We start from the raw sequence: 72,089 nt of genomic DNA, 5'->3' as shown, positions 1-72,089 counted from the left end.
CAAATGAGTTGATCAACTAGACCCTCCATCTCCCCGTTGGAAACCATAACCTATTGTGCAAGACCAAAGCAGATGACAATGGCAAGGCCTTTGTCAAGCAACAAGGCCACAAATTCACGTATAAAGATTTGATCTATTCAAAGATAGAGATGCCATTACAATCGAAATCCCAATGCCTTAAAGTCCAAAAGCCACCACGCTATGCAGAGCCCAATCTACACATAGCGGTGGTTATGGCCATGGGATTAGTCGCAAGGAGAGTAATCAAATGCGATATGGGCAACTATATCCTTAAAAATCTAGCCAAAGCTAATCTCAAGGGCAGTGAAAGGAACAAAATGTACATGAATGCAAGCCAGATCCTCACTCAAATAGCCTACAAAGCCCTAAGAATGATTAATCAATTGCCAAAAGTGGAATTCCAGCTAGAATTACCCCATAAAGCAAAGCATTTTATCCACTTTGTGGGAAGTTCTTCTACGACACCCACAAAGAGATGGACCAGAGGACGGAGCTCATGGGCCAATACCCCAAACAGTGAAGCAATTGAATCAGACATAGAGCTTAGGGGAGAAATAAAGCCCAAGAACAGCGATAATCCATCAAAGTATCAATCAACAGAAGAATATGAAGAAGCCTTTGATATCACACTCCTACTTATCTGCAAAAGATGCCAATCGACTGAGCAAATCCAAAAAACCCAAGTCCAAATAATGATGGAGGAAGTTCAATGGTTGAGACAAGAATGGCTTGCAAAGATAGCGGCCAAGAAGAAGAAGATGGAAGAAGTCAGCTCAGAAACAGATGGTGAAGATGACATTGAGCTTGACAAAAAGCTCGATAAGATTAAAGCTGACCAATTGGAAAATATCAAAAGACATCGATGCAAGAAATCTGAAGAGGAAGCTGAGGTAGCTGGCTCATTTAGGCAACACATACATGATGTACTCAAAAGAAAAGATGAACAAAGAGAATAACAAGATTCCAAAAGACGAAAGACAGATGATTTGAAATCCCCAATGGCTTCACCATTGGGGCTTCTTGGCTTCACCAAGAAGCCAACACTCCACACCTGAAGAACCACCAAAAGATGAAGCTGCCAATGAGCAACAACAGGAGATCAATGTAGCGACTGAGAAACAACAAGTCTCCCCAAAATCGACCACACCTCCTCCTGCTATCAATGAGAAAAAAGGAGAAGTAAAAGAGCAAGAGGACGAAGAAAAATCTCAGGCAGATCTAAAGGACACAACGGCTCAAGACAAGAAGGCAGTGTAACATGAGCAAACAACGAACCAACAAGAGAAAAAAGAGGAACAAAGAGAGTCGATGCTAGAGATTTCACAACGACAACGAACCATGCAAGTAGGAGGACAAGTCCCGCCCCAATCTAGAGCTATTATCGAAGAATCCAACATGCTCGTCAAAGAATTTGAGCTCAAGCAATACTTAGAAATGATCAAGATCTAATGCCAGAGAGCCATATCACAGTTGAGGGAATTGGATGCCAAAGATGTTAAAGAGGAGGAAAATGTAGCAATCAGAGAGAATGCAAGGTTGCAATAGCAATTTGACAGTCTCTACGATGACAAAGAAAGCCTGCAAGATGCACCAGAATGAGAGAAAAGAGACACAAATTTTCTTTTCCAAGACCTTCAAGATGAGATTGCAGCTAATAGTGAACTCCAAGTAGAGCAGCAAGCATTGGAAGAAAATCTGGCAGGAGAGCAACAAAGATGTGAAAATCTGAGTGATTCCTATGATGTTGTTAAGCATACTCTCTCGACTCTCTTCGCGATGCAAGATGCGTCAGATCGAGCCTCGACCTCTCAAACTCCAATTGCCAAACGGAGGAAATCAAAGCTTTAAAGGCAGAGCTCACACAAGGAAATTATCAAAGGCAAATAATGATAGCCGTTCAAATTGCTATACAAAATCAAAAAGACCAGGAGATCAAGGAATTGCAGGAACAACTAGCAAAAGCAAAATTTGATCTAGTTAGCCAATGTTGCGGGAGCGACTCACACACCCATGAAGTGCATGCAAACACTACCTAGATCAACATAATGTCAATCGAGGAAACAGATGACACGATAGGCACACGGAGGATATCTCTTTAGCTTGTCACAGGCTGAGATCATCCTACACATACAACACTCTGGAAGGCCAACTAAACCACAACCAAGAACCTCACTGCTCTCAACTACACCACCTAGCCACATACACACATACGGAAGGTAACTCACCTAATCATGCCAGATTCGTACGGAACTTAAGGAACACCATCCCCTCACTAGGATACACCTATCCCTAAGCTTCTACACTCAAAACCCTCACTCTAAACCCATCTGCGGAAAACGTGTAGGATGACAGAGCAGAATTTTGAAAGTGCCCGAAACTAAAATTTATGAGTACCTATGCGTAGCTTATGTCGCCACGATTCTATAGACTACTAGCACGTAGAAAACAGACATCGTTTGATACACTTATGGCCACAAATAGCTCGTAGATGCGTCGGCATGTGCGCTTCGTCTCGCGTGGAATGCTTGGCGTTGTCGTGTAGCTCTCCTCGAGCCTACCGCAATGGTGTGTCAAATGGCTTTGTATTTACAATCTGCAAGTGCCATTGCACCCCGGCTTCTGAAACTAGAATAACTACTCACTACAAATGACGTTTATAGCCATAATCCACAGCATTTCATAACTCGCAAAAGATAAGACTTTGGTACGAAACTTGAGTTATGTTGTGTTGTTGACCCAGCGGTCAACACTCCCCCCTTCCGCGTTCATGTCGTCCCCGACATGACCTGATTGTCGATGGTGATGTGGTCTTTGCTGTCGTTTTGGCTTCATCTGTTGCACTGCTTGTAACTTTGTCGAACCACAACAAGAACTATGATCCATTAGAGCGGACATCTATCATCATAACCATTCATCTTTCATTGGGGACTTCTTTGTTCCTGTGCAATCATGTTGTTAGTGTTGTCTGCAGCTTTGTCATTGTAGGCCATTCTTCGACTCGCCATTGAGGAGAAGTATGCTATGATCTGAAATTGGTGCTCCAATTCATTTGTCAATTGATTTGAGTAGCATTTCCTTATTATTGATGTAGAAGGAATATGTACAAGAGGATGGTGATAGGTGTCTTTAGATTAGGGTCTAAAACCTGGATGACCAAAGGGAAAAAAACCCGGTCATCGTGGGAAAAAAAATGCCTTTGGTATACGCTCTTATTGGAGTTGAGCAGTTGAACGTGAAGTACATGTTCATGAAAGGTGAGTGCTTGGGTGAAACACGGAAAGAGTGCCTGATGCAAGTGCCAATTAAGGACACTCTATATGCATATGAGAAATTTGTCAACAAAATCATGCAATGTGAAAGAAGGAGATGATGGGTGTTTCGAAGAATAAATGTAGCACATGTGACATCAAAAGATGTCTCAATAGCTTCCACCTTTCCAAGAAGGGTTGTCGATGTAGAAGTTTCTCCACTCGTATCTCATTGTGCTCAGTACGTGAGTGTCTTTTGGACCTTCTCCTTCACTTCACCAGACTTAAGTACTTAGACTTCGACTCTTTTGCTCACCTATACCAGCATGAGCGACACAACGTAAATATGCTCAACTCTTCCAGCTTGAGCAGTACCTAGAATAGCTAAGACGCTTAGACCACAGAGAATATTACTTGAAGCTTTAGGACTAACACCTCACTCATTTTGTGGCTTAGCTACTCGACTTTGACTTGTATGACTTGTCGGTTGCATGTTGACACTGCTTTGTGACAAGTTCTTCGGTTGTTGTAGTGGCTGCTGAGACATACTTCGTGAAGTTTCTTCGTTTTCCTGTACCTTCTTCTCTTTGTAGTGCTCAGGCCTCCCGTTAGTCTTTTCTTCATGTGGATTATGGATTTTTTTTATTTTTTCTTAATAATAAACAAAGAAAATCTTAAAACAACTCAACAAAAGAAAAATCATTCAAATAGAAATCTAAATGCTATGTACACTATACACACGTCCCTAGGGGCTCATATATGAATTTTGTCCCCATACTCCTCTGTAACACTACTATGAGGGCATATACTCTAAATTTCGTCAAAAAATTATCACAATAAAACACAAAAATTCAATGCACCTCACAAAACATTGCCCTCTAATAGTCATAATGTTAGGTCCGCATTCAGAATGCCTCCCCCCTTCCTATTTGGAGTCATCCTTTACGACAGGGTATCGCAAAGGGTATGTGTTGTGCTTGGGCAATTAAAAGTTGTGCCTATGTAGGCCTTGTAATGTAGCCCTATTATGCAGACACGGTCAATGCATGGAAAAGATTTATGTTGTGCAAGATGTGGGTATAAGCAATTTGCTTATTGGCATTTGTTGGTGAGGCTTCCTATTCTAAGCAATGTAATGGTCTTTGAAGCTCCTGTATCGTTGCTTGATTGAAGCGAATTGCTCTCTTCTAAGTGTACTATAATCATAGGAAGAATTGTAAGAATTCAAGCGGCGATGCACGGACAACAATTTTGTTGTTCTTCTTTGGGACCCATTTCTTTGCGATTATTGGCTGTTTTGTTGCTGACGCTCGTTTGGGAACCCATACTTGCCCGTGCTTCGTTTGTGTTTGAAGAGACTTCTTTGGGATCCACCTTTTTGTTGTGTGAGTCGACAGTGGTCTTTGCTTCAGCCCTTGTACGCTTTGGTTGGGGACGGGATTCAAGCTTTGAAACTTGATATTGTGGTTGTTTCGGAATCCAAATGAATTCCTGACTTTTTTGTGCTTGAATCAACTTCTTTGGAGCCCAAACCTGAGTTGTGAAAGCTTGCAACTTTGTGATATTCTTACCCGTTCGTGCACGCTTTCCTTGTTTTTGTTTTGGTGTTGGATCTTGTGATTTGTCATTAGAGATCTTTGTCTTCTTGATCCATATCTGTTTTTGGCCGATCTGGCTTTTTGGTATCCAGATTTGTCGAGCTTTTTGGCTTTGACTTGTTGTCCTGTTCTTTTGACCTGTCATGGTTGTTGCTGAAGGGGTTGGTGATAGTGATGGCCTGAGTTGATGATAGGGGATGTCGTAAGATTCATCACTATCGCTACTATCCTTAGCAAAGTTGACTTCTTGTACTTTCCCTTGATTTTTTGGCTGGTAGTGGAAAGCCTTACTGTCTGTTTGCTCGTGGGTGGTAGTTTCTTGGAGGACTTTTCTAGCCCATTGATTAGAGCATTGTTAGATCGTTGCTCTGGTCGTATTCCTCCTAGCTGAGTCTTTGCATCGTTATTAGGAGCCCTGTATGAGGATGCTTGTGGTGGTTGTGTCTTCACCGAGGACTTTGGAATCCACTTTTGATGCACTTTATTCGTGTAGCGATGACATTGATTCCCGGGTCGTTGATCTTCTAGAAGCTCGAAGTGTTCTACAGAGTCATAGAACTCGTCGTCTTCTTCATCTTTTGATTCTCCACATTTCTTTGTTTGCTCCTTATTTCGAGAGCTTGTTGATGTCTGGATCTCTTCGTTTTCTTGGATTACACTCACTGCAAAATAAGGAACGACATCATAGCCATTTTCATCACAAAACTTTGTTGTGGGAGCATCCTCCACGGCGCACACGTCCAAAGTAGCCAAGATGTGTTCCCATCCAAAAGGCTCTAACTCTTCTTCAGGAAATGGTTCTGGGATATAGTCCATATCCTCTATAACCCGCTCTAGGATACATTCCTCAAGTTTCAAGGTGCCACATTGTGAAGCTCCACACATCCATAGTTCCTTAGGCTTACCTAACGAAGCTGGAAGTTCTAATCCTGCTATTGTGGCAGAATCAAACTCCTCAACCGGTGTTCTCGTCACATCCCTATAGCTATGGTCCCTTAAGTTTATCTTTGTTATGGTTTCCATATGTCTCAGGTATATATGGTCATAACCCCAATCTTGGACCATTTTCAATTGTCGCATGAATGGTCTTCCCAGAATGATGTCATAGTTGTTCTTCTTGCCAAATTCAACAACAGCAAAAGTGTGTTTATATTCAATGCCACAAGAAGTAACAAGTACTTTTTCTAGCAGTCCTAGGGGATTTTCCTTGTGTCCGTCTGCAAGCTGCAGGGTCATTCGTGTGGATATCAAGGCAGGTTTTCCCCATTTTTTCCAAACCTCTTTGGTTGCAATGGCCACACCAGCTCCACTGTCAAGGATTGCCATGGTTTTTACATTATTGAATTCCATAGGAAGGGTGGTGTTTCCATCTTCTCCCTCGTAATACTCTCCTACCTTGTTTAATGGCACTGGCCTAGTATTTAGTTGAGGCATTTCAAGCTCTTTGATGCCTTCCTCAATTTGAGTCATTGGGGTTTTTACACCAAATTTCTCTAAACATTTACCCACATTAGCCCACATGTTTGGTCTTATTCTGAGCAACTCGAGTAACATTATTGTACAGGTGACTGGGGTAGATAGAATATCTACTAGCCCCTTTGAATCGATGGCCTTGTTGGGAGACAGTTTCTATGATGGGACTGCAACCACATCTGACTTGGTCTCGTACTCTCCCATGTAAGACGGTAGTCTTCTTAGCGAATGGGGTTGACTATCCATAGATTGTACAGATCCTTTGTCGCCCCAATACAATCGCACGTCTAGATTCATTTGAGATCCAGTCTCAAATTCCTCTATTGGTGGTAGAAACACTCCTCGGTCATCACCAGTCTTGTCTACTCGTCTTCTTAGGTCATCGGCTTCATTGGCCTCTCTTACTTGTTTCCACAATTCATCAAGACCATCTATCTCTTTACAATCCTCAGATATAGCTTGGTGAAATCCCTCGGAAGAGTTATCCGTGGTATTCAGTACTATCCTTGGTTCTAATGCTGGGTCTTTGAGGTTTGGTCTGTGCTCATGACTAGAATATGGCTCTTTTAGTTCCTGGTTTGGTGGGATTACTTGTGTAGGCATGACACGGATCACATCCTCAGGTTTTGCAACTGGTGGTTCTAGTAAAGCTTGGGCTGTTTGAATCATTTTCTGGCACATTTCAAACCTTTGCTTTTCTAGTTCCGCATAGGGATATGTCATCCACTTGTGTTCTTGGGTTTGGTTGTTTTTGAGCCTCACATCATAGGCTTTCAAGAGGGCATCTAATGTTTCATTAACCTTCTCTGCCAACATAGATCCTCCTGAACTAGCACTTCTCGGTTTCTCATCCGTGGATGGTTCTTCTAGAGGTTTAACCATCTGTGTAAGAGAAGGTGCCTCCTTTTCCTCATGTTGTTTTATCTTCTCCTCAGCTTCGGTAAGCTTCTGAGCTAGGGATTTTTGCTCTCGTTCCCTGCGTGCTTTCATCCTAGTCTTTCTAGCTTTCCAACTATTTCGTTTGCTTTTGGTTTTCTGACTAGGTGCGTCTGTCTTTGGTCCATCATCTTTCTTTGGACTCGTGTCACTTTTCGTGTTCTTTTTTTCTGGATTCTCATCAGCTTTATTTTGAGCTTGTGCTCTCGTAACCACTTGAACTGGTACAACATTTTTATTTTCTGAGCTACTAGGGAGTTGAACAATCCCTAATACATTTGTCATGTTTTTCCTGATTTGATTTGGGTTTTTGGGGCAATCGTGGATCAAGTGAGTGATGCCACACTCAAGACAATAGGCAGTTACTTCAGTGATCTCCGTATGAGGACATTGTTTGACCAAGTGGTTGTCACTACTTTTGTGACAATCTGTCTCTAGTTGAGGAGATTCTTTTAGCATTTCCTCTTGGCTATAAGCAAGCTTTGACCTAGATAAGCCGCTATTTGCAATGAATCGCAATGTCCTTTCGTCCATTTCATACCTTCTTTCTTTCGACTGAAACCCAGAAGGTGGAGGTTGTACCGGCCTCACCACTCCACGTGTTTCTCTCACATTTTGTTGCTCTGAAGGGTAGTACTCACTTTGGTTGCTATACCACATTGTAGCTGGCACTAGTTTATTTGATGCTTCCATCATTGGCATGTATCTCATGTCTACCTACATTCTAGCACCTGGCAGCGAAGGTTGTTGTCCTAAGACAAGCTGTGGCCTTAAAACTCCTACTGGTCTTGGCGCATTCCCCGTAATGTATCCACGTGGAGTAGGTGCTTTTGGAACAGGTTGTACATACCTCTCCCTAGCATTTTCCATGCTATAATAGCACTCTTCCCCCGTATGGTTCGTCCATTTTCTCTCAATTTCACACCACTTCGGCTCTCCCGAATCAAACCTTACAAGAGGAATCAACCTCTTGACCAAGTCGTCGATAAGCTTTTCTTGATCAATAGGTGCCGTTGGCTTGGCAATGGACTCACTTATCTGTGAAACACTGTGTTGAGAGGATGTGTCATCTCCTTGACTCTTTAAGTCCTTTTCTTTGTATGCCTCACAATTATCCACTAGATAAAGAGCTTCTTTGATCAACTCGTTTAGCGTCATCCTCCTTATCATATGCAGATCCTTTTGAAGGCCCGCATGTCTCATTCCCTGGATAAAGATCAGCATCAGTCGTGCTTGCGTAGGTAATTCCGCTCTCGGACAGAGCTTAACATATCTCTTGAGCCGTAATGATGCTTTGCGTACTGATTCATCCTCTTTCTGTTTGAATCTATGGATTTGCGAGACCGTGTTGTGAGCAATGCCTTTTGACGAGAATTCTTCAATAAACTCCTCAAACAACTCATCTAGGGTCTCAAAATCCCATTTTTCCATCGAGTCGAACCATGTAGCTGCATCATCTTCTAGAGTCAATCCAAATCCCGCAAATTGTATCGCAAAATTTGAAACTTCCTCTGCTCTAATCACTCTTCTAAAAGCCATTACGTGATCTCTCGGATCTTTATCTCCGGAGTATTTTCTGTTTACCCATTTCTGGACTTGGGATGGTCTAACTCGTCGATTGTCTACAAGTCTAACCAGAGACTCTCCCAATCCTTCTTTCGTTATCACTCTTGATGGGAATCCTGGTGGCTCTCTTCTTGGAATTCCTGTAGAATTCTCGTGTTTGGTGGAGGCATTTGTGGTCCTTCATTGAGCAAATATCCACCTCTTTCTAGTACAGTCTGTGGATTTGTGCTTTCTATAACGCTGTATTCTCGTCCATACTTGTCGACAACTATAGATCTCCATTGACAGTCGACTCCGTATGTGTAGACATATAAGAGCTTGTAATCGGTTATCTCTTCTAGGTATGGATCTAAGCACCTATAAAGATTGACCTCATTGTCGTCAATGTATCTATATAGTCCTTCACTCTCATGACCAATCATCCAAACTCTCTCAACAAGATGGATCTTTATCAATTGCAAGTTTGGAAGATCCATTGTGGGAGGATATTCCTCTATTGTAGGGATCTCCAAGCTTGTGTAAGCTGCGTTTGAATCTAGGGTAGACATGATTTCTGGGCTTAAGAGCTTTTGCTTGGTTCAAGTAGACTTAGTCCACTGTGTTCAAGTGCTTTGGTTAGGGAAAACTCGAAACTATGTCCAAAACCGCAACCGTTTCGTCATAATTCTCGCAAATTGTCGCTTTTAGACACCCCTAACTTGCGGATGAATTTTGAGGCCTTAAACGACGTTTTTTTCAAAATAGAACTAAATGACGTGCATTTAGTTCATGTTTTGCTCTAAGATCTGTAGAGTCGCTCTCAGGCTACGTTTTGATATAAAAGCTTTTCCGATCCGATACCGTTTGTGAAAGTTATGGCCAAAATAGTGAAATGCAGGTTTAGACTGGTCAAAATGAGTCCAAATTCAATTTTAAAAGAAGATTTGGGATCTCTGTGACATTGTGAACACTTCTGTATGGTCAAAAGTACAGTTGGACCCTAAAACTGGCCTAGAGACATCCTACGCGTAGGATGTCTATATGCTCAGAATTTAACAAAATTTGGTCCAGAGACTCCCCTTAAGTCCAGCAACACAATGGTATGCTCAGAATTTCATTTGGACCTAAAAATGGCCTTGAGACATCCTACGCGTAGGATGTCTTTTTGCTCAGAATGACTTGAAATTTTCACCCCAGCTTCTACTTGATGTGTTGATCACAGTGGTGTGCTCATAGGTTGGTTTGGAGTCCTAAATCAAGCTGGAGACATCCTACGCGTAGGATGTCTAACTGCTCAGATTTTGTCCAAACTTGATCCCAAGATTCTCCTAGTGCTCAATAACCCAATGGTATACTCAAAATTGAATTTGGATGCCAATAGGTCAAGATTTAGGCTGCAAGAGCTTCTAGTGCACTCCAAGAGTAGGATGTCTCACAATTCTTGTCTTTGCTTGGTAAATAGGCCAAACAAGGTCCAAATTCACTTTTGAAAAAAGTTCTGGAATCCTTGAGACATTTAGAACCTCCATTTATGGCTACAGTAGAATTTTGACCACTTTATGACCCAGGAGACATCCTACGCGTAGGATGTCTTTTTGCTCTGTTTCAGCTCAAACTTGCACTGTAGCTTCCCCTTGATGTGATAAGCTCACAGCTATTTTTACTTTTTGATTCTGACACCTATAGGTTGGTCAAATGATCAAGAATCTGTTCCAAAAGCCTGATGTTTGTTCTGATGAATTCCTAAGTCAAATCAACTCCAAATTGGACCAAAATTGACTAGGAGGCTTGCCTAAGGCTATACAACAGCATGGTATGGTCACAATAGAATTTTGGTTTCAAAATTATGCCTTAGACATCCTACGCGTAGGATGTCTAACTGCTTAAGAATTGCCCCAAATTTGAACCACAGACTCTCCTTAAGGTGCTAATCACTGTGGTATGCTCAGAATTTTGTTTAGAGTCCAAAATCACATAGAAGACATCCTACGCGTAGGATGTCTTTTTGGCCTGTTTGACCCCAGACTTGTCCCACAGCTTCCCCTTGATGTCAGTAACCCAGTGGTATGCTTAGATTTTGGTTTGGATTTCAAAAGTCCCAAATTTTAGTTGTTCTTGCCTTTTTTTCAGTCAAAAGTGCTAAAGTCTGTTCAATCTTCACTTTCACTGACCCAAATGAGATGAAATTTATCACATGCACTCAATACAACATTTAGAACATGCCTTTGGAGTCATCCTATGGTTCGGTATCAAAATTAGTCCTTGGACACAATTTGGGTAGGATGTCTGGCAATTCTCGTCTTTTGGCTTTGATCAGTAAAAATTTGGTCAAATTTCCACTTTCCAAGTGAAAATAGGGTAGAATCTACCTTCTAAACACACTAGTAACCTCAGATTTTCCAAAAAGTGCCCAGATCACCATGTAGACATCCTACGCGTAGGATGTCTACTGATGAAATTTTTGGCAGAATTCATCCACAGGCATCCCCAAGTCTTGAGCACTACTTTTCAAGCATTCCTACCAGTTTTTATGCAAAATTGTGCTCAGAATCTTAAGTTTCTTGTTTTCGCGTTTTTGACACTCCGTCTTTAGTCTTTTGGGTGTCAAGAGTTGGTTAAAACTCTAGTTTCAATGTATACTTAGAGTAAACTCCCCCCTTCTGAACACACTGGTGCAGTCAAAATTTTCAAATTTGGTCTCCAGAACCCCCTTGAGACATCCTACGCGTAGGATGTCTATGTTTACAGAATTGCAGGTTTTCTTCACAGAACCCTTGCAAATGCTGCACAACATCAGTCAGTCAGACAAAAATATCCACAAAAGCTTGTTTAATGCATTGTTATCCTCAAAAGCACACTTCTCCGTGATTTCAAATGCAATCAAGCACATTAGTAAATAATTCAGTGCTGAATAGCTCTAGATCAGAATCGGATCACTTACCTAAAGCTACTCCTACAAATCATATGGGGTTTTGCATCTATGAGTAGAAAAACGCTTCACTGCCACACACGGACTAGTAAACGCTTTTATCACTTCACAAATCACTCGACCACCAACAACTACTCTAATCCACAGATCCTAACTAAACCTATCTAGTCATAGACCCTCTGCAAGACACACACTTCCTGGCTATCCACTTGATCGCGGAATATTCTCTTCCGGATCCACTTAAGAAAAACGCTTTCTTTAGCCGAAACTAAATCAAGAAACCATCACACGAGTGTTAGTAGGAAACCTACTTAGGTCCTTGTGTCCCCGGCAGCGGCGCCAATGTTGCGGGAGTGACTCACACACCCATGAAGTGCATGCAAACACTACCTAGATCAACATAGTGTCAATCGAGGACACAAATGACACGATACACACACGGAGGAAATCTCTTTAGCTTGTCAGGCTGAGACCATCCTACACATACAACACTCTGGAAGGCCAACTAAACCACAATCAAGAACCTCACGGCTCTCAACTACACCACCTAGCCACATACACACATACGGAAGGTAACTCACCTAATCATGCCAGATTCGTACGAAAATTAAGGAACACCATCCCCTCACTAGGATACACCTGTCCCTAAGCTTCTACAGTCAAAACCCTCACTCTAACCCATGTGCGGAAAACGCGTAGGATGACAGAGCAAAATTTTTGAAAGTGCCCGAAACTGAAATTTATGAGTACCTATGCGTAGCTTATGTCGCCACGATTCTATAGACTACTAGCACGCAGAAAACAGACATCGTTTAATAGACTTACGGCCACAAATAGCTCGTAGATGCGTCAGCGTGTGCGCTTCGTCTCATGTGGAATGCTTGGCGTTGTCGTGTAGCTCTCCTCGAGCCTACCGTAATGGTGCATTCAGATCTCCAATGTGTTGAGCGAGCCGGGCGTAGCAAGAGGATAAAGCTCACGCTCACTCTCTTTCTCTCTCACACACAGTAGACGGCAGCGCTAAAAATTTTGATTATGATAAAAGTCTCCTTACAAAATGACCTAGGTACCTTATATACTAAGGCTACCTTAGGTTTAACCAAAAATGGGGTTGAAAGGGTCAAATGGCTTTGTATTTACAATCTGGAAGTGCCATTGCACCCTGGCTTATGAAACTAGAATAACTACTCATTACAAATGACGTTTATAGCCATCATCCACAGCATTTCATAACTCGCAAAAGATAAGACTTTGGAACGAAACTTGAGTTATGTTGTGTTGTTGACCTAGCGGTCAACAGCCAAGCTAAGAAGCACGCTCAGGAGCTGCAAAGTAAAGATCAAACAATCAATGCCATGCAAGCTAAAGAATCTATGTTAGCCCAGCAAACCGCACCACCAACAATGGAGTTTGAAAGAGCAGACCTACCCCCCTTGGACATACTGAGCACATCTACAAGGGGCGGGCTACATGACTTTGAAGAAGATATAGAGAAAATAGATGCAAGAGAAGAGCTCAAAAAGTGGATTGAACTTGTCCCATATAACTCACACAAAGAGTTTATGCTCTATGAGCTCAAGGTGCTAGAGTCAATGGCTCTCCTAATGATCAAGCTAGATGAAGTGGTCAAGATTTTGGCCATGAGATGATCACCTTGCCACTAATGAAGCAAGAAGCCCTGCTACGGAAAAAGAAGCTCCCCAACACTAGCATCAAATACAAAGGGTGATTATGAAGATGTACCAATCAATGCCAATCAGTGACAATCAAAGTGCTTCTAATACTAGAAATCCAATCACTCTGGAGAAAAAAGTGGTTTGAGAAGCGCCCACACGATGAAACTACATACAAAAATGCTCCATAGCATCTCAAGATCGACCCAACATTCTATCCAATCTCTCAACGGTGATCCTAGGATAGCTACTACATCTAGAGAAACCAATGAACCTCTATCCTAAATTATGCAATGCTTTTAAAGCCCATAAACAACTACAAGCCAATAGAGTCCTATATGGTGCATACATTGAAAGCGATGATCACTCAAATACGGGATGTCCTAGATTTGACTCACAAAAATTGCCAAGATGATCATCACCTTCATACATGCATTTGAGGACATCAAAGCTTCAGAGCACTCATGGCAGGCATTCCTAGAAGAAACACAAGGGATAGCCTAGAATCTTGAAACAAAAAATTCAACCGCAATATTCTTATGGGAATGTATTCTAGGATCATGTTTTTGCCTTTGCATTACATGAAAACTTTTGAAGACGCATTCATGACCGGCTTCTTTAAAATGGATTCCACAATTTTCAACCCTCTCTCCAAGGACCTACAAGCACACCATATTGCCTATCAAAGCATAGTCTTCAAAAATCCTTTTAAGGACCTCTCTATATTCAAGCAAACATGGTAGCTTTAGAGAAAACGTTCAGATGAATAACAAAGATGCTCAAAAAACAACAATTCAACTACTAAAGCCGCAGTCAAAGCTTGCACGAGGACGTGCAACGATTAGGAACGGGGGAATGTTACAGAATTACCCAACGGGCATCGTCCTAGTCGGCCACATTACAACAACAAGGCCAGGATTTTGTTGTAATCACATTTTTTTCAAAAAAACTTTGTATAAAAGGGGAGTCATAATTGCTATGGTTTGCCACTACCTATCTGTGAGCTAAATCTACAATTTTGACTCTTGAGTGCGAAAAATGGTTGTTTGTTGACTTTTTGACCTTAGGAGAGCGTTCGTAGACCATAGGGCGACCTTTCTAGACAGTCCTATTACAGTTTTCAGGACTTGGACCATGATGGGTCATGATTTGGATACCATGTCGGATGACATCCAAACTTTGTAGGATAGTGCCCCTAGCCTATCTATTATACCTTTCATTGTATTTTGAGTTTGTTTGGTCGACAAGATGGCGTGATGACCTAGAATGGTGAGACTAGAGATAGGTAGATTTTCCAGAGTAGAGAGTGATAGATTTGCTAGTGCTAGTAATAGCTTAGTTTCATAGGTTCACTTCTTGATATTGACACCCTCAAAGAGTCTTTGTGCCCCATCCGAGTCGCTTCCCTAAGTATTGACATTATGTTAGTGCCAGACATTATGTTGTAGACGTTCGATCACGGTGACCCGCTAACAGCAGGTTGGGAGCCTGGCAAATTATTCTGATGTCCAAGTCAAGGCATTCAGGATGACAATGATCCAAAATATGATCAATCTTTTGGAGACATGTCCTAAAGGAGTCCTCGATGCATTTGTCCCACCACAAGTACGGCCACAACCATGGTCTCCACTTCGGAGGTACGAAGCAGTGCCTCAAGCAACACGGTAAGTTCCTACAACTGCCTCTCCTTATCTCTTTGATCATTCCACCTCTAGCTTTTTTGTTACACCCAATTTTACAGAGGACAACTATCCCGCTACACAATCCTCTCCTCAACCCCTGGCCCATCATCCAACACCCATAACATCTCATGAGCATGATCGGGCACCCCCAGTCCCTCATGGTACTGAGGTTGCTCATTCACATGCTCGCTCACCTTCCATCCATGCTAAATCTCAATATATTCCTTCCCAAAGTGAGCCTTTATATTCTAGTCATGATAATCAAGCTCAAGAGGATCTCCCCCACTATTGTAAATGAGAGTTACAATTCAATGTACATGAATATACCCAATGTAAAGACAAGTTGAGTCGGACTCAAAAAAATATTTGTACTCAGACTTTGTTTGTAAGAAAATTTGTATTTCACTTTCATATAAATAACAATTACAAACGTGATGTCTATAGATTCATTACAGAACTGGGGTTCAAAACATCATGACTCTTTGTGTGAGCCGCATTCTTCAATTAGAAGTTGCATTGTACCAGAAACAGTCGATCATCATTTATCTCACACAGACTATCCCCTTCTCCTTTGTCTGAAGGACTTGTACATTATTTATCCAACATTTAGATCCAATCGAAATTTTTTGACAATGACAAACAAGGAAGTAGTACATGCAAAGCTTACTACCTTTTGCATGTTGCACTGGAAAAGAAATTTTGGAGGCAGGTTGAAGTCAACCTCATTCTCCAAGTCCCCATGCACCTGTTGTAGTGTCACATTGCCTCAAATGCTAGGAACGGTCAACATGTCAAGTCAACACCACACCTGAAACATCCTAGAATGATTATTCATGTCAGCATGCAAATCTCTCAACATCTACCAAATGACCATTCACTCGATGCCACCTTATGTAGTGGAAGGAAGTTATGAAGTTCTGAGAAGCTATCATGCATTTACAAACAATAGAGTGCTTATCTTCCTTGCATAGGATGCCATCAGAATCATGGACATCCCAAGACTAATCCAAAAAATTGAGGCATTTCTTTGACTTGCATATTAGCATAGTTGCAGTCTTCCTAAGCTTATCTTCATGGAATATGTGGATGAACACATGCATGGGCATGAAGATTGAAACACGTACCACCCTACTTGCAATATTTAGTCATAAGAACTTTTGTATTTCTTGTTGAATCTTTATTCTGAAACACTCGGAGGTTTTAGAGGTAGGGATTTTCCATTGTGGACTCTCCTTTGGGGGAATTGGGAGACATCGTAGAGTGCCAAAGCCAAACACAGAATGTGGTGCATTGTAAAAGTGGTCAAACAAAATACCCCCCTTTCAACCAATGCTCTTCTAGTGCTAGTTTTATAGAGTAGATCACCCATCAATGCATGGAGTGCATCAAAAATGCCTATAATGCAATCCATCGGTGACTAGTCTTCTTTGTCTGAGGGATAGATATCTGCGATAGACAAGTTAAACAGTGAACAAAAAGTTCTTTAGTGGAGGTTAGAAAATGCACAATTTGGTCGGTTAGCTGGAAACCTTATCGGCATTGCTCTCAGATGCAGCACTGAGTGCATATATGTGTGTTCAATGGGCACCTCTTTGTCTTTTGACCATTTGTGACAATCGAAAGTCTTTTACCCTGCTTTTGTAATTGTTCACAAACTCATTTTCCATGCACTTTCTCTTTCTCGTTTGCAGTAGAACCTAGCTTCCAATGGTAATGGTGTTGGAAAGCCAATGATCATTATCTAAATCAAAGCTGTTGAATATTTCCACAGACTTAATACTTGCGGACGGTCGCCGAGTTCTTCTATTATCCATTAGTGCTTCGTTGACGGTATTAAGATGCACGACACTGAAGAGAGAGGGAGAATTTTTAGTAGTGTCATTGAGCACAAAGAGCATGTAGTCGAATGTAAGCAGAATAGTAAATTGAGTGCAAGTAAATGGGAACGAGCGGAAATACAAGGAAATCTCTCATATCAAAAAAGTACGCACAACTGCATTGAGTGTGAGTTATGCCACATTTGTTCTGTATTCGGTGTTGACAGAAGAAGAATTGAGCAAATCGCAATGTATATTATTATTAAAATTTTCAAAATAACTAAAAATGGTTTTTTGAAAATGCAACAATTTGGCATAAAAATAAGGGAAAATCGAGCTACCATTACAGTAGCCCGCCATCCATTGGTCGCACATCATTGTCTCTCGAATGCTAAAAGGATCAAATTTAAGTCCAACATTTTCCTAATGAGGTTGCTAGAGAGTTGCTAATTGAGCTCTTTCAAAATGTATACGTTTGTGCATCCCACTCTCACAAGATTACACTAATGGACAAAGATATGATTATTTTGAGGAGGTTAAAGTATAGATTTAGTAAAATTCTCAAACCATTGCATCTACAGGATGAAAACATTCAGCATCCTTATCATACCTCCATCAAGAAAACCTAAAGAGCTTGAAGTGTTCATTGAGGAGATCATAGAGGAGGAGAAGGATGTGAAAGAAGGGGAGAAGATGGATATTGATCAGGATGAGCTAGAAACAAGGCAGCTAGGGAGGCTGAAGAAAATATTCCATCATTCTTGAGAAGTGTCAACCCCAAAGGCTTCAGTGTGAATACCTTTTTAAATGATGGTCTTCTACAAAGGAAATACTATGTGGTCCTACATGTTGGGAGTGTTAGCATTCAAAAACAAATCAATGACTCTATTATCCTAGCATATTTAAGGTTTGCCCTTCTACCCAAGTCCTATCATTGAGGATGTTTCTTGATAATTGAAAACTAATCTTTGGATATTTTTGTAGATTATTAATGCCTGATTATAAGTTATATGTCCAACAAAAAGTGGAGGTGGTTAATCAAACCATCTCTTACTATTTGAGAATTGACACATCAGTTAATGAACTAAAGAATTGACTATCCAATATAAATTTTGAGACTTGTAAGCTTCTCTTCAGCTCTGATCATGAGAGGTATTTTTTTTCAAGGCCTAGTTAAATTTGAGAGTTTACTTTCAAATTTGAGAGTAAATCTTTTCACAAACTCCTTAGCTCTTGTCACATCTCACACTGGAGCTTTATAGAAATTGACATCACTGATAAGATATGCTTCATATTGAACTCTCTTGAGGGACACCATGGAATGGTTAGGCTATAAGTGAAATATGCTCCCACTTTTGTAATTTTTTTCCTATGGTTAATTCAATGCTACATATGCTTTTGTACATTTGTGAATAGGGATGCTTCAAGGCTTGCAAATGCGATTGAGCAGTGTCCACACATAACAAACAAAGCTCATGGATGAAATGCAAAACCTTAATGTGAAGGCACGGTGTTGTAAGGTTGTAAAGTAAGATAATGGTTTGTAAAGTGAAGTAATTCCTCATAATTTTTTATTTCTTTATGTAACACCCCTTGCAATAGGAAACTTTCTCATGTGGATGGAGAGTGGTAACAAATGCAAAGCTAGTGGTTGACTACACCTATTGCAACCCAAAAAATATCAATTAGGGTAAGCATGTGACCATATTTATAAACATATTAGTTGAAATCATATGACTATATTTAAATGCTTGTTGAGAGGAAATGATTATTCTTGACTAGATCAATAGGAATTGCTACTTTGACAATCATGTTTAGTGGGTTAGGGCTAAGCCACTACCTATACAAATACCAAATCATGTTTAGTCGGTTAGGGCTAAGCTAGTTAGATACATATTCAGTGTATAAATGTCACTACCTACACAAACATCAAATCTAGCTAAAACATCAAAGCGACTACTGGACAAAGAAGCCAAAGGAAGAGACCAAGCACTACAAATGGAACAAAGGAAAACCCATTGAAAGGGGAAAAGGGGGGGAAAGAGAAGAAGGGAAAATCCCATAGCATAGGAGGATCATGTGACTCCCAATGCAGAGAAGAAGAAATGAACCATGTTATCCAAACACATAGCAAGGAGGAGCAAAAGAAGGAGACAAAGTCTAAGTAGAAGAAGAATAGGGAGGCCCCGGGGGATTCACTCTATATACAAAACAGGACGCCACCTGCGAGCAGACAACTTTGATAAAACCCCTATATACGACTCATCTTAGGAAATATGACCCCCTTTTCTACACTTATACGACAATCAATGAACAAAACTATCATACCCCAATCTTATATATAAAATTTAGGTCTCACATGATCTAATGGAGTAAAACTAGTCAAAGAGTGTGTAGCATAGTGATTGGCAATGTACTAAGGAACCACTTCTATTGATAACTAGATGTACCCTCAATGTGTCTTAGTTTGACTTTCAAACTATGTGCCCGATCAGCTTGCACTCTGGCTACTCTCCAATTTTGACCCATCCAAAGCTGGTGTAAATCAACCCTTGGCCTGCTCCAAATCAGCCCTTATCTATGACCGGCTTGATGCAAAATTTGATGTGTGACCTAATAAAAAACTTTCCATAAATTCATCCGAGTTCTAGTGCACATCGGTGACCAATCGTTACAAGTAATCAACCCGGGTCAGATCCCCCCCCCCCCCCCCCATAAATATGATACCCCCCTCCCTTATTTTTTAGCTTGGAAGATAAATTATTAAAGGCCTGCCCCTAACTTATACACTTATGTAACTTGTAAAAAAACCCCCTTCGCTGCACTTATGCGATGCGGTAAGTTTTCCATGGTGAATCCCTCAGGAGGGAGGCAAAGGCTAAGAGGCAAAAGGGGAGAAGAAGGAGGATGAAGAAGAGGCAAAGGATCAAAAGAAAGAGCCAAAATCCAAGGAGGAGGAGAAGGAAGAGGCTAAGGAGGAGAAAAGTAAGGAGGAAAGAGCGAAGAAGAAAGAGCGCAACACTCCAAGAAAGAGCCCAAGGAGGACAAAGGAGGCCACCACAAGGAGGAAAGAGCGAAGAAGAAAGAGCGCAACACTCCAAGAAAGAGCCCAAGGAGGACAAAGGAGGCCACCACAAGGAAAAAGTGGAGCATTTTGTAAATATCACATAACATTTTGTAGAGAATTGAGAGAATTTAGAGAATCTCTTCTTGAGAACCAACATTTTTTATTGTTATACATACTTTGTAGAATTAAATATTTCGATTATAAAGTGAGAAAATACAAGTAAATTGAGCCAAAGGATATTGCTATAATTTTATTGGCTCTAGCTCTCATGTAACTCCCAATATATCCTTTCCATTTCACCCACAATTGTGGTAGCCCTTGGATCTCTTTCTACATGTTTAGTTCAATCTAATTGTAGCATGTCAAGTCCCAAAGGATAATCCATGCGATCTTTTAGCCCTCTACCTAACAAAACCTAGATACTTTGCCAACCATGGTGGAAGTTGTTTAAGATAAGTTGAGATGATAAAAATTGCCTTAGAGTTTGGATCTACTTTCTCTTGTACTTTCTCCTCTACCTTCTCATCCTCTATGGTTTCTACTCATGAACTTTTATCTCTTTTTTCTTTTGCCTTTTGCTCACAGGAAGTGAGGAAGAGGAACTTGTAAGTGTGGATGGGTGACTTTAGGAAAAATCAAATTAAGCTATTTATAATTTTATGAAGCAAGATGACAAGATTGTGGAATGATAGCTCTATGTTTTTTTTACAATACAAAAACTATACAATATTGAATGCAATACATTGCCACACCTTTTCACATCTAGCCATAGAAAATCCTTACAAAATAGAAACCAACAAGATGAGCCATTTTCACCAAACAAGTAATTGTCATTGCTATCTTAATGTTTTGTGTAGAATGCCAATTGTAGGTAACAATAGATACAAACTACCAATAGTACTGGTAATAGGGTAGGGCTTTAATTAGGGAGTAGGTTTTAGTTTGGAAGTAGATTCACAATCCCTTCTAGCACTTGCTTGCATAGAAATTTATTTTCAATCCTTCTTGGGACCTGCAAGAAGGATTATAAAAAAGAGAAAGGAAAAATATAACATACACAAGCAAAAAATGACAGAAAGAAAGAAATTATTATATATACACCTTCTTGCTATCTAGCTCAAAAGCAAAAGCTGCAGGCATATCTATCTCTTCATTTTATAAATCCTGCTTCACTTGGTGCAATGTGTACATGAATCTTATCTTCAAGGTGGCTAGGTGCTCTATTCATCCACACATTAATGTCCTAGATGGGGTTCTCAGTATAATCATCAATGTTTTGATCTAAAGGAACCAATTCACCCCCCACATGATGCCACCCACTATAAAAAATGATATTATGAATTTTTGGATATGGATCATGCATTTACAAGTAATGGAACCATACTGCACTTTGGAAATGACTCCATTCACTGTTTTTCGAGCCCAACCTTCATCCACAAATTCTAATACCACTTAACTAACATCATTTTTCTAAACACTTTCACATTTGCTTTTGCAAAAAAAAGTCCACAATTACATTGATGGGCATAAAATGTGAAACTCTAAAATGTTTCCGTTCAATGTTAGACTTTAGACATTTTGGAATCTCATGAAAGATCTTATACCTTCAGCTTTCACTTGTTGTCAAGGTTGGTAGTGGCCACTCTCTACTCCTAAAATTAAGCAGTGCAAGCTCACCGACACTATCCCAATCTTTCATGGATTTTTGTGGAACACAAAATGTTCATAAAAGAATGCCCCCCTCTCTACTAGAGACTCATGATTTCTCCCTTTGTAAAGCTCTTTCCCAATGGAGCCATATCAGACATTCAAAAGGTCTATGACACATGCCATCGGCTGCCATTGCTCTATGCTTGAAGGATAGAGATCTTTATGAAGCATATTAGCACAAAAAATACAACAATCATAGGAGAAAACTAGTACATAAAAATAAACGTAGAGTGGAAACAATAATCAATAATCTATTGTAAACATATCAACCAATTATAGTTAGCTCTATGTAGACAAAAATTGGAGCTCTTGGGACGGAGGTGAAGCTTCTTGTGCCTATAAACATATTGCACTAAAACTTCCTTCATTGTCTTCTTGGCTCATGAAAGCCTAAAAGTTTTCACTCTTCCTTTCCAACATAATAGGAATTGATTTTTTAAGGAGGCTTTTCTTCTCTTGCTCTGGTGCATTATAATCCAGCTACCATTGTTTATAAATATCGAGATCCACTGGTTGTGTTCGTTTAATGTACCATATGTGGTGATACATGTGCTAGGGTGTTTTGATCGGGTGGAGTCCATTGCTTAAGGAAGATGACACATAGGAGATGAAGAAGAAAAAAGGGCAACAAGAAGAGGAGGGAGAAGAAGGTGGTGGGACAAGGAGAGAGGTGGGAATAGGGGGGAAAAGAAGTTTGTGCGAAGACTCAAAAACTCTTTTTAGTCGGTGAAAGAGACCTTTTCAAGGTAAAGGGATCACGTAATAGAAAGTTACCTCAAATTGTCTCTCAAGGAAAATTCATTTTAGAAACTCAATTCAAATGTGATTTTTAATATGAAGGTCTCGTAACGGAAGCCCTCTCTCCATTGGCTTAGAGAAATCTCTCTTTAAACATTAATAGGCAAAAAATGACCTCAAACTTGTCCTAATGACATTTTAGCCTCTATACATGTTGTGTGCGATCTTGGTGTACGTGTGTGTGCTTGCAAGAGCTCATGCGCTCTCTTTCTCTATCTTGTTTGTGCTTGAGCTAGAGCACCACATTTTTCACAAGGGTCTCACCAAGGAGGTCCTATGGCTCCTTGTTGCCCTTTACTAAGGCACCCACTTGGAATTGTGGCAACCTCACTTCCTCTGATTTGTCACCTTTCTCACCAAAAGAGCGAACGTGGCCATGCAAGAATGATAGTTAAGCTTCTCGAACGCCTTCACCTCTTCAATAAGCTCATTCAAACAATGGTTTGGTTTGTAGGAGATCCCTTTTGAGTGCCATTCCTTTGCAAAAGGGTAATCATATGGAGGCGGAACAAAAGGATGTCCACAAACCTCATGGAGGTCATGAGGAGGCATTTCTTCATGAATACCACAATCTCAAAAAAAAACATAATTATTGAGATCATTTGTGGCACCAAGGTCTCGGAGACATTTCAAGACATAGAGTTCTTATCTCCCCTTGTGATCAGTGTTTTCAAGAAAGAGGGTGAAGCATGAAAGGGACTTGAGTGTTGGGTTGAATGAAGCAGATGTAGCTATTGATGCACTTAGCTACTAGTGCATCCATAGTAAGTGTGTGCCAATGGAAAGTGAGATGGTCCTTAGGGTGCAAAAACAAGCTTAGGATGGCCTTAGAGATAAAGGGGCTTAAAATCATGCATGAGGAGTTTCATGGATTGTCTCACTTTTTGAGAGATAGCCACTTCTAATTGTTGTATGAGGAGAGAAGAATGAAGTTGCATTATTCCGATCAAAAAAATAAATAAATGATTGCCCACCACCTTGGTCACTTCATCACCAAGGAAAGTGAAGTGGTGTAAGAGTTATGAATTTTGTATGTAGTCTCAGTGCACAACATGTGCTTGCTGTAGGAAGTTATGGTTACTAACTTCTATTGTGTTTGGAGGCAAGCACACTCCCCATAGTGCCACTAAAATCTTCCACTAAAGGCTCCCTAAATTACTCGAGCAATGTAGACCCATACATCACTTAATATATCAGTCACTTTGGACCCACTATTCCAGTTCTCAAGATGATTTATTCCAATGACAACATCGTCGCAAGCAGTCAATAGCTGACTATAGGCAGTTGCAAAGGCTATAAGGGAAATAGTTCGCAGATGGTTCTCTTTCCAAATATTACATAAGCCTACCCCTCGCGTAACCACAACCTTAGTCCACCCTAAGTCATTGGGTGATCCGGATTGGATGGTAGGGCCGAGACGAGCAGACAGTTTCAGTTGAGAACTCATCATCGAACCATAGACCTCGCACCTGACGGATGGGGGCCGACCACCGGGAACAACGGTCAGACACCATCGACCCACCCGATCCGACCTGACGGGCGTCTCCGTGGCCCTGGTGTGCTAGAAGCCTCGTACGTCGATTGGAAGAATGGGGCTGCAAACTGCGGTTCCTTTCTCACGTGCGCCATGGCAGCTTGGTGGTGCCAGCTTATCCAGGGTCTCTGCTGCCTCTTACAGGATTTCTCCTACTCCCTCTTCCTTCTCTCTCGCACGGGCCTCATCGTCCAGCGACAAGAGCAAGTTGCCCGAGCCCACATCTGAGAAAGGCACCGCCCTCCTTCCTCCGGTATGTAACGTTTTCTGTGTGTGTGTGTGTGTGTGTGTGTGAGAGAGAGAGAGAGAGAGAGAGAGATGCATCAAGATATTAGCACATTATCAAAGATATTCTAGTGTAAATCTGACAGATTTCAGGGAAGTGGAAGAGCTTTGTTGATGAAACCTTGAAATGCAACACTCCGTATTATTGTAGACCCATCGAGGTTGGAAAGGTTTGCCTGGAGCTGGTTGAAAGTTCTAATTAGTGGGTCTCAAATGAGAGTAAGAGGAAGACAAAATAGAAGAAAATCCTGCACATTTGGCAAATTCTATTAGTGGTTCAGGTTTGCATCTTAACGACGAGGAAGTTTAAGGAGGGAACGAGGATGCTTGTCTGATTTTAGAGGGAAGGAGTACAATAACTTTATTGTGGCCCCATGATGACGTCAATAAGAGCTAGTTCTCTGCAAGATGAGTAATTGATAAGGATACCGATTAAGCATATGTGCTTGGTAACTGAATGTCAGCTTTCTAGTTTACATATTCAGTGATATTATGTTGGCAACAGTAAGAGTGGCCATTCTGTGTCTTGTTGTAGGTTTTGAATAGAGTAAATGGGTTTGCTTGCTATAATGTTTGTAAGGAGTTCAGATGCTATTTCTCCACAAGATTTTTGTGAGAGGGCCGAGGATATTGACTATTGTAACGAAAAGTGTAGATGTCTGTTTTAAAGCACAGAATGCTAATACTCGAAAGCAGGCATACCCAAAGTTTGTGCATTTCAATGTATGATGATTAAAATTTGAAAGCAAAACTGATGGAATTCTACACTTGTGTATGGAGAGAGAGAAATCTTTCTTGTCTATGGAGTGGTGGGAGAATGGAAATTTTGGATCATTAAATTCATAGGTCATTTCTCTTTGCACAAAGAACCAGTACGTTGTACGAGAGTTTGCGTATTCTGTTACTTCTGAAGTGCAATTCTTAAAGCTGTATGCACTTGAATCTCATTAGGTGAAAGTTTTAATTAAGAACATGCTGGATATGTTGATTTTTTACTTTTTGTTTGGACGCGGAGGGGTGTGTATGCGTGAGCTTTCCACTGAGGAATGTGAAAGAGGAGTTGAAATTTTCTCATCTCTGCCATTTGCTGCTTGTTGCTGCAGGAAGATGTGGGCTATGTGGTCAAACTCACGGTAGGAAGTGTTGCTGGTGCTGCTGCTATAAAGTATGGAAGCGTACTCTTACCGAGCATTACAAAACCAAGTTTTGCCAAAGCTCTGTTGATAATGGGCTCACCTGTTATTGTAGCTGTGGCCTGGCTTGCAGTTGCTAGTCTCAAGCAAACTGAAGAGACCTAAGCGGAGCAGATAGTCCTCAGTTGGAGTCATTTCAACCAAGGGGGTGGTTCTACATGGCAAACCTCTGAATTCAAAAAATGTTATGCGTTAGTCCTCAATTGGATTCATTTCAACCAAGGGGGTGGTTCTTCTTGGCAATTGGTCTAATCCAAAATTAATGGTACGGTCAGTATAAATGATCAAGCTCATGAATGATAATGGCGTTTAAGGTTGCTTGAGGCTGTTACATTGGACCTCTAATCAGCGGGCAAAGCATGTGTTACTTTGTAGTGTACTGAAGGCTGTTAACACCCTTCTGCTAGATTATGTGCTTTCTGTTCTTCATAGTCAAACAGAATGTGAACAACAGCTTGTACATTCATCAAACCAAGCTATTTGAACATATTTAGCTTCTCACTGCTCAGTGCGCGGCCATAGTCCGATCCTGATGTCCGTTAGCTTGTATTTTTATGAAATTCCATCCCTTTTGCTGTGAATGTTTGTCCTTGGTTCTGGCCGTTCACTTAGTCTCATGAGCTGCTATCTTGGGCAATTTATTGATCAGGATTTGTTAAAGTGTCTTCATTGACCTGAGAGTTTGCCTAGTTTTAACATTATTCCTAATACTGCTGTCTTTTATGTCTTTGTCCAACAATTGAGTCAGAAATTGCTTGGTTTTTTATGCTTAGGTTAGGAAATTCCTGTCGACGTGCACCCTACTAGCACAATTGCTCTCAGGTGCTTCACTCACATTCGTTACGTCGGGCTCGCTCCGCTAGAGGAAAGGGCTCCATGGCTTGTAAAAGGACTGCAGTGCTCAATAAAGGGATTTGAAGCTGGCTCGCACATCAAGACTTTTGGTTGAAAACCTATAGTCCATGTAGAAATTTTCCTCTTATATATGGTTTTCACTTTCTTATGTAAGGGAATTTAGAAGCTTTACTTAAAACATGCATATTCTCTTAGATTTGTGTTACCACAAGTAAGCTATATTCCTAGCAGATTTAGAACTTCATGTTATTTTTGTTCCAGCACATAGAATTGTCTTCGTTCACATAATTCCTGCGGAATAACCTATATCACTCCTTCCAATCCTACCTCTCAGTGGAGAGACTCCTAATTTCTATAGTAACTGTTCTCCAACTTCTTTCCTTTTTGAAATGCTATATAATTAGATTTTCCGTATCAGTAAAAGGAAAATAGAGATCTTCTTCCTACCGAGTGAGTTGGCTTCCAATTCTATGGCTAGAGATCTAAACGGAGTGGGGAGTATCTAGGTGAGGAAACAACAATTGTTTCATGACATCGAACTTTTGTGAAGGAATTATTTCATTGTTCAATCCAGTGATGCTTTACCAAACCGAAACGGATTGGATAGATATTTATAAGTTTCAAGATAGACTAGGATCCAGCCATTTCAACGATTCATAATCTCTTAGATTTGTGTTAACACAAGTAAGCTATATTCCTAGCAGATTTGGAACTTTCATGTTATTTCTGTTCCAGCACATGTATTCAAGAAGTATTTACAAAACCCCTCTACAAACTTTCACCTTGACTTACAAGACCCCTTTTCTTTTATGCACTTGTAATTCTTTTTACAATTTCCATTGTTTAGCCCCCGGTGCATGCAATTCTATAACTTTGAAAAATATCAAAAACCCCTCCTTGTGAACTCATGTGGTACACTTGAATATTTGGAGGTTGATCTCCCAAGTGTTTGTTGGTTGCACGGAAAGTACGAGTGAGTAAGTATGCCATTTGGCTCTTAGCCCAACTTGTGATCGACACAATTCATGCATTGAACGGAATGTAAGCAATTAGTGGATGAGCCTATTGTAGGGTTGTTCTTAGACACAAACTTGAGGATATATGAATGTTTATTGCAACTCTTGCTTTTCAAGAACATTTTGGTAGGATTGGCATGTGTAAGAGAGAGAGAGAGGGTGGAAGAGTCGTCGGGAAAAATCCCAAGATCTATCTGACAGGTCTTGAACTCAAGGCCTCTTATTCAAGAGAAAAGAGAGAAGAAAAGAGGCTTATCCAAAGCATAATGTGTGCCTTATGTATGTCTCATTTGGTGGGCTTTCTCCGACCCCAATTATGATAAGGCCTCTATTGATCCTCTGGACTACCTTTTAGAAAGCACTTTTATTCATTGAAAACTATACTTACATGATTGCCTCCAAGGTGAAGGGTAATAATTGGTTGGTTTCACTTCGACAAAGGGCGATCATATGAGTGGATTTGTAAGGTGATGCGTAAGAAATGCATTCATTCCTGTTTCTCAGTTATAGCCCAAAGGAAGGCCAATGCAAAGGTAAGACCATTTTGAACTAGATGAGGCTTGGTGCAAAGAGTCCTACAATTGTTAAAGAAAATCTTCTTTTGAAGGGTGCAATCATAGTTGCAAAATCATAACTGTTCACCGAAGGGCATAACTAATCAAAATCATGATTCCATGACAACAGATTAGATTGTAAAGATGCACTAAATGTTTCACCACATGCAACAATAGGATTGAAAAGCACTAGTCTCACCGCTTGCCATGTGTCCCCCTCTCTCTCTCTCTCTCTCTCTCTCTCTCTCTCTCAGGATAGTTTCCTACAATGTTAAAACAATCTTCTTCTTCTTTTTCTTCTCTCGTACGGGTCACGCACTCGCCTCATACTAAATGATGGTGAGCCACCAAAAAACGGTTGGGAGCTCACCATCCACCATGTGTCCCTCTCTCTCTCTCTCTTCCCCCCATCCAAAGGATGGGTCAAGCACTTGCTAATTGAATTGACAACTAGTTTCTTTCTTGCATTTGTCTTCTTCAAATTTGGACACTGCAATAATTTTTTTGCTTACAATTGGTACACTTTCCCTTCTCTGAAGTTTGACACTATTATCATCTAATACCTTCATAAAATCAAAAGTTTTGAACATAAAGGGTACGAGGGAAAAAAACACTTGCACAAAGCATAAGAACCAATACCATGCCTACACGTATTGAGTAATTTAGATATTCTTTTAGCATTTTTCATGAAAAGAAACACGACGATGAGAAATGAATTAAAGAAAATAGAAAGAAGAGAAGCTTAGCTGAATGAAATTCACTACTTCGTACCAAACCTCAACTTGAAATTCATTGGCATTAATCTTACATTCCATACCCTATACATGATACTCTCTATATAATGTGAGGATGCATTTAGTTTATACACACTGCACAAAGTGTGACAAAAGAGAGAGAGGACAATCAAATTATGGAATTATCTGCCTGTCAATTTATGTTTGCCGCAGAACATGCAACATACCGGCTCAACACAGAAGTTACCAACCAAAAAAGAGGCAGAGTGACTGCCCTTCCCATGCCTCAATTATTTTGTCTTTCACTGCCACAGGGATTGAAGTGGGATTTGAACACCGCTACTCACAGGTCAGACTCTCACACTTAACTTCGTCTTCTTCACAATAAAAAATATCTACAATCATGAAATACTAAGAACATGACTCTTTGCCAAACGACAGTGCACAACACCTTCTTGCCAAAGAGAAGGCGTTTACACATTGATCGAGATCAATAAAATAAATTACCTTGAATTGAAGGCTTTCTTCCAACAAAGACTTTCATAAACAGAGCTCTCCTTGAAAATAAATAGGGATCAGACTCAATGTCAACACACTACCTATCGACGGCGAAAACCACAGATGCATACATGGATCATTCACAACCTTTTCATGAACCCGAAAATCAGTAGGGAAAAACCCTTCTGTGATAATTTATAGAACAAGTGGCTGTAAAACGAGGCTGGTGATACATCCTTTACATAAATGGCCTACAATCCCAAGTAAAACTGTGAACTACTACGCAAAACGACTGTCTACTACTTCTTTTTCTGAAGCTGCACCTTCATTTGTTCCTGCTTCAGTTGGCACTCCCTTTGCATAAGCTCCAGCCTCTGGCGATACACATCCATCTCTTTCAGCCGAAGGTCATGCCATTGCTGCTGCATTGCTCTGTCTCCTTCAGACAGCTGCAAATCCAGACTCCTAAAGGGGGTACTACAAAGCCCATCAAAACCTCCTGTACCTAACCCATTCATAAACCTTGCTTGATGTGCAACCGCCTTTACTGCATTTTCCACAACAGCAAGTGCTTTTGTTTGCCACTCTTTCAGCATTTGCCTGGAGCTTTCCTGAATCTCTGTAAGAGTTGCACGTACCTCCTTGTGGAGAGCCGACTGCACTTCACTTACTGAATGCGACAAAGTATTATCTGCATTCTTCTCCTCCAGCACCATAATCTGATCCATATGAGCATCCTCACCCACAGGAGTGATGGTAAGCTCCTTCTTGGGTGAATCACTGCCACCATTAGACTCTTCAGTTTCCGATACGTCCCCATTGTCTTCTTCTTTATGCGCCTCTGATTCTTCGATCACAACCTTCACATCATGCACTGGGGCAGCAACCTTATTACGTGATGCCTTGGCCCCTTTCACTGGGCTTGCAGCAGATAAAGCTTTAGAATGCTTGTTCTTCCCATCATCTGTATCATCTGCTTTTGTTGCATCCTCATTACCCCATATTTGATCCCACATAGAAAACAGCTCTTGGTCTATTGTTTTGCGAAATTTGCGCTCTCCAATGCTGTTAAACTTTTCAGCCATAGCCGCATACCTATTCTTCATTCTTTTCAGCTTTTCACATAGCTTCTCTTTGCTCCACAACCCATCCATTCTTCCTTCAACTCTATTGGCTAGGTCACTCCAATATCCATCTGTCTTCCTTGAGGGAATCTCTATACCTTTCTGAAGATCATGCAGAATTTCTTTCGTTAGCACTATTTCATCTTTCCCAGTAAAAAGCTTGTGCTTCACAGGAGACAGCGAACCTTTGGCAAGTTCAGTGTCTGAATTTTTTGTGGATTTCTTATCATTTTTGGGCTTCTCGCCTGTTTTCTTTGCTGAGGAGCTTTCGGGCTTCTTAGCAGAATTTTTCTGAGCAGACGCATCCTCTGGTTTCTCTGCAATTGTGGTTGCATGAGCAGATTTCTTGGAGTCACTCTTCTTCTCAGAAGTGATTGCAGTGACGTTCTTGTCTTTGCTCAATTTCTCAGAGTCTTTTGCTTTAGGCACATGCTCAACATTCTTCCCACTAATGTCAGAGCTTTCCTTTTTTGGCTTCTTAGAAGAGCCTTTTTCTGCTACTAATGGCTCATCTCGGTCCCTTTTCAAGACCTTGTCTTTACTCTTCTTTGGAGAGGCCTCCAGCTCCTGTTTAGTTCTTGACGGCATTTCTATTGTGGGTGCTTTCTTCCCATTATGCCCATTTGCATTCTCAACCTTACGAGGCAGAACAACAAACGGAAGGGAAGGCTTGGAGGGCTTACTGTCTGATGGAGAGCTCATTTCACTGTCAGAATCAGCACCTCCTTCGCCATGGATATGCTGCTCATCTTCTGAAGAAGAAGCTTCATCAACCTTTACTCTCTGGGTCCCATCGATTTCTTCGTCATCATCGTCTTCACTTTCGTCTTCATCGCCTTCTTCTTCGTCTTCTTCACTTTCAGAATCTTCGTCTGCTTTCGGAGCCTTCTTGTCGTCAATCATTTGGGCTTTTCTGTCGCTCATGACGAACTCCTGCTCATTCTCCTCCTCGTCACCACTGGAACTTTCCTCGGAGCTCGACGATGACTGCGGCCTAGCTTTCTTCTTCTCCATGGCGAGCCCTAATTTGGTTGACAAAGGGAGTATGAATCAAAGCACAACAAACTAATAGAGCTGTGTTAAACAGAAATGTCCGTTGAAACTTGAGAGATAGACCTAGAAGAGTCTAGTGCATGTCCTCTCCCTCTCCCTCTCTTTTTCAATCTCTTAGGGTGCGCACATGCACCAGCTGCAGCACCCCGGCCGGCGGAGATTCGATGCAGACATACCACTTTTTTGGACTGTAGCATATCGCTTCTTCAACGCTCTCCTGCCACTTGCATCGGAAAGTGACTCCCCTTCCCTAGCCATTTGCAATGGTCGCGAAGCGGTAGCAGCCTAAATATAGCGGGCGACTTCACTGTTCACGTCTGCAGCTGCGTCAATCAATTGCATTATTTGCTGCAGCAACCGACTGTGTTGACGATAGGTCATCATTGACGAGAGATGACCGGAAACATGTCGGTCGGCCTGCATGTGCGCTGACGAATAACCGGTGGCAGGCTAGTAGAGCAACTGTCACCAGAGCATGTGCGCAAAGTGTCCTAGCCCGGTCGGTGGAGCATCAGAATGCTGAGAACGGCCCAGACCCTGCATGTGCAGCCTATCTGAGGTTGCTCTCTGGGTTCACATTGAGGAGGCATAACAAACACTCCAAAAGTTGTTTTTCCGGGTTAATGCACACTTCCGCCACCTATTTGTTCACATAGAGGGTGGAAGAAAAAGTCACTCTATTTTCTTCCGCCGTCTTGTGTGAACATTGGCGGCGGCGGAACAAAGAGTGAAAGGAAAAAGCATTTAGCAAATGCATCAATAAACCAAGCATAAAAATTATTAAATTGAATGCATTTGTTACAAAAGCTCTAACTTGAAGATGATGATGAATCTATTTCCTCTAAAGCCTCGTTTCCAAAAATTTATTGGACATTCATCCGTGCCTGCTCTTTGTACATTGCCTTTGCAATATTGTTCTCGCCTCTCGAGCCAAGTCCAAGGTCATTGGAACCTCCCTCATCGCTACCTTGAGCACGCTCTATAGCCTCCTCTATTCTGACTTCCCGTGTTGCCAGAAGCTCCATCATGGATGTGGCACCTACTCTTCAATCCTCTGTCATACGCCCACCATGACTCCCCAATTTTGTTTTCGCCTCCCACACCCACTCCATATCGAAAGGTTCTCCATGGGAAATACAAATTTTGTGAAGCACAAGACAAGCTGCTACAAGATCTGGTACATAGCGTAGATTCATGTCACATCTTTTTAACAAAATGTGAAACCTTGCCTTCAAAATTCCAAAAGCTCTCTCAACTGGCATCCTTGTACTTGATTGAATGAAATTCCAGTAGTACTTGAGGCGTGACAGCCCTTCCTTGCACCCTTTGAAAGACACCAGCATATATGGTCGTGTCGGATAAGCGCAATCACCAACTAGACAATAGTTGTCTGGCTCCCCTTTTGCACATCTTTGTCCTAGCTCACTTCTAGTGAAATTCAAGGAGTCATGTATTGATCCGGCCCATCCAACATCAAAATTCCATATTGAACAATTAGCGGCTATGGTTAGTTGCAGCAAAATAGAGTGGAAACCTTTTCGATCATCGACATGGTTGTCTTTTGGTGCAATGATGGGAATGTGGGAACCATCTATCGCACCAACAACAAAGGGATTTCCCTTGCAGCCTCAAACTCGCGCGCCAATGTTGCAAACCGAGAGCTCGAAGGTCATCTGATGTACATATCCCTAAGGCCAGATTTCACAATTGCCTTGCAAAAATCAAGTACAGTTCCACAAGATGTACTCTTGGCACATCCATAAGTGTCACCAAGGCCCAAGAGTCCATGTAACATTTAATGGTCTAGTAACTTGTGTATAGCAGAAAAATAACTTAGACAAGTGAGCATTTCATTAAGAATAGATTCCTAATGAGCATATCAAGAGTGCTTGGATGGAGAGAGCAACAAAAGCATAACACCTAGTTAGATAGGCATGAACAATACTTCAAAAAGAGAGAGAAATTAAGTTATTGACAGCAGTTGAGGACTGGATTTACATGGAGCTGGTCCCCCCTCCTAAAGGCTTTGTATTATAGGTTTCCCCCATCAAGGGAGACATTTTACAATACAATACTTTGTGTTCCTTGAATAACTTATTGGTGCAATGAAGATGGAAGCTTCAAGCACCAAGCTTACACCTTGAAAACACAACATCAATTCCCTCACGGTCTCAGACCCAAGACCTCACACACCTTCGAAGATGGTGAGAGCTAGCGAGGTATGAGAGTAGATCGATAGGAAGAAGAAGTATTCTTACGAGAAAGAAGTATGTCTCCTCACATAATCACTATTAATAGCTTAGCATAGCTTAGTAATTAGCATGGTAGAGGAGATGAGCATGCGGAACTTGGCTCTTGGTTGGATTTGCATCACAAAGCCAAGAGTTGTTGGTGTAGGCCTCCCTTCTCACAAGCTTGGAGTAGATGATGAGCTTTCCGTTAAAGCTTGAGAAGGAGATAGTCTTCTTTACTTCACACATGAGTTTGTGTGAGTGTGTGTGATAATGCCTTGCAAAAATCAGCTCCCTCTCTCTCTTGGTTGATCCCTCTTGCTATTTCCTCTTGTTGGCCCCTCATTGGCTCATGCCAAGCTTAGCCAATAGGAAATTAGAAGCATAATTGATAGCCTTGTGACATGTGTCCCCCTTTCCCCTTTTGTGAGAGCTTTAGGTATTTAAATAATTCAATTAAACTCTCATCGGACCTCTTAGTCTTCTGGCCAATAGGAATTAGGCAAGCCATTGGGCTGTTGAATGCTCATTGGACCCCTTAATAGACTGTCCAATAGTCTTCTAGAGAGCTTAATTTCTATTGGTTCTTTTATCAAGTGTTTTTAAATGAATTAAACTAAATTTACTTTGTGTCCACTATGCCCTTTGTGTAAAGGGAGCTTGGAAGAGAGAGTGTGTGTGTGTGTGTGTGTTTCTCTCTCATTCCCTACAAAAATGGCTCACCCCCTCCTTGATAGGGATGTGGGAAGACTCAAAGCATCCAAATTTCCCTAAGACTTGACCATTGAGCATTTCATTTAAGTTTGGAACCTAAGATTTTGGGAAGTCTTAATGGGCTAAGCCCTAAGGTCTTTGAAGCACCATTCATGCACATTGCTCTTTTGCAGATGGTCCCATTTTGGATCCCTATTTTCCCTCCTTTGGATCCCTACTGAGACTGGTTTGCCAGCCTTACCAATATTCTAGCTTTTTCTTCCGTGGCACTTCCCCATATTAAATGATTACTTTAACATGAGAAAATCATGCAGGAGAATTAGATATTAGTTATTATGACATTACCTCTCTCTTGAAATCATAGTTGTCCTCAACTATGAGGTAGAGACGATAAAGCCTAGTCAATAGTCATTTTTCTAGCGGGTAGAGGATCCCTATTTTACCCTACGGCATCGTTCTAGAATGGATGACTAATTCATTTGGCACTTGAGAGCCTAAGCTGTCGCAAGCATGTCTGCACATTAGTCCTTTCAATCTTCCATAGTAGAGTGACAAGCATCTACTTGGTGTTCGGGAGACGTCGTCTCCGCAAACATGATCCTAAGCATGCATACTTTTTAACATTTGTACATAATAAAGAAAAAGAAAGTCTCATAAGACAAAAACTCATCTCATTGATTGGTCTAAGAATCTGGAAGGGACCATAGTACCTTTTTGCTAACTTAGCATAGTACTTTTGGTGTCCCTTAGGATTCTTGCCTACATTGTGTGCCTTAATCGAGCCTTGGGAAATTTAAGCAATACCCAATCATTTTGTTTAAAGGCTTGAGCTCTTCTGTGCTTATTAGCAGCAGCCTTTTGCCTTTGTTGTGAGATAGAGATAGCATCCTTAATCTTTTGGAAAGATTCTTGTAGGTCTCGGCTATACTCATCTGCAACAAAGATCTTCCCATGTACCTTAATTAGCAAGGGACTTTTGGATCTTCCCTCAATTACCTCGAAAGGTGCTTTTCCGGTGGAGGTATGTACAGTGTTATTGTAGGCATACTCCACCAATGGTAAGTACTTCTCCTATTGGGACCTTTGATCTACTTTCGTTACATAGGCTTTTAGTAAATCAAGAATTGTTAGGTTAGCTATTTCACTTTGGCCATCCATTTGCGGGTGATAGGCCAAAGAGAAGTTTAGCCTTGTCCCTAAATTCTCAAAGAGACCCTTCCAGAAATTAATGGTCATTCTAGGATCTCTATCCGACACTATGGACATTTTCAAGCCATGGTACTTGAAGATTTGTGATATAAAGAGGGTTGCCATTTGATGGGCTTTGATAGTCTTTTTGACAAGGTATGAAATGTGCTTGTTCGCTAAACCTATCTACTATCGTCCATATTCTTGTATTCCCATGGATAGACTTGGGCAATCCAAAGATAAAATCCATGGATATGCTCTCCCATAGTGAATTAGGTATTGGCAAAGGTTGAAGCAATCCAGGTTGCTTCCCTCTATCAAACTTCGTCTTTTGGCATACCACACATTTTGAAACATACTCTTGTATGTTTGCTTTCATGGCAGGCCAATAGAAATCTGTTTCTATCCCCTTTAGGGTAGACTCAATCCCTCTATGCCCCACATAAGGAGGAGCATGAGATTCATACATTACTTTCTCACGTAGTGAGTTAGTAACGCATAGTCTGTTTCCATAGAGAAGATAACCATCTTGTAGGGTAAATGTTTCTTCTTTCTTCTCTAGTGCAAGGGCTGAAATCACATCTCTAAAATTGGGATCAATAGCGTACTCATCTATCATAGAAGATAGATCATTGTGAGTTGCTATGGATATCGCATTCACTCTCAATCGTCTTCAGAGTGCATCGGTTACTTGATTATGCTTGCCAACAATGGGAGCAATATGAAAATGAAATTGCGAAAGAATATTTGCCCATCTCATTTGTTTGTCGGAGAGCTTCGTCTGCGTCATGAAGTACTTAAGGCTTTGGTGATCCATCTGTAGAATGAAAGGAGTCCCCAATAAATAGTGCTTCCACGAGTCTAGTGCATGTAGAACTGCGAGGAGTTCCTTTTCATATATGCCCAGAGCTTGCTCAGCAGGGTCAAGCCTTTGATTTTCGTAGGCTATGGCGTCCCCTTCTTGGAGCAAAACAGCTCCAAGGCAATCACCACAGGCGTGGCATTGAACCTCAAATGGTTTTGAGAGATCCGGAAGTGTAAGCAAAGGTTGAGAGATAAGCTTTTCTTTAAGTTTTTTGAAAGCATTGTTCTCCTTGGTGGACCATGTATACCTAACGTTTTTCTTTGTTAGGTCATGTAATGGTCCCGGGATTTGTGAGAACTTTTCTATGAAGCGTCTATAGTATGCACACATACCTATAAAGCTTCTTAGTTCATGTAGATTTCTTGGATTAGGCCATCCTTTTATTACCTCTAATTTTAATGGTTCCATTTGGATGCCATCTTGAGAGATAATGTGACCTAAATATTGAATCTCTTGTAAGAAAAACTCATTTTTCTTTCAATTAATATAAAGTTTGTTCTCTTGTAAGACTTGAATTATTACCTGGAGGTGTTGCTTGTGTTCATCTAGTGAGTTAGAGTAGATGATTATATCATCAAAGAACACTCCAGTAAAGGTTCCGTGAGGCCTAAATAGATTCTCCATCAAGCGGTTAAATGTGGTTGGTGCATTGGTCAAGCCAAAAGGCATGACAATGTACTCGTAAAGACCAAACGTAGTACGAAATGTGGTCTTTTCAATGTCTTGGTCAACTATCCTTATTTGATTGTAGCCACTTTTTAGTTCAGTCCTATTGAAGTAGGTCAACCCTTGTAGCTTATCAAATAGGTCTTCTACTCGTGGAACGGGAAACCTATTTTTGATAGTGATCCTATTTAGTGCTCTATAGTTGACACACATATGATATGTGCCATCTTTCTTTTGCACTAATAACACTAGTGAACAAAATGGAGATGAGCTAGGCCTAACCATACCCTTCTCAACTAACTCTCCTCTTGTTGACCTTGAGAAACTCTATAAGGAGGTTTATTAGGCGGTGAACTTCCTGGAAGAAGTTCAATTGCATGGTAATCTCATTGCCTCGTTTAGGAGGTAGTTCACAAGGGATGTCATCAATAAAAACATCTTGAAATCCCTTGAGAAAATTGGATAACTCTAATTCCTTGTGATTGTTTATATTTTCTTTTGCTAAAGCATTAGGTTCATTTTGTGAATCTTTAACAAAAATCATGTACATTGAAATAGAGTTCTTTATTGACTTATTGAAAGCTTGCTTATGTACAATGGGTAAGGTGTTACCCAACTCCTTAGCATCTACGTACATATCTTTTTCCCTGAACCTAAAGTAGATTTGCCTTTCAGGGAATTTAACATTGGCAGCCATGCGATCAAACCATGGTGCCCCTAGGATTACATCCTCGTGCTTGAGAGGAGAGATAAAGAAGTCCTTTGTCCATATAGCTTTGGACATGGAGCCTCAATTTCCCAATTAGGGGTGATTGAAGCTTCTTGTCCCTTGAAAGCACCATTGGCAAGTAGGACATCTCCCATCTCATAGGCATGGATGCCTAGCTTGGTGGGCAACTCTGTGGATATGAAATTGTGAGTAGAACCAGGGTCAAGCGAATAAAAGCATCATGTTCTCTTACCTTTTCCCAAGCATGGCATAGAGGAGATCCTTTGTGATGAGCATCCTCTTCTTGGATTTCGACCAAGGTAGCACTAGGAGGCTCATTTCATGTATTCTTGTGGGGACAAGCACGATAAGCATGCCCTTGCTCCCCGCACTTGAAACAACGGTTATCTTTACAATAACGCTCTAGTTCTTCAGGAGAGAGTTTATTTTTGCCTTTATAAACTCCCTTCTCCTTAGCTTTGTTGTTGTTGTTATTGCCTTTAGGAGACTTTTGGACATTGTCCTTCCCCTAAGGCTTGTTACAGTCCTTGTTTTCTGTGGGCTTAGTATTTCTCTTAGCCCCTTGTTGGAAATTGATTCGTGAAGCCACCATAGTATAGTGTATGACTGTAGATATGGTGCGTGGCCTTTGGGAGTTGACATACTCCGCCATATCTTAAGTTAAACCCGCACAAAACTGTTGTTTTTGCTCTCCAAAATCCATCTTTTTGAAGACAGTCTTTGAGATGTAAATCCCAAAACTTGTCTACATATTTGTGAATAGATTTGTAGGGAGAGAGCTTCAAGCTTCGCCCTTTGGTGAGTACTTTGTCTTTGGCACCGGTAGCCAAAAACTGCTTCATGATGGAAGCTCTTAAAGGCTTTCCATGTTTGTGGAGCTTCACCGTTTGCCCGTAGGCTAGACGACCATTGCCTGGGGGACTTTTGAAAATGCATAGCTGCATGGCGTAGCTTAGAGGACTCCATGAAGCCCTCATCTCCAAACGCCGCATCAAATTGTTGGATGAAGGCCAAGACTTTGTTCGTACCACCAAAGGTGCCATCGTAGGTAAGGAAAGAGATGTTCTCTCCTCCCTTTTTGAACTTTTTGAGCTTGGATGACCTCTTCCATGCAGCATAGGACTTCCTATGTCCTCTTCTTTTAGGTGGTTCAGGAGCTACACAATCACTTTCTTCAGAAGAGGAAGAGTATGAGGAGGATGGAGACGAGGGCGAACTCTTTCTCGCCTTTTTCTTCCCTTGTTCCTACTTGTCTGCACCATCACTTTCTTCAAAAGAGGAAGATGATGAAGAAGATGGAGAAGAGGGTGACCTCTTTCTCGCCTTGTTCTTTTCTTGTTTTCTCTCATCCCTCTTTGAATTATGGTGTAGAGAAATATGCGATGGTCTTCTCCGTTTAGGGGGTGTTGGAGAGTGTTTTGCCCGCCACCTCTGTGGAGCCATCTCCGCCAAGGTGACAGAAGATTCACTTCTTTCTCATTCTTTTGGTGGGGACTCTACTGTTGAAACTTGAGTTCTCCTTTGGGAAGGAGATGCATCGTCAAGTAGTAGATTTTTGAGCCCTTCATACGGAACCTCTTCTTCTTCCCTTATCGGAGAGAGATCTCTTTTGGAAGTCTCACAAGGAGGCTTCCTAGGTACTTTCTCTTCTTGGTGGGGAGTTTGGAGAATCCCATGAGTACATAGCTACCATTGCACTTCACCTTGGAGGGATGGATTGCCCATGGCTTGTTGAAGCCTTGTAACTAGGTAATTGACAAGCATAGGGGCATCATTAGTAGCCCGTTCATTAGCAAAATCAAAGCTATCAACATTAATTTAACTCTCTTTACTATTGTCAGCCATTCTAACAAATTCTAGGTGTAAAATTTTTAAGTGTAGTTTGGTACTTCAAGCCCTAGTTGCTACTCCTCTTAACCCTTTAGAAAAGAACTCAAGCTCCTGTACCCATGGCTCAAATATCATTAATTGGAAGGAATAGAAGAGAGGGTCTTTCACCACCAAAAATAGCACCGGCTCCTGTCAAGCTTCTAATAGCTGAATAGTGGTTAAGCCGTAGGCAGCCTCATAGGACACTACTATTAAGACCGTAGCTCTCGACGGTGATGCCTCATTATCTGCACGAAGCTGGCGCACTGAAAGGCTGAAAAATCCCTATTCTACTTACTCAATTGCAATTAATAATACCAACCATTTATAGTCAGCTTGAGGACCTCTCTTCTTGAGCAAGAAAAGAGAAACCAATAGCTCTGATACCAATGTAACATTTAATGGTCTAGTAACTTGTGTATAGCAAAAAATAACTTAGACATAGTGAGCATTTCATTAAGAATAGATTCCTAATGAGCATAGCAAGAGTGCTTGGATGGAGAGAGCAAAAAAAGCATAACACCTAGTTAGATAGGCATGAACAATACTTCAAAAAGAGAGAGAAATTAAGTTGATGACAGTAGTTGAGGACCGGATTTACATGGAGCCGGTCCCCCCTACAAAAGGCTTTGTATTATAGGTTCCCCCATCAAGGGAGACATTTTATAATACAATACTTTGTGTTCCTTCAATAACTTACTGGTGCAATGAAGATGGAAGCTTCAAGCACCCAGCTTACACTTGAAAACACAACATCAATTCCCTCAGTCTGATACCCAAGACCTCACACACCTTCGAAGATGGTGAGAGCTAGCGAGGTATGAGAGTAGATCGAGAGGAAGAAGAAGTATTCTTACGAGAAAGAAGTATGTCTCCTCACATAATCACTCGTAATATCTTAGCATAGCTTGCCTTGTGGACGTGGGTATGCCCACGCTCGCCGTTGTTCATGACCCTTCCTTGGGTTGGCGATCTTCTTAAGGCTTACAGACCACGTCATGCACTCGGAAACATGTTACCAAGTTTGCACTATGGACTCATCATTGCAAAAGGTTGGCTCCTTTAGCAACGAACATGGAAGGAATATTCGTCCTTCAGACATTAAAAAGTGTAATGGAATTGATATTTTACTATTTTATGTAGTTGGCATGTGGAAAAGGCTAAGGGTTATGCAAACGAATATTATATTTTATGTATATTTGATTATGAAAGTGCCCTTATGAGCTTTGGCCATTTATGTATGGCAGGCCAGTTTGTACTCACTTTGACCATTCAAGAAATCTATAAACTAAATACGTGCACGTGGGAAATGGTCACTCTAGCATGGGGGGAGATTGCACCTAGTGTTATTCTTCTCTCCTCTCCTCTCTTCTTTCTCGCCGTACTGGCGTAGCACTCCGCTCGATGAGGTGCACCTGTACGTGCCTTCTCGCTCTCTCCCACTCTCTATCTCTCTCTTTGTTTGCATACATCATTGATTACGTACTTGTGGATTTGCCAGGTATGCAGTATGGTCATTTTGATGGTTTGTATTATGTTATTCTCACTATTTTGCAGGGCCACCTTGTGTTTAGTTTGTAGCAGTGGTATTAGAGCTCAAGGAGACGGTCTTGTATGATGTGGCGAACTTCATTTATCAAAGCTAAGTGTTGCACCATTTTTTAAAATTATAATATGTCTCATCTTTGACATTAAATGCCTATGCTTGATCTATACATGTTTGATTGCCAATAAATAGCTAGATATAGCTAATTGAATAGCATAATAGTGCGATTAAACTACTTATAAAAAGTAAGTCATATAGTAATTAGTAGGCATTTGTGTGCAATTGATTGCACTACGAGTAGTGTGTACATGAATGGTCATGCTCGGAATGGATGAGTAAGAGTTGGGTACAAATGAGAAGATAGTATAGGACAAGAAAAAGCGGCAGAAGAAGGTAGGAGAAGCTTCATTGTTGAAGGAATGACCCCAAGAGACCTTTGATATATGTCCAAGCATGCAAAAGAAGAGGAAGAGAATTAGGGAGTTAGAGGATGACACCTAGAAAGACTTCATAACTCTAGTCGATGAGTCTTGAACTCAAGGCCTCATATTTGACGAGTCTCAAGAGAGTGGTTTGATGAGCACTTAGATTGAAAACTCTCATTCAAGGATGAGCCTACTATGGCTTTAAGTCATAGTGAGAACCAACCCCGACAAAGATTCAACAATTCAACGAGGGAAAATAATAATAATAATAATAATAAATTAAATCTACTGCCCGCGCTAGCAGAAGATATCATGTCTTCATTGCAGCGCTTGAAATTGGTAGCATACAGTAACCAAGGTGCCCCAAACTCCCTTCTCTGTGTGCATCATCGTTGTTGTGCCAAGTTAAGCATGAGTGTTCATCGTCATCATCGCTACCAGCATCAGACCAATGATGTTGACCACATACAAAGTGCACCATTCCACGATGGTGGTAGTTGTCGTTCGATGCTAGCATAGCCAGTGCCGAGACAGGTGCAAAGAGGAGCACACAGGGTGGTCGTGAGGAGCACGCAAAGCGACGACCACCACCCGGGACCTAACCAGAGGTGCCTTTTTTTTTCCCTTTTTGCCACCCACTCACCATGTGGCTAGCAATCATCTAGGCACGTCAACCACCCCCTTGTCATGTAGAGTTTGAATTCTCTCTCTCTCTCTCTCTCTCTCTCTCTCTCTCTCTCTCTCTCTCTCTCTCTCTCTCTCTCTCTCTCTCTCTCTCTCTCTCTCTCTCTCTCTCTCTCTCTCTCTCTCTCTGGCCGCCAACCGCCATTGGACTCTCTCTATCTCTCTTTTGCTGACCATAGTTCAACTCCATCTCTCTCTTACCAAGGCCAACAACCAATTAGTGACGTTTGATGTGTTGGCTACCCTACAGCTTGCTTTCTCTCTCTACACAGCTGCCCCTATCAACACCTTGACTTGCATGCACTCGTAGCTTCTCGACCACCAACTACACCCACAAGCCAATAATGGCAGCCCTCAATCCCACATTGACACACCTTTTCGGCGCCAATAACCACCACCATGCACACACACACATGCAGTTGATCTCTCTCTCTCTCTCTCTCTCTCTCTCTCTCTCTCTCTCTCTCTCTCTCTCTCTCTCTCTCTCTCTCTCTCTCTCTCTCTCTCTCTCTCTCTCTCTGTGTGTGTGTGTGTCACGTTCATAAACCGCCCTCTACACACGTGCCTACCCGAACCAACTCGTAGCTCTTCCTACAGCAGTCCAAAGAAACTCATGGCTTGTCCATAATTTTTTATTTTTTAACTATTATTCAGCTTCTACTACTTTCGCCAGCCTCCAGTGGTCTTTCTCCCTTGTTTATAGCATATGCAGCAAACGCTCCCTCTCCCCCCGACTATCTACAGCGGTGGATAGTGTCAAAGCTCTTCAACAGCTGAAAGCAATCCCCCCCCCCCCCCCCCCTCTCCTTCTCTCCCTCTCTCCCTCAGGTGGACTCTTTACCGAGGCGGACATTCACAAGCTCGATAGTGATCGCTACAATATTTTCTCAGACGCCATCAAGACATTGATGATGCTGATGATAAATTTTATCTTTTTACTTTGCTTCATTTTAATTTATACCCAGGCATTGGATCCGACTCACAGGGATTGTATCAGTTTGGCTTCATATGCAATTTTAGCCTTTTGTAACTGTTAATATAACATTTCATTTCATTTCTCCGTCTCTTTCCCCTCCTAGTGCAGTACCTACAGAGGCGGACATTGACGAAGCTTTGCCACGACTGCTGCAATACTTTTTTGCACAACGTTGGGCCTCCTCGGGCATTGACAATGATGATGATGATTTCCACCTTCCTATTTTATGCTTTTAGTTTCAATAGTCTTTCACTTTAATTCATTTTATTTATTTTTTTACCCCAATAGTATATTAGATCCACAAGGATTGTCTCAGTTTGGTCTCTTTGACCTTTTGAAATATGCATGCACACACACACACACACACACACACACACACATACTGTGCGTGTTCTATATGATCTTTCATAGCTTGGAGTTGATGTTCGCATCATTGTCAAAATAGTGCAACAACATCAGCACATTTTTGCTAAGGCTTAAGTTATTAGGATCTCTCAGCAGGCGACTCAAGATTTTTATTGTTCATGTTTAAATTTTTTATGATATGATGGATATAGAGACTATGGATATAGATGTAGACATGTAGTAGTGTTAGTGTGTATACGCGCTTCACCAGGGGCACTTTTCTCGCACTGGGTTTTTCCCCCTGGACATCCGGTGTGAAAGGACACCTTATCTCTTAGGGTTTCATATAAGCTTTGTAGCTCTGAGTTTGTAGATACTCTATTATTCTAATACAGAGAGACAGACTACAGAGATCTCGTACGCAAGCTTTGTGTCTTCTCCTTCTCCATCTTCTTCCTAATCTGAGTTGCTGTCTTCCTTCTGTTTCCTGTTTCATCATCTTCAACAATTGGTATCAGAGCAAGGTGATTTCTAGAGCCTCTACTTGCGTTTTCGCGTCCGCGCGCGCAATCGCAGTTTTCAGGCAGTTTTCAGAAAATTTGCTCGTGGGAGCATGCTCGACGTTCCGAGAGTATTCGGAGTAGGTGACCTGAGGTTTTACCCCCCTTTCGAAGCCGTTCGAGCCCTCAGAATTTTGTTCTGAGCAGCATAGCAGAAGTTACTTTTCAGAGGCGTTTAGATCAAGAGGGTGTGCTTTTTGACAGATTTTCTTCAGGTAAACAGTTCTTTTGGGAAGCAGCTTGTCTTAGCTTTGTGCTGAGATTTTGTGTAGATTTTTGCTTGCATTGGAGAGGAGATTTGTGAATCTCTTGGAGGTTCTTTTTCTCTCTTGCGTGCATCCACAGTATGGCTCAATCTACGGAGAAAGAGATTTTTGGTGCGTTTACATCCGAAGACAAATTGGATGGTACCAACTATTCTCTTTGGTCTTTTATGGCCAAAAATGTTTTGGTTGGTAAAGGATTGTGGGATTATGTATCTGGAGATGAAGTTCGTCCAGTTAGCATTGCACCTGCCACGCCTGGTCGTGGTGGAGCTGTTGGTGCAGGACCCTCACAAATCACTCCAGAGCAAAAGAGATGGGATACTAAAGATGCACAAGCTATGGCTGTGATTGCCTTAACCATAAAGAGGACAATCACACCACATATCAGATCTTGCAGAACTTCCGAGGATGCTTGGAACACTCTGCAAGCTATGTTTGGAGGAAGAAACGCTGCCAGAATAGAGTTTTTGAAGAAACAACTTGACAAAATACAGATGGACGAAGGTGACGATATCGTCGAGCATCTTACAAAAATCAGGGATCTTAAAGAGCAATTGCTTAGCATTGATGAAGTGATTCCAGAGAAGGACTTGGTTTCCAAAACACTCAATTCACTACCACCATCTTATTTGACTTTTCAGACTTCTTTGACTCTGTCTTTGCGAGCTAATCCTGAGCCTCTTCATTTTGAAGAGTTAGTGGCTTTGCTATTGCAGGAGGATCAATCACGTAAGAACAAGTCTTTACAAGTGGATGGTATGGATCATGCTCCTATTGTACATAACAAAAACAAGGGTAAAGAGAGTGCTCATTACTCCAAGTCTGGTGCAGGACAATCTTCAGAGAAGTCTAAAGGTGATTCCGACAAGTCCAAGAAGAAAGGTAAATGTCACTATTGCAAGAAAGCTGGTCACTACATTAGTGAGTGTAAAAAGCGAATTGCTAAAGAAAAGAAGAAAGAGTCAAGTTTGGTTGTTTCAGCTTCTGGTGATTCTTCTACAGCTAAAGAAGAGTCTGCAAACTTTGTGCAGGATTCTTATGCTTTTGTAGTATGTTTAGATTTTTCTGCTTACAGTGTTGACAAGACACAAATGATTTGGTACTTTGATAGTGGTGCATCCAGGCATATTACTTCAAGGAAGGATTTGTTTTGTTCATTGGATGCAGCTCCAGCAGGAAAGAAGGTGACATGTGCAAATAATGCTTCTTATCCAATCAAAGGCGTTGGTAAGATTTTGATTACCATTTCAGATGGTTCAGATTTATGCTTGCCAGATGTCTTATATGTTCCGGGGATCAAGAAGAATTTGTTGTCTGTATCCTCTCTTGCAAAAAATGGTCTTCGGGTCATTTTTGAGGATGACAGATGTGTTGTACGAGATCGAGAGAATGGTTATTCTCTTATCACTACAGGTACGCTGGAAAATGGACTATTTGTGCTAGATCGTTATGAAAAGCAGATTCAGGTATGTATTGCAGAAACAAAGACTTAGGCCATGCAGAATGCTGAGTTGTGGCATGCTAGATTTGGGCATGTTAGTTATGGCAGTTTGATGACTTTACAACGTCATAATATGGTGCATGATTTTTCTTTATTGGAGATGCCACCAAGACATGTATGTGAAGGTTGCGTTCTTGGAAAGATGTACAGATTTGCATTTTCGCAGGATGGTTCAGTTAGAGGGACACGAAAGTTGTAGCTTGTACACAGTGATGTATGTGGTCCTATGAGGACGCCATCTATAGGAAACAGCCTTTATTTTGTGACCTTCATTGATGACTTTTCCAGGTTTTGTTGGGTGTATCCACTCAAAGCAAAGTCAGATGTGTTTGCAGTTTTTCAACATTATGCCGCCATGGTTGAAAATGAAACAGGTTGCAAAGTACAGACTCTTCGTACCGATCGAGGAGGTGAATACATGTCAGGTGCATTTAAGGATTTTTTGGGAAAGAAAGGCATTAAACACCAATGCACTATGCCATACACACCACAACAGAATGGTGTTGCAGAAAGGAAGAACAGGTCTTTAATGGAGACGGCTAGATGTATGCTCAAGGCTAAGAGTTTGCCTCATAAGCTATGGATGGAGGCAGTTGCTTGTGCAACACATGTTTTGAACAGGTGTCCTACTCGTGCCTTGAAGATCATTACTCCATTTGAAGCTTGGTATGACAGAAAACCTTCAGCCAGTTATCTTCGTTGTTTTGGTTGTCTTGCTTATGCTCACATCCCTCAGCAGTTACGTGGGAAGCTTGATGATAAGGCAATCAAATGTATATTTGTGGGGTACAACAGTGGAAGTAAAGGTTATAGACTTTACAATCCTGGTGCAAACAAGATTTTTGAAAGTCGTGATGTAATTTTTGCAGAAACTACTGCTCAACCTATGGTTGCTTTTGATGTACCTCATATGCAGACACATGATGTATTTGAAGGTTTGCTTCCTTCTTTTGTGGAGAATCAAGAATCACAACAGGTTGATAACCTTGATCAATCTTTTGATCAGCATGTGACACCTCATGATATAGAGGAAATTGTGCGTGACGAGCAAGAAGTTCTCAGGGAAGAAAGAACCTTGCCTAAATGGGTGCAAAAAACTTTGCAGGATAGCAAGTTGGATGCACCGTTGCCACGAAAAACACGTGTTGGTACTACTTTTGGCAGAGAGCAAGTAGATTTGGCTTGCTTTAGCACTCTTTGTGATGCAGATGAGCCTGATTCATTTGAACAAGCTTTAGAGTGTGTTCAGTGGAAAGATGCTATGCAGCAAGAAATTGATTCTATTCATAAGAATCATACATGGGATCTAGTGGACTTGCCTACAGGTAAAAAGCCTATTGGTACAAAGTGGGTTTTTAAGGTAAAAAGGAAATAAGATGGTACTGTTGATAGGTACAAAGCAAGGCTTGTGGAAAAAGGCTATGCGCAACAGAAAGGCATAGATTATGATGAAACCTTTGCTCCTACTTCTCGTGCGTCCACAGTTAGATCACTAGTTGCAATTGCTGCTCATCATGGTTGGAAAGTGCATCAGTTGGATATCAAAACTGCTTTTTTGAATGGTGATTTTTAGGAAGAAGTTTATGTAAGTCAACCAAGTGGTTTTGTTGTAAAAGGTCAAGAGCAAAAGGTATGTAGATTGCGTAAAGCTTTGTATGGTCTCAAACAGGCTCCAAGAGCATGGTATGAGAAGATACATACTTATTTGATTGGCCAAGGATTTCAGAATAGTCCAACAGAAAGTACTTTGTATGTCAAAAAGAGAGATGGAGTTCTCATTATGCTAACACTTTATGTGGATGATATGCTTCTTACAGGCAATACTGCAGATGAAATTGAAGCGTTTAAAGATGCTTTGAGAAAAACCTTTGAGATGTCTGATCTTGGTTTGCTACATTATTACTTGGGTATTCAATTTGTGCAATCAGAGGATGGCATATACATGTTGCAGGCAAAATATTTGCATAAAATTTTGGACAAGTTTGGTATGCAAAATTGTAAACCAATCTCTACACCCGTAGAAACTGGATCAAAGTTGAGCATGCACGATGCTGGAGAACCTTTTGATGGACATACTTATGCAGCAGCGGTTGGTTGCTTGATATATTTGGCAGGCAACACTCGTCCAGACATTCAATTTGGGGTTTCACAAGCAAGCAGATTTATGCACAGCCCAGGTATGCATCATTGGCAGGCTGTGAAGCGCATACTTCGTTACCTTTCTGTTGGGGTATAGGCGTCTGTGCCTTGCCTGGCCGCCCAGAGTCTGGGCGCCCATTGACTTGTATACCTTATACATAGCATAAGTGTATAGGGGGCTGCTCACTCTTTTGAGTCTCCCCACCCATATCTGTGTTGTGTGTCTCCTTCTCTCTCTCTCTCTCTCTCTCTCTCTCTCTCTCTCTCTCTCTCTCTCTCTCTCTCTCTCTCTCTCTCTCTCTCTCTCTCTCTCTCTCTCTCTCTCACTCACTCTTCGTCTATGGTGCTCCCCGATCCCCTTCAATTGGTATCAGAGCGTTAGTGCGGAGGGAGCGCATGTGTGCACAGTCACGACGACAACGGAGAGCCAGTTTCGTTCCCAAAATTGCGTCCGCGCGTGCGCACTTTCAAGAGTGCAAACAGGGTTTCGACTTCGGCATCGGCAAATTCAGCTTTCCGAGAGCGTTTCCAACAGGTGTTTTGGCGTTTTACCCCCCTTTCGAAGCCATTCGAGCCATCAAAAACTTCATTCGAGCTACGGTTGAGGAGCTGCATTTTCCAGCCCTCTTTTGGCAGTTTATGTTGCGTTTTTGGGTCGAAACGGAGGTTTTTGGCATAGCTTTCACACCCGGACTCGGATACATGTGATCCAGGAGTCTACCTTGGGGTTTTGGCACGCTCCGGACGCACTCGCATATCAGAATTTTAAAATTCTGAACTCTAAATTTTCTACAACAGCAGTTGTTTATTGTGTGTCGAAGATTCCACACATGGTTTTGCTCTCAGATGTGAGAGTGATATTTGCTGCAAGTTTCCTCACAGGTGGGAGGATACGATGTATGCCTTATGTGGTTTGATGCTCAGGGAGACTAATGTGATTGCATTTTGATCTCGGCAATGTATGCCTCGAGCATGTTTTTTGGCAGTCACAGGTAGAGCAGATATTTGTGTACTAGATTTGCAGGTGTTTGCAATGATGTATGCAAAGTGTGGAGATTGGTGAATGCATTTGGAGTGCGGTTTGATGCGCTTTGGTTGCTCATGATTTTGAGTGTGCAGTCAGCTTGGTTACTGGTTTTGTGGCCGTTTTACTGACGAAACTCTGGCGAAATTTTCCCATGAGTTTTATGCGTATCATTTATGCGATCTAGGTAGAGATTGCGGGTTGCACTCAGCATTTGCGTGCGGTGTTCTCTGCAGGTGGGAGATTTGTGCGTGTGTATGCATCGATACCGCACAGTGTGGACTTGGTGATTAGCTCACAGATGTATGCTCTATGACGACGTGTGTGCAGGTGATCTTCAGACCGAACAAGTCATAACTTCTTGGAGAAGTTTTGGGCTGATTCTTTATGCGCTACGGTTGGTAGTGTGGGACTGAATTACGGACTGTTTTTGGCCATGCTAGAGGGCTGAGAATTTTGTAATTTTGGGCTGAATTTCAGGGTTGATTCGGTGAAGATTATGCACAAGGTTATGGTCATCATGAATGCGTCTTGTAAGTAGTGCGTTTGATTGCAGTGTGATACTAGAGCAGGCGAGGCTTGTATTGACATTGCGGGAGCTCTATTTTGGAGTGTGTCTCATAGGTTTTACATTGTGTTTCTGGCCATATTTGTAGACAATTTCCAGGTGTTGTTGGTGAGGTGATTTTGCTTTCTAGTTTGCTACATTGTGCTCATGGCAGAGACAGGTGACTGCTCAGATTATGATCTCTTCGAAATGCGCATGTTTGATGGGTCAGACTTTGCAGCATGGAGAGAGTGTATGCTTGACGCATTGACACAGCGAGGGTTGATCGGACCATTGAGTGGTGATGCAGGTAGACCTTCATGCTTGTCTGACGATCAGTGGCAGGAGCTAGAGGAGATGGCACTATCTACACTCTCTTTGCACCTTGCGGAATTTGTATATGCTCTTGTTATGTATGAGACTACTTCGAGAGCACTTTGGCGCAGATTACATGATATGTATGATAGATCTGAGTCATCAAGGACTCGTGTGAGACATGTACATTCACGAGTACGCCGACAGGTGACATGTTGGTATTGTGGTCATTCTGGACACGTTAGACGACGCTGTTTTCGTCGTATGCGACATCGTAGGAGACATGGCAGTCTCAGAGATGTATGTAGTGATGCCATGGACTCAGTTGCTTTGACAGTTGAGGCACATGTAGTGTCGGAGTATACTAGTGACGGGGATGTCACTTTTACCTCGAGCTATGCACGAGATGCTATACATGTGGATAGTGCACTCCCTTCGCAGTGGTTGCTAGACGCAGATGCTATGTTTCATGTCACGCCGCATCGTGCATGGTTTTGTAGCTATTCTAGCGGGATGCTTGGCAGTGTACGTTTGACCGATGGATCGGTGCATGCGATAGCAGGTGCAGGAGATGTGAGAGTGTCATTACCGAGTGGTGCATCGTACTTGTTATGACATGTGCGCTATGTACCAGATTTGACAGTGAGTTTGATCTCGATTGGTCAGCTTAGAGATTGTGGATGTCAGATTTCGCTACGAGAGCGAGATTTTGTGATGCATTTGGGTTCGCTAGTGATTGAGAGAGGTGCCAGGAGTGGTACAAGTTACCCATTGCATGTGGATCACGCGAGGGACGGTGTTGTCTCTGTGATCATGTAGCCAGGTAGACAACGAGAAAGCAGGCGAGTCTCTTTTGCTTGTGGGTTGTAGGGTGCTTTGCATGGAGTGCAGAGTAGTGAGCTCGTTGTGCACACAGTTGGGGCACGACTTGAGCAGTCACACATGCATGCTTTGTTAGTGACTGAGCAAAGCAGAGAGTCAGTTGTGCGAGATACTTCTATGCAAGATAGACAGGTAGAGCGGTCTTGCTCTAGTGAGTCACGACAGGAGGACGTTGTGCAAGAGTCTATGCATACGGAGTTAGAGCATGAGAGCTCTAGTGAGTCACAGCAGATTGAGTGGTCATGTTTACAGTGGATGATTGCAGAGGAGGCTGAGATGTCAGCGATTATGCAGTCATTCCTTTCTATGCTTGACAGTGAGCATGGGGATATAGTTGTGCAGGATATGTCTTCCAGCAGACACCTAGAGGAGCTGGTTTGCTCTGAGGTTGCACGATAGGGTGATGTGTCTTTTACGGACAGTCAGGAGATGCATGTGGCTGACACGCCTTGTCAGTCAGAGATGCCTATTGCCAGGGATATATATGTTGATGCATGCTCTGTAGAGCTAGCAGGGCCCGCTAGCATTGCATCGGCATTAGGTGGTCTCATGTATGAGATGTTGATCTTGAGACCAGATATCGCAGCTGCAGTGGGAGCATTTGCAGTTGGGGTTGTCAGTCGTTTGTTGACTGATGATGGCATAGTGCACAAGGGAGATATGCAGGTATTGCGTACATACTTACAGTACGTGTGCGGTACGTCTGGTGGTGTATGGACTTACACGGGAGCAGGACAGCCGGATGCACACGATCATAGCCAGCCAGTGGGCATCGGTTGAGAGCGGTTTTCTCTCACCTTTTGTAGTCTTTAGACTAGGTTCCCTTGCTTAAAGGCACAGTCGCCTTTAAGTGGGAGGTTGGGCGCCCACTGACTTGTATACCTTATACATAGCATAAGTGTATAGGGGGCTGCTCACTCTTTTGAGTCTCCCCATCCATATCTGTGTTGTGTGTCTCCTTCTCTCTCTCTCTCACTCTCCGTTTGTGATGCTCCCAGATCCCCTTCACTTTCAGGTACCCCTAATCTTGCCATGTTCTTTCCAAGGGGGGATATGTATGGAAAGCACAGTTCTATGCAGCTTCTTGGTTACAGCGATTCAGATTGGGCTGGTGATTTTGACACACGACATTCCACAAGTGGCAATTGTTTTTTCTTGGGAAATGCATGTATATCTTGGCTAAGCAAGAAGCAACCCACAGTGGCTACATCAACTTGTGAAGCTGAGTACATGGCAGCTTTCACGGCAACAGTTGATTGTGTATGGATACGCAGGTTATTGGCAGATCTTTGTGAGTGTCAACAGGCACCCAATACCATTTTCACTGACAGTCAGAGTGCTATGGCAGTTGCAAGGAATCCAGTATTTCATGCAAGAACAAAGCACATAGAGGTTCACTACCACTATGTCAGGGAAAGGCTACATGCAAGGGAGATCACACTAACTTACTGTCCTACACAGGATAACATTGCAGATCTATTTACGAAGGCGTTATCACGAGAAAAGTTTGAAGCTTTCCGAAAAGCTTTGGGCTTACTCTCATACACATGATGATCTGCTACCTTGTACGGATTCACACTATCACTACAGGGGGGATTTGTAGACATGTAGTAGTGTTAGTGTGTATACGCGCTTCACCAGGGGTACTTTTCTCCCACTGGGTTTTTCCCCCTGGACATCCGGTGTGAAAGGACACCTTATCTCTTAGGGTTTCATATAAGCTTTTTAGCTTTGAGTTTGTAGATACTCTATTATTCTAATACAGAGAGACACACTACAGAGATCTCGTACGCAAGCTCTGTGTCTTCTCCTTCTCCATCTTCTTCCTACTGTGAGTTGCTGTCTTCCTTCTGTTTCTTGTTTCATCATCTTCAACAATAGAGACCTAAGCTAGGGGTTGATATTCAAAATTCTTTTATGGCTTTTAGTGTCAAGTGTGAGGTGCTCACGTACTATTGTACTTGGATTCTGGACCACGTCTGGTGTCAAGTCTTCTCTCTTTCTTTCTCTCTCTCTCAAACTTGCGTACTAACAATAGACAACCCTAAAGATTCATTACAATATAGCCCATATCATTGTAGACATGGCACAATGAAGTTTCGTTACCACAATTTATTTATAGATATTATCAAAATGGGTGGCTCTACAACAATTCTGCTAACAGGGAATGCATTTCTATGAGTAGCATCTTCACTAATATTCGATCAAACATTTCATTAGAGACTTATTCTTGCAATGGCAAAGATCTCTCTAGCATGCTCTCACCACACCAGTACATTGTACGCCCAGACATATGAAACAGTATGAGAGCGTTGCAATAGCTTTTTGATGGAACGTGTACGTAGAGTAGATCTTTTCTTTTTGAAATTGCTACGCTTGTCACAAGAATGGCGAACTACTTTGGTTATATTGAATTAAGACATATGCAAAAACATTCCTAACTCGAACCCTAGTCCATGAAGTTATTTTCCATAGGAGGATATCTACAAGAAGTCGGATTGTATTATGACTTTTGAATGCTTCTTAGTAGCTATGACAAATGTATTAAATACTATCACCAAAGCTACTATAGCACTCATGTAGTAGTAGGTGATATCTCAAACAGGCCTCCATTAATCTAGGGACCTGACATTAAGCGAGCATTTTAAACCTTGTTGCAGATGTAAACTTGGGTTACTTACGTTTGTACAAAAGTTTACTTCCCCTCGTTTGATAAACGCTTCATTAACTTTGCATTCTTATGAGTTTCTCTCTTTTTTTGTGACTCAAGTTCATCTATGCTATTAAGTTGAAGTGCCGAGTTTTTCTTCTCGCTAAGTTGTCTCACATTTCAATTTCAGCAAGGTTATGTATAACTCTTTATGTGTGTGCCACTTTAATTTATTTCGATTGTTGAGTCAAGGTGCCAACACTGTACATTCTAAAAGTATAATCAAACACTAATATTGAATCGAATATTAGATAGGCAGGATATTCTTTTATTTCATTGCAAATTACTAACACAAAATTACCACATTTTGGATTTGTTAACTATACTTTGATATAAAACGCTAGTTGTAGCACTTGTACCTCTCCCCATATGCCAACAATGGTATATATACTTTCAAATACAGTATACCCTCCTAGTATGTACATCAAATACATCATTCCTCTTTTCATATTTCATTTCTCTTCATTGTGTTCTAAGTTGAATACTCAAACATTGATAAGGTCATGGCTTCTGATTGTATTGAAAGAAATTTTTATTGAGATGATTTGTCAATAAGCTATGCAGCTACTCATGTGAGCTAAGGTGCTCTCGGATAGTGAACAACAATTTGTAAGTACCTTGATATACTCCAAAATGGTGTCAAACACATAGTAAATAATTTTCTCCTTTATGTCTTCTCTAGTCCATTGGCCACATGCACACAAATTTGCCGATTTGGCAGTGTGCCAATGCTCATCCTAGTGTAGATTTGCCAATTTAGGCAGCGCCAGTTGTCCGTGTAGATCCATTGATTTAGACAGCACAACAACAAACTACAGATTCACAACTTTTAAACAATACCAGATGCAAATTCACCGATTTAGACAGCATTAGTACAGATTTGCCGATTTAGGCAGCACATCTTATTGGTGTAGACTCGCCGATTTAGGCAGCAGATCTTATTGGTATAGACTCACTGATTTAGGCAACACCCATCACAAAATCATGCTACAGTGGTTGGCCACCATTGTAACTTGTATGATTTTGTTACCCGGGTATACAAAATGAAGGATATGGGATTTGGATTTGAAATGGGTATATGCTGGCAGATATTTCGAGTTATATTGGAAATTGGATTTGGACTTGGTATATGATGACATCCTGTTGGGACAATGTTTATCAAATTGGACTTGAGATTTAAGAGATTGATGATGAGTGTGACCAATGATATCCTATTTCATCAAGATATGACATATACTACTTATTCTAGTGGTATGGGACACTAGAATAGGCAGTATGCGGATGACGGCGGCAGGCATAAGCAATGTTGTTTACTTTAATAAATTTTTCTTTTACTTTGTGATATTTTGACATAGAATACTAATCACTGTTTTTGACAAGTATCATTTGCAGATTCATACTTTGCAATTGAGGACAGTTGTTTGCCAACGGAGAGGTATGCAATGGAATTAATATTTTACTATTTTATGCAGTTGGCAAGTGGAAAAGGCTAAGGGTTATGCGAAATGATATTATATTTTATGTATATTTGATTATTCAAGTGCTCTTTATGAGCTTTGACCATTTTTATCTAGCCGGTCAGTTTGTACTCACTTTGACCATTCAAGAAATCTATGAAGTACTCACTTTGGCACGAGGGGAGATTGCACCCAGTGTGCGTGTTATTCTTCTCTCCTCTCCTCTCTTCTCTCTCACCGTCCTGGCGTAGCACTCCACTCGAGGAGGTGCGCATGTACGTGCCTTCTCGCTCTCTCCCGCTCTCTATCTCTCTCTTTGTTTGCGTACATCGTCAATTACGTACTTGTGGATGTGCCAGGTATGCAATATGGTCATTTTGATGGTTTATATTATGTTATTCTCGGTATTTTGCAGGGCCACCTCGTGTTCCATTTGTAGCAAAGAGAAGCATTAGGAGCTCTATGAAAACCACACTTTGCATATATATTTGACCAAAGATTCACCAAGCCAGATGTTACTTTTCAACTATACCAGCATATTAATCTCATCGTGAACTTTTCCCCCACCTCAAATTCTTGTATATTATGCCACATGCCTTCAAAATGCAAGTGAAGGTGATCACATGTGTAGACTTGAGGTCATGGCTCTCGGTGCACTAAAAACATCCCAAAGGTGCCTACCTTTAAACATAACCTGCAATAAATGCACTCCAAGAGACTAAAACCCCTAGATAGGAAGCTCATAAGAAAGTTGTTGTGTTTTGCAAATCACACTACTTGGCATAGATGTCAAACGAAGCTGAATTAACCACATTGTGATCCAATTTGCAGACAAGGAATTGGTAGCTTGACAGAGAGTGCAAACCAGTCAAGTGGAAATTGACGACAAGTCAATCCAAAGGTAAGTACTCTACCCAGTCTTTATGAACCTTAGATCTGGTCGTGTACTAGAAAATCATGGAATATTTGGAGAAACCTCTAGTAGAGTATCCACTGAATAAAGCGTGAATCAAGGCAATTCCATGCACACTTTCCTTGAAGAAGTCTCAGACACTTTTTCAGATTCAACCTCTGAAATGTCTTCCTATTCGACTCACTCAAAGACCGGAACAACAGTGCACTATAAGCATATACTCTCATTTTATAAGACTAATCTCCATGGAGCTCAGGTTTACCTGGATCCTAACAAAGAGTATGCTATTCGCATTGATGACCATGGTATTGAGCTCGAAGAAGAAATCAGGGCAAACAAACAAGGAAAAATGTACATGGACAGAAATGGAACTTAGTATTTACAAGTTGAAAACCTTGACGTATAGACAAATGGGGGTTAGAAGTAAACACCATAATCCCAGACATGTCAACAAAAGAAGGACCACCAACCTTAGAATTCGAGGGATACGAACAAGTAGATTTGAAGCCCTTGAAACGGCTTAATACTGATAATCCTAGGATCGGAGTCTATTGTTGGGAGGATAAAAACGTAAAAGGTCTTCTGTGGATTTCGCATGCCAAATCAAGACAACTTACGGCCATGAAGATCATCTATATCTTCAAGATCAAACATAAGGGATCAACAGACCTATCAACCTACCTGTTTAGGGATTGTTATAACAACAAATTTGCTATGATGACTCCTAAGGAGGTCGAACGAACCAAATATTAAGGGTATTTCATAAGGGATTGGATATTGGGCCAAGGACCAGAAAAAATTTCAAGAGATGAACACCGTGAGAGATCATCTGAGAGTAATGTTAAGAAACTAGAAACCACCTTATCACGCAAAAAAACCGGGTAACACTAAGGCTAGTCCAGGGCTACATGAGTCACTATTTTTGACAGACTGGTTCGAAGGACTTGGAACAAGATCGACTACCAGGAGACTAGGAGTTGAACCAAACAGACGGGATCACGGGATCCATACGATCACTTAGCAATCTTTAAGCAAGTGCTAAGAGCAGAACGTATATTCGATTTTCATACTCAATTCGAGGAGTTTGGAATGACAATAAAAGGAAAATCATTGACATGGTTCCAAAACATTCCACCAAGGTCAATCATGGACTTAAACACATTAGCCTAAGGATTTGTAGCTGCTTGTTCTAAAACGGGGATCAAACATAATACGGTAGCTCAAATCTAGAGCTTTAAACAGAAACATGGTGAGTCTGTTAGGGATTGTGCAACTCGAATGAAACAATACATTGCCAGATGCCCAGGGCTAGAGATACCTACAGAAGAACGACTCATATCTTTGTTTCTAGAGGGACTGCTAAACAAAGAACTTAATGCTATATTCTATATCAAGAAGCATACAACCCTAGAAGAGTGTGTGTCAGATGCTATTGACTTAGGAGACAATTGTGATATTTTCAACAAAGAAGATGTCCCTAAGGATAACCAAAGTGAGAAAACAGCATCCACAAAACCAACACAAGTGGGAATGGCTACTGCAACACCACTTTCAGCCATAGAAGACATGCTCAAAAGGATGAACAACATGCAAAAAACACCTATGCGAAGACCAGAACAAGGGATACCTCAACAGGGACAACCAATTAGACCGCAAAAATGGTGTGAAATTGAGGGTATATGGACCAACCATGAGACCAATGAGTGCTACTTCAGACCAAAGTATGATGGGAATGTTCAGTACTTGCCCATGAGGCCATAAGGACAACCCATGTACATATATCAATCTAATATGGCCCAAGCTCAAAGACCACAGATGGGTATGGAAAGACCTCAACCTATGTTGGGTCAATGACCTCCGTATCCAGGACATAATGCAATGCTTGTAAAGTACATGCATTCAAAAGGAGTCATAGATGAACAAGCATTAGTGCATGTTACACCCTATGTTGAGCCTAGTCCATCTACAGTAATGGTAGAAGGAGATTGGTATAATTCACATCCACCACCAATGGAAGAACCTGTGACATATGCTCCACCAGAGCTCGCAGCACTGTATTATGTAGCTAATCCAGGTGTCATACCTCCTATGGTAAGACCCATGATTAAGCCAAGAATGGAAAACTGTCACAATTGTGGTGCAGATGATCATTGGAAAAATGAATGTCTAGAGCCTGACAAAAACCTCAAGCCGATTGAAGCTTATTGCATACAATGTTGCAAAAAGGGAGGACACTTCCCAGAAGATTGTCCTAAAAATCCTCTAAACAAGGGAAAAATAGTAGTGAATGTAGTCCAAGTGAAACCTAATAGCTCATCTGAGAGTGAACCGATTGTTCCAATCAAGGTAATCACTAGAGCTCATGCTAAGAAAAAGAAACATAACTCCTCTGATTATTTGGAGAACACAAATGCTGCCTCTCAAAAGACCAAAAGAAGCAGAAGCAAAAGGTATGAATTGAGAAAACAGAAACAACAGACTGAAATCAAGGAGAAAGCAAAAAAGCTATTCCAGGAAAGGTGAAAGAAACTGGAAGCGAAATCAAAGAAACAACCGTGAAATCTGGAGGATAAATTTTGGTTGATAAAATTTTTGAGCCTATTAATGCAGCCTTGGAAGCTTACCAAGCAGGACTTAAAGCAGGTCAAAACATGGAAACAAATGAAAAAACTATCCTTATCCAGACATGGAAGCATCTAAGCTTGAAGCTTATCAAAGTTTGGTAAGAATCATGCAAGAGATGCTAGAAAAACAAAAACCCAAGCTCGAAAGTATGGCAAAACCTGAGGAGCTTGTGGTAAGAGACACTAAAGAAAAATCCAAAGTGGTGGTAGAACCCCACCTTGAAACAAAAGAACCAGAACTTGTAGTGCCGGACAACGAAGATGCCTTAGACGGAATTCCATTCGTAGAGGAAGACTGGCCAGGACACTTATGGGAAAAAGTGCGAGAGATCAATGATGGGAGCCTAACTCTAAAGTCAGCTCCTATAGAGGAAGTTTGGTTGGATAACCTACCTCCTGATATGGACATGGGTGCACAATCCTTGTAAGTGGATTGCGGATCTGAAGCTTCAAGAATGTCGAAACCATTGACCTTGAAAACATTACCCTCTTACTTGGGAGATAACGAAGATGAATCCATAGTGTGTAAGACCACTCAAGTAAAAAGAGTGGAGCAGACCCTAGAAGTAAACAACATTCATTCAATCATGTCTACACCCATCCAATGCACTCTTACTTTGGGAGAACTGTTAAAAATCAGACCATATTTATGGAATAACCTACAAAAAACCCTAGAGAAGGTGGGGATAACATGGCTCATCGCAATTTTTTTGGAAAGATTGAAACACGAAATGGATAACAAAGAGATTTGATTTGTTCCAATGAACAAAATCGGAGAATACTATGAAGGGGAAGAAGGAAACACCACCCTTCTAGTGAAATATAATGACATTGAAACCATGGAAATACTGGACAATGGAGCAGGAATAGCCATAGCCACGAAAGCAGTATGGGAATCCTAGGGACAACCAGCCCATTAGACAGATTCGAATGAAATTGCAATTGGTTGACGGACATATTGAAAGACCCTTAGGCCTGCTAGAAAAGGTGATAGTTAATTCTTGTGGGATTGAATATCAACACACTTTTGCCATAGTAGACTTTGGGAAGAAACTCAGTTACAAAATCATACTGGGAAGACCTTTCATGCGATAGGTACAACTTATCCAAGATTGGAGAAACAATTATCTGTACGTGAAGCAAGTGGGATCTATAACAAGGGTTAACTAATGCTCCTGTCACATTTCAAAGATTGATGAGTCATGCTTTTAAAGAGTATCTTAGAAAATTCTTGGAAGTGTATATGGATGATCTATGTGTACATTCATCAATCAGGTTGATCATTTTGAATACCTCAAAAAGGTATTTGAATAATGTAGACTTTATAGGATTTGCCTAAATCCTGAAAAGTGCACATTCATGGGAAGACAAAGAAAAATTCTTGGACATATAGTGTCTAAAAATGGCATAGCCACTGATATGGATAAAATTCATGTTATTGCTGATTTGCCTAGACCAATAATAGTCAAGGGGGTTCAAGTCTTCATGGGGCATTGTGGATATTACATACGGTTCATTTACATGTACGCTATAATTGCAAAACCCATGTATAGCTTGATTACACACTTTGAATGGACCGAGACATGTGAAGAATCCTTCATGAAGCTTATAAAGGTTCTCACCTCAACTCCAATATTGAAAGCACCATATTGGAATAAGATATACCACATACATGTAGATGCTTCCAATTTTGCCATAGGGTGTATACTAGCTCAACCAGGAGACGGAAAAATTGCCTTTCCTATTTCTTATGCTAGCCGACAGTTGAATATGGTAGAAAAGAATTACACTACCACAGAAAGGGAAGGATTAGGGATTATCTATGCCATAAACAAATATAGATATTAGATATTAGCCAACAAGTATGTGTTTTTTGTGGACCACCAAGCTTTGTTGTACTTGGTCAACAAGCCATGCAGCATAGGAAGAATAGTGAGATGGTTCATCATTCTTCTGGAATTTGATTTCACTGTGGTTGTAAAAAAAGCACTACACATCAAAGAGCAGATCATTTGTCAAGGATTATTTCAGGAGAATCACCTGAAGGAGTAGACGATGATCTACCAGATTCCTATTTGTTCTCTGTGGAAATGATACCTCGATGGTCAAAAAACATGGTGTCATTGATGACCATAGCTCAATTGAATTCATAAATACCACTTCCCATTACAATCAAATTAATTGAGCAATTTGGCTATGTATCAATTACTAGCTGGTAGGCTATACAAAAGAAATCGAGATGGAATATTGCTCTTATGCATTAATACTAAAGAGAAAAACCAGTACCTAAGTCAAGCACATATTACCATAGTAGGACTTCACTTTGTGAAAGACCAAACTATGCGACGAATTTTGAGACTTGGAGTATTTTGGCCGACTATGAGGAGTGATGTTCGCTCTTTCGTAAAGGATTGTCCTCAATGTCAAAAACAGACACCCATACCTCACGTAACATTGTTTCAAATGTCACCTGTTTCCTAAGTGGAGTAATTGTTTAGTTACTTGCTTATCAAGTCAAACATTTCCTGAGGATATGAGTAAGCGTCGTCAAAGAGCAATTGAAATCGAAGCAAGAGACTATGCTCTTATTGGAAACCAATTGTATCGAAGAGGTAAGGATCAACACTTACGTCTTTGTGCAAATGAAGACGAGTATATTCCAATTATAGAACAAGCACATGCTGGATTAGCTGGAGGCCACTTTTCTAGTGAGACCACCGCAAGAGCAATCTTAATGGCAGGCATATGTGGCCAACAAATTTTGCGGATGCCAAAGAATATGTTCGAAGGTGTGATGCTTGTCAATGAGCAAAAATTCCAACACGTGTAGATAGCATGCCTTTAAGACCAATGATGGGAGCTAGAGCTTTTGCAAAATGGGGTATAGACTTTGTTGGGCCAATACAACCACCTGCTTATAGAACCCAAGCTCAGTATATTATTGTAGCCACGGATTATCTGACTAAGTGGCCTGAGGCTAAGGCAACTCAAAAGAATGATGCCAGAACCATTGTCGCTTTCTTGTATGATTATGTATTCACGAGATATGGAGTGCCAATAGAAATTGTCAGTGATCAGGGAACTCTTTTCTCAATGAGCTAATTGAGTATTTGCTTAATGAATTTATGATCATCCATAACAAATCAGCTCCCTATCACCCACAAGCAAACGGGCAAGCTTAGCATATGAACAAGATTCTTAGCTTGATATTGACTAAAGTGGTTAGTTCAGGAAGGACAGACTGGGAAATGAATCTCCATGCTGCTCTATGGGCTTATCGAGTTTCATTCAAAACGTATTTAAATGCTACACCCCTTTAACCTTGTTTATGGTCTTGATGCCATACTGCCAATAGAATTTCTATTGTCGACACTAAGGGTAGCAAAGAATCTTGAGTGGACTGGACATGAATTATCAGAAAGACTAGAAGATTTAGAAAAGCTAGATGAGCAAAGGCTAATTGTCGTAGCTCAGATCTATGCACAAAAATGAAAACAAAAACAATTTTTTGATTCCCATCTCATCACAAAAATCTTCAAGAAAGGGGACTTAGTTTTAGTTTATTCCCTTAAGCAACATATTCCCAAGTTTAAGAAAAAGGGAAACAGACCGTTTGTCATTGAAGATGTATCTCCAAGTGGAGTAGTTAAGCTATCCACCCTAGATGGTGAACCAATGGCTAATTGGATTAGTGGATGTCGTTTAAAGAAATACAATTTGCCACTAACCAATGAAAGAATGCATGCAGCCAAGCAAAGGAGGATTAAACGACAGTAGGTTATTGATGAAGCCCAAGAGGAAGCTTGGCTTCAGGTACTCAAACAGAAAGCTGCTCTCAAGAATCAACAGATACCGATTCCCATCAATACTCTAGAAATAGAGGACCAACCATGGGAAATGCCAAAAGATGCAGTGTCAAGATGCAGTGTCAACAGATGATGAATGGCTAGATGGAATGGACCTTCGCATCAAAGTGCAGCTCAACAATTTTAGCACAAATGCTTTGGTCGATATAGGAGCTAGAGTAAACGTAGTCAGTTATTCCACGTACAAGAAAGCAATCACTCAGTCATTGACAGCAGGGATAGCGACAATCAAAGGATGCAACAAGAACCCAACACCAACATTGGGAGTAGTCAACTTGAACGTGGTAGTACATGGATGTTCATGTCCTCATCAGTTTGTATGATTACCAGATGAACAATGAATAAGACGATGATCCTTGGTATTCCCTGGATGCGAACATACAAAGTAGTACCAGACTGGGATACAAATCAGCTCAAGCTATCACCTAAAGGTGGGAAACTCATTGTTCCAATTGCACCAAGCAAGGAGGAAGCACTCAGCAGACCAAACCATGAAGTAATCAATCTTCTCCATCCTATCGACAAGAAAATGCTACTAGTAGCATGCAAGGATTCGGGCAAATTTGGGTACCAAAAGCACAGCTTAAGGATAAGCCGATTCAAATATGGGTGCCCAAAGCATCATTGACAGTACTAAAGGTGGTTCCAAAGCTCAAAACACAAAGACGAGCTTCCCCGAGCAAGAAATCTAACATGAAATGGATTTGGAAGAAAAAAGAGCACTTATCTTCTCCACAAACCGCAAGCCTCAGAAAACTCAACCACACCATTCTACACCAAGCAAAACAAGCTACCAATGGCGAGAAAAGCTCGACAACAACCATTGTTGATACCAAAATCTCAGGCAATCAGTGTGCTGAAGCATCCTGATAGCACAATCAAGCAAAGAGCACACAAGCTACAAAATTTGCTCTTTGGCAGATAGCAACAACAAGCCTCGACATCAGAAACCCTTGAGTTAATTACTCAAGATCCAACTCTTGCACATCATATTGGTTTGAGCTGCATTGATCTTCAAACCATGGTAGAGCCAACCAAGGCTATGCATAAACACGACTATTCAACCCATGCACACAGTCATCCCGGAGTACGCCATCTAGGAGGGGTGGAAGGGCACTAAGTAATTAAGGGCAATGTTTGAAGAGGGAGGATAAAGTTTTATGTTAATGTGTGATTTTTTGCAAAATTAACTAATAATGCCCTTATATATCATCAACAAGGAAAAATTCACTTATAAAATCTTCCCGATGGATGTAAATAGTGTATATACTATTAGAAAACCATTAAAAAATAGTCCTTTTTTGTTATTTTTCATCATTGTTCTCAATATTGAGACTTAAAAATGGAGAAATCCAATAAAAAAACAATAAATATGTGATTTTCAATGGATTTTCTTAATTATTGGATTTTCACTTTGCTTTTTTAGCGCATTTTGTTATTTTCTTTGATTTTTCTCAATAAACAGGTCAAATTTTTTTTGTAAATAGCAAGGGTGCTCAGATGGAAAAATTAAAGACACGATGTTGATTAGAAAGACAAGGCAAACAAGCACAAAAATTTTCAATGAAATCGGAAGATGGAAGCGGGAAGCCTAAATTAGGCGGCTAGACCTACTTTTGTAAAATTCTTGCAGAATGAGCTACAGGAATCCGATCGGGAAAATTTTTGTGTCTAACATAGATTTCATGGCCTAGTAGGACTAACACAAGAATCTGGGAAAAATTGGCTCGGGAAGTCCGAGTATAGATAACCAAGCTAGGCTAAAATCACCTCATTTCCACTTGTTGCCCTTGGAGAGAGAGCATTTCGACTTCTTCGCGCGTACTTTCTGGAGCCTACAGTCACCCGTTTTCAGCGTCGTCTCACAAGAGACATGAGGGGTGAGTTCTTTACTCATCAATGATCCATTTTGTATGGCCGGAAGCTAGTCTAAACCCTAAGAAAAAACCCTAGAATCCACGTTAGTACACGAAGACCTATGATCAAAAATTGACCATAGCGGCCTGTCACCTCAACCAAATAAGATGGGATTTGAACTGTAGCATGCCCTAACATAATAGAATCTTTCTATGTCATCAGTTGACCATCCGGAAAGGGTCGAGGGGGTCCCCAATAGAAAAGCTAGGTTTTCAACAGATGCCAGAATTCGGTTCTGACTCCATGGACAGCTTGCCTACGAGGTTTATATACAATGTATATGATTGGTTTCGTGAAATCAATCAAGCAAAGCCCCCGAAAAGCAAAAAACAGCTCGAAGGCTACAAAGCGTCAAAGTCGACATACGAGGTCAAACTGACTCCAAATGAGCCAGAATTGGATGAGTTGCTTCACAACTATGTTACAAACAAGTCCAAACCCTGAAAACTGACTGACCAACTCAACAGGCAGTGTAGTCACAGAGATCAGTGGTTTCAGAGTCGACAAAGCACAAAGTGATGCCAACAAGACCAAACTTTACCATATTCAATTTAGGACTTATTTTAGGTGTATAGAATGTGTTTAGGTCAAAATTTTTAAGTTTTGCAAGAAAAATGTGACTGCTGTAAATAATCATGATTATTTACTTTTGCACTATTTTTGCTTTAAAGTTGCATTATCACCTCACATATCATTTGTACACACCTAATACATGCCAAAATTCAAGTATGAGCCAAAATTATCACATATAACTTAGAAAATTGCCAGTAAACGCAAAGAAGCCTTTGCAAGCCAAATTTTGAGTTATGAGCCACATTTCCCAATTCACCTCATATCCCATACACAAGGTCTATACAATGCTTAGAACCAAGTTGTGCCAAAAAATGTTGATTTTGGTAGAAAAGTTAATAATCGCGGTTATTTACTTTCATGCCAAAATGGGGGGATTTTTCTATTTTGCCATCATACATCCAAGGTACATGATGTGAAAAGCCCACTGGCCAAGTTTGAACAAATTTGGAGCTCAAAATCTCAAATTTCCTTTATATCTACTGTTTCAGAGACCTAAGGCCAAAATCTGGTACCATTTTCACCCTATCCATCCAAATGAGCCCATATTTCACTTAGAGTATCTATTTGGTATATACTTCAAGCTTGTAATGCCAAATTTGCAAAAAGTTGAAAATTTTACTTAGTTATAGATAATCGCGATTATTACTTTTGTTGAAATTTTTTGTTTGGACTTTATACTTTTGTTCCTTGCATGTTTTTATGCATCTATGCTTGTTCAAAAATTGATTTGAAGCAAATTGAACCAAAATTGTCGGCATTTCAGACTGAAGGACATTTCAGAGAAAAATCTGTCAAATCTGCTAACTTTGACACTCTATTCTCACTGAACAGGAGCCATGAGAGGAGAGGGCCAAGAAGAAGCTCAACCAAAAAGAAAAGTTGCAAGAGCTACCAACATATCAACTAGACCCCGATTTAGTCAAGAATGCAAAAGCGACCTATCTCTCAAAGGAACAGCTTGAAGATCACAACACCACAGTGTTCACTGGCAGATTCAAGAGCGAGGAAGGACATCAGGTAGAGCTGCAACCTCTACCCAAAGAAGTATATGATGTCGCCGCAAAAATCGAGACCAAAGAAGCCAACTGAAGGCTAGGACTCATAGATTTTTATGAACAAGAGCCTTATGGACTGGACTTCCAAAAGGCTTACGAGCTTTTGTCCATGATCAAAGAAGATGGAACTGCGCAGATCTTTGACCCTCAAGGGAATAAAGTTGAGGTGGTGATCACTAAGGAGATAGTGGCAGAAGCACTCAGACTGCCAACAAAAGGAATGACAATGAGGGCAAGAGATAGGAAGATCGCCATAACTTTCACCAAAGAAACCACCGCGGCCACATTTGCAGACCTCATTCACAAACAGGTGGAAGAGCCCGCAAGGTTATACCACCAAAACTTCCATTTCCTTGCTAAGAGGTCGCCAAGGTATACAACACCCAATCATGCGGTTGCCAGAACCTTTATGCAAGTCCTCAAATCAACGACCAAGCAGCCAATTGACCACGCACAATATGTTTTGTCTACATTCAAAGGGACAAAGAAAGAAGGAACAATCACATACTTGGGTGCACCAGAGGTTTTGACAAGGATTGCTTACCATGCCATCGGCATGGCCGACAACTTGCCGCCTGCCCCAGATCAGAACACTTGGATAGTGTCAGCACAACCTTCTCCTCCAGCTACAAGATCTGCCAAGAGATCATACAAGTCAGATGAAGAGTCTGCTGAGGGCTCGCCAGAACGACACAACAGTGAAAGCTCGGATAACAAGGAAAGGAGAACGCGGATAGAAGAAATGAAGAGAAAAGCCATGGCAGCACACCAGGAGGAACCCGTACAAAAGCAAGCCCGGTTTTGAATGAGAAAAACACTCTTACCAACGCAGCTGCTGCCAAGCACAAGGAAAAGACCCGATAAAGTGGGTACCCATTGAGCTTAAAGGTGCAAGAACAAAGATTCATACTAGGAAACAAGGTGAAATCCCCACCGAACTACTGGAAAAGATGTACCAAGAAGCAAAAACTTTAAAGCTGAAAGAAGCACAAGAAGCGGCAAGGAAAGCGACATAGATGATAGAACAGCAAAAACAAGCAGAGGAAGCCATTGCACAAGGAGAAGAAAAACATGCTCAAGGTGATGTGTCTCCCCGCATCTCTTCTCCTGTTTCCGAACACCAAGATCACCCAATGCCAAGACCACCACCATCACCAGTAGTTAGAACCACAGCAGCTGAGCAAACAGCGCCTGAACAACAAAAGGCAGTTGAATCTACACAAGAACTTGAACAAAAAGAGGCAGTTGAATCAGTAGAAAAGGCAGCTGAGTCTACACAAGAACGGGAAAAGGAGCACAACAAAGAGCCAGAAAGGGCAGCCAGTCCTGCACCAGAAGAGGACACCACGAAGTTTGAGCACACAAGAGAATAGGAGGCCGAGGGAACACCCTCTACCTCAACACAGCATGAGAAGGCCGAGGCATCCACAAAGCCTTAGGATGACAAAACAAAAGAAGATCAGCTAGAGCCACAAGGGCAACAACAACCAGCCTCCATGACACAACCAAAGGATACACAAGAGACTGCAGAAACATCAAGTCAGCTGTGTTGGCACGAAATGAAGACTAGCAATCAAATGACGAAGTCATCCTGCAAGTTAACGAATATGCTAAGCAAATGCAGGACATGACTGAACGACTTTGCTCAGCAGCACTTGGCCGTAGCACAAGGGCCAAAGAGTGAGAGATGGTGATTGATACACTCCAAGGGGAATTAGATGACCGACTCAATGTCATCACCGATCTACATAGGCAAGTGCAGGAGTTGAAAGTGGAAGTTGAACAACATCAGCTCTCGAGGGATAAGCAACAGAAAGAAATGGAGGAACTGGGTGAATTGATTATAAAATTGTCGGATACATGCAAAGCAAAGGATGAGCAACTGACAAAAAGTTAGAAATGAACTTCTAACCACAACCCTCTCAGTTTAGAAAATTCAAGAACAGTTAGATGTGGCAAATGCTTCCCTACAGTACTCAAAACAAAGTATAAATGATCAGGCAATATTCTTGTGGCAATTATGAGAGAATCCAGCCGTCACCTCAATCAAAGGAACAGACGAGGTCTACAAGGCATTTGAGAAGAAAAATGAAGACCTCGAGCTGGAGCTTAAGATAGAGCAGTCTCAGTGCAGAGACCTGGGTTTAATGTGGGTCCAAAGAGAAGACGAGCTGCTAAAGGAAATAGTTGAACTCAAAAGAGTCAACCAGCTATACTGAGAGAGGGACGGTCGGAAACACAAGAAGAGGCAGACACTTCAGAGCAGCCTCAAATAGAAATCCCCTCAGTTTCATTCGCTAAGATGGAGACACAGTCAGTAGTAGAGCTAAGTGAGTTTCAAGTACCCATTACCAAATCAGACACAGTGCCAATGGTCCAGCTCTCAAAGGCTGAGGAAGATGCATTGAAGGAAAAAATTACACAAGAGGTAGATGAGCAGTGGAAGGCAGAAATAGATTGGGAGCTGAGAGTACTTCATTCCGTCAATGTCACACAACTCACTCCCAATCAAATCAATGCGCAATGGCACCAACAATCCCTACCCTAATCTATGATTAAAGTGGAGTTGCTACAAATAAAAGAAAGGCTTTACACTGAGATGAAAGTCAAGGGTGCAAATCAAGACCACCCGAAGTGGAGGCTGAGCTGGTTGAACAAGAATCCAAGGTACTTGATTCTGTTCACAAGAGCACCTGCGGCCCTACAAAAGGATCCTACCTTCTATCCTGTACTAAGAGTAAGGACCTGGATAGCACATGAGGCACTACTAAAGAAGCGGCCAACTTGGCTGAATTACACCAGATTTCCTGCTCCAGAAAAGGGACCACCGACTGAAGAGTACATGATGAAAACCCTAAAGGGTTCCATGTCATTCTTTAAAAGTCTACCAGATTTGTCATGTGTAATGTTATACAAAATCTACTAAAAGCTACTCACCTGCATCGAAGTGTTCCATGAGCTAGAGCAAGCAGGCTCCCCTTGGATGGTATTCCTCAAGGGTAACAAAGGGTTGTGCTATTATCTCAGAGGCCAACCTTCCAAAGAAGTCCCCTATGGCGTTTGAGGAAGCGTTCTACACGGGATTCTTCACTTGGCAATCGAAAATATTTGGGCCGGTGATCAACAACCTAACATCAAGATTTGTAGGATATTCAGTAGTGGAGCTGAAGAACAAAGTCACCATGCAGTTTTTGCAAGTGCCAGATAAAGAAAGGAAAATCAGATACCAAAAGGCACTCAATGCGCTTAAAGACCGCCTCACCAGTCGTCAACCCGAAGACTACTTCAGCCCATAAAGCTGTGTCAAGGGACGACACAGACGAGGAGGGGGGAAATGTTGGCAGCAAGCTAACACGGATACCATTTTTTGGAGTTCTCATTGTAAAAACACTTATTATTTTGATAAATCGGGAATATTGTAACTCCTATTTTTGAGATAAACCTTGTAATTGATGAGCCGGGGCTACAAGCTTCCAGATTGTATCAACCTGTCATTACCCATCTTTGGTAGAACTCCAAGATTATTAGTTTTGACCACCAAAAACCTTGGCTAAAGTATAAAAGCCAATTTTTGTAAGTTATCATCAAGTTTTTGGATAATGAAATACACAGCGTGAGCTAACGACGCTCACTTCTCTCCTTCTCGTGCTTCCTACTCCCTCCCCGGTTGTCACATTGCAGTCATGTTTGTTGCATTGCAACCGCAGGGACGGTTCACTTAGGGCCACAGTGATGTTTCTGGGCCCATGCAAACTCCGTCCTTGGGAGATTACTTGTACTTCATGACTTTCATTGATGATTACTCTAAGCATGCATGGGTATTTCTGCTTAAAGAGAAGTCCAAAGTTTTTATGGGCTTCAAACAATTTTTGGCTATGGCTAAAAATGTCTCTAAATGTACTATGGGCACCCTCCATTTCGATCGAGGGGGAGAGTATATGGCTCATGAATTTAATGCATTTCTAGCTAGTCGTGGGATAAAACACCAATGTACAATGCCTTATACGCCTTAGCAAAGTGGTGTAGCTGAGAGGAAAAACAGGCCACTTATGGAAATGGCATGATATATGGTCAAAAGTCAAGCTTTGCCGCATTCTTTTTGGCTTGAGGCCATCATGTGTGCCACTTATGTACTTAACACGTGTCCTACAAAAGCTTTGCAGTCTATTACTCCATCTGAAGCATGGCATCATAGAAAGCCTTCTATTGAGCACATGCGTGTTCTTGGTTGTTTGGCATATGCTTTGGTGCCACAAACAAAGCACAGAAAATTGGATGATAAGGCTATCAAATGTATTTTTTTGTTGGTTATAGTGGCAAAGGTTGCAGGTTGTATCATCCACAAACAAAATGTATTTTGGTTTCACCGGATGTAGTGTTTATGGAAAATTCTGTTCAGCCCTTGCTGTCATGTACTAGAGATGTAAGCTCACAGGACATTTATGACACTTTGTTGCCTCTTTTTAGTGGTGGAAGTTTGAATGTAAATTCCAATGAGGCAAATGTACAGCCTATGGGGGTTTTTGAAAATGTTACAGATCGGCCTATTACTGATGCAGATGTACATGATATACTTGATGAGGAAAGGGCTGAAAATGAGCAGGCTAGAGGTATGCCAAAATGGCTGGTACATACATTGCGTGATAGTAAATTGGATGCACTTTTGTCTAGTAGTACTCATTTAAGCTCTTGCCATGCAGCTTATGCATGAGATTGTTATGCTTTGGCTGTGTCTAGCTTACATGATGTTGAGGAACCTCTATCTTTTGATGAAGCACAAAATTCAAAAAATTGGTTGACTGCCATGCAATCAGAATACGATGCACTTATAGAAAATGACACATGGACTTTATGTGATTTGCCTCCTGGCAAAAAGGCCATTGGTACGAAGTGGGTTTACAAGTTGAAACACAAGCCGGATGGTGAGATCGATTGCCATAAGACTCAACTTGTTTCAAAGGGTTATGCACAGCAAAAAGGCATAAATTATGAAGAGACTCTTTCTCCCACTTGTCGTATGACTACTGTGCGTTTTCTATGTGCATTGGCAGCTCATTTTGGTTGGGATGTACATCAATCAGACATTGTTACTGCTTTCTTGAATGGTGACATATTTGAGGAAGTTTATGTAACGCAGCCTTGCGGTTTTTTCATGAAAGGACAAGAGGACAAAGTGTGCAGATGTAAGAAGGCTTTGTATGGGTTGAAGCAATGTTTTCATGCTTGGTATGAGAAAGCTGACACTCATTTGGTCAAACGAGGCTTTCATAACAGTCCAACAGAAAGCACATTGTATGTAAAGCGTGAGGGTGATGTACTTCTCATTGTTGTTCTTTATGTGGATGATTTGTTGATCACTAGTCCCAATGAGGCACATATTGCTGAATTTAAGGCTGATTTAAATGCTACTTTCAAGATGAAATATTTGGGGCTATTGCATCATTACTTGGGTATACAATTTAAGCAGTGTGATGGTGGTATTGCCTTTTGTCAGAAAAGTTACATAGAGACATTGCTATGTAAGTCTGGACTTGAGGATTGCAAACCTATTGCCACTCCCATGGAAACAGGTTTGAAGTTGAGTCTACATGATGCTGGCAATCCTGCTGATGTCACTCTTTACCAAACTGCTGTTGGCTGCCTCATTTATGTATGAAACACGAGGCCGGATATTCAGTTTGCAGTTTCACAGGTCAACAGATTAATGCATAGCCCAGAGTCTAAGCATTGGCAGGCTGTCAAGAGGATTTTTTGCTACCTTAGTGGCACTTTACATCTTGGCTTGTTTTATCCCGAGGGGGGATCATTGCCGCAGACTTACGTGCTTTTTTGGACTCAGATTGGGCTGGTTGTTTTGACATGCAAGTGTCCACAAGTGGTTTTTGTTTCATGCTTGGCAGTTCATGTATATCATGGCTGAGCAAGAAGCAACCTACTGTGGCCACTTTGAGTTGTGAGGCCGAGTGAAGGGTAGTCTTCACAGCTACGGTTGAGTGTGTATGGCTTAGACGCCTTATAGCTGATTTGGGTGTTGGACAGGACACTGCCAACACTATCTACACTGACAGTCAAAGTGCATTGGCAATTGCGAGGAACCCAGTTTTCATACTTGCAAAAAGCACATTGAGGTGCATTACCACTATGTCAGGGAGAGTCTC

General features: G+C 41.3%; 2 protein-coding genes across 2 annotated transcripts; one reads left to right on the top strand and one right to left on the bottom strand.

Annotated features, from left to right (window-relative positions):
- Nucleotides 1-23,978: 23,978 nt before the first annotated feature.
- On the top strand, nucleotides 23,979-26,090 carry LOC147440446 (homoserine O-acetyltransferase). Its single transcript, XM_086530184.1, has 2 exons — nucleotides 23,979-24,284; nucleotides 25,420-26,090. The coding sequence occupies exons 1-2, from the start codon at nucleotides 24,087-24,089 to the stop codon at nucleotides 25,612-25,614; spliced, it is 393 nt and encodes a 130-aa protein (XP_086386310.1). The 5' UTR covers nucleotides 23,979-24,086; the 3' UTR covers nucleotides 25,615-26,090.
- Nucleotides 26,091-29,164: 3,074 nt separating this feature from the next.
- On the bottom strand, nucleotides 29,165-31,378 carry LOC147440445 (uncharacterized). The gene has a single exon (XM_086530183.1). The coding sequence runs from the start codon at nucleotides 31,302-31,304 to the stop codon at nucleotides 29,466-29,468; it is 1,839 nt and encodes a 612-aa protein (XP_086386309.1). The 5' UTR covers nucleotides 31,305-31,378; the 3' UTR covers nucleotides 29,165-29,465.
- Nucleotides 31,379-72,089: the final 40,711 nt, after the last annotated feature.

This window comes from Adiantum capillus-veneris, chromosome 15, assembly GCF_014529385.1.
Source record: "Adiantum capillus-veneris isolate H3 chromosome 15, ASM1452938v2, whole genome shotgun sequence".
Classification (NCBI taxonomy): domain Eukaryota; kingdom Viridiplantae; phylum Streptophyta; class Polypodiopsida; order Polypodiales; family Pteridaceae; genus Adiantum; species Adiantum capillus-veneris.
This window is presented reverse-complemented; position numbering and strand designations above follow the sequence as displayed.

Coding starts and splice junctions, on each gene's coding strand:
- LOC147440446 (XM_086530184.1), top strand. CDS start 24,087: ATGGGGCTGCAAACTGCGGTTCCTTTCTCACGTGCGCCATGGCAGCTT. Junction 24,285..25,419: donor GCACCGCCCTCCTTCCTCCG/GTATGTAACGTT, acceptor TTGTTGCTGCAG/GAAGATGTGGGCTATGTGGT.
- LOC147440445 (XM_086530183.1), bottom strand. CDS start 31,304: ATGGAGAAGAAGAAAGCTAGGCCGCAGTCATCGTCGAGCTCCGAGGAA.